Source organism: Oncorhynchus nerka, linkage group LG18, assembly GCF_034236695.1.
Source record: "Oncorhynchus nerka isolate Pitt River linkage group LG18, Oner_Uvic_2.0, whole genome shotgun sequence".
NCBI classification, from domain to species: domain Eukaryota; kingdom Metazoa; phylum Chordata; class Actinopteri; order Salmoniformes; family Salmonidae; genus Oncorhynchus; species Oncorhynchus nerka.
In genome coordinates this window covers 59,453,245-59,523,308 of record NC_088413.1, presented here as the reverse complement: position 1 = coordinate 59,523,308, position 70,064 = coordinate 59,453,245, and the positions used below count along the sequence as shown (strand labels likewise).

Sequence of the window (70,064 nt, the reverse complement as noted above, 5' to 3'; positions counted from 1 at the left end):
ATCCTCTAGACTTTACTTTTTTTTTTTTTTACATGTTTAGAAAATGGATATAAACACACTGGTGACAGGTGCATGAGAGTAAGAGTGCTAATTCAAACCTGTTTTCACACTGGGAAGGCTGGCACGTTAATGCTCACATTGGCACATTTGGGTATAGAGGCTTCAGTCAGACAGGTGCATCAGGTGCAGAGATGGGGGTTGGCCCCTGTAGCCTGAGGGAACTAGGGGTGAGAAGTCGATACAAAACTCTACGGGGGTTGACAGGGAATTACAACTTCAGATTAAAGAAGGGATCCAAGATGTATTATGACAGTATTATAAAAGTCATTGACTGATAACCTAATAACTGCACTATACTGTATTTTCACGATGTACTGTACACCCCGGCACATCAATTGTATGCACTGTATATACAGTATGTCATTGCAGCATCCCTCCTGCATATACAGTAGAGACGTATATCCCCATTGTAAATTGTATATCCTCAATGTAAATCAGCCCATACCCTAGGAGTTGTATGTTTCATGTTTACTCTATTTACATTGTATGTTGACTTTGTGTAAATTCCTCTGTCTTTATTCTGTCTGTATACTGTCTGTACATTTGTCTATTGCTGGCAGCATCAATTGGGTGTGTAAATGTACTGGGCGAATAAAAGTGTTTCTGATTCTGTCTTCTTGTGGTTATCTGTAAGAGAAGCACCCATAGTTCAATGTGGATCTGCTGATTACAGCTCCATGGATTTCCTCCATAATCAACTAGCAGAGATCATGTTTTGTTGTTAGGGGAATGGAACCCTGTTAAAATCTTGCTCATTACTGGACAATAATATAATCGTTACAGTGGAGCCAGATGCAATCCATCACAGATTTAAAAAATATATATATATTTTTTGGGCTTGTTACAACTCATTCAGCTCAGTTAGTCTGATATGCATCTACAGTGTGGTTGGCTGTGTGTGGTTGGCTTTCGGCAGCCCCTCTGAGCCTCAACACTGAGGACGTTATCCCACCTGAGAGACAGGGTCCCAGCAGTGGAGGAGAGGAAAGAGGAGGACACGGGGAGTAATGAGAGAAGAACTCCCACCCACCACTTCCTCCTCCTCAGTGATAGGGCTAACGTTTCAGTCACACTGTCCCTCGTCAGAGTAAATAGGCTGTATCCCAACCGGCAGTGGTTGGGAGTCCCATAGGGCGGTGCACAATTGGCCCAGCGTCGTCCAGGTGTAGGCCGTCATTGTAAATAAGAATTTGTTCTTAACTGACTCGCCTAGTTAAATAAAGGCTAAATAAATAAAATAGTGTAAAACAAAGCACTAGCTTCATCAACCTGTGATTTTAAAGCTGGTGTTTCTTATCAAGTATTGTTTTCGGCCAGACATAGTCTCAGGTGAGGGTACAGACTGAAAGCGTCAGATAAAGGCTTGCACCAGCTTGCACAAATAAACAGGCAGCAAATTACCTCAGGCTTACACGTACACGCCTCTGCAAATGGAGATGGATTATCCTTGGCCACTTATTGCAGTGATAAGATACCCTATCAGTCTGTGTTAAAGCATGTTTCCTTAATGAGCAGAGCACACTCCAAAAACATCTCCTAAATGTGCTCAATCTGTTCTGCTGACAGCAATGTAGTCTGTACGCTATAGAGAAGAACCTTTCTCTACTTCCACACTAGATGGGGAGATCCTCATCAGGAGTTTTTTTAAATGTCCTGTGCATGTGCTTTGTGACTGTATGGTCAAAATGACTAGTTGTTTTTTGCTCATAGCCTAATTTAGAGACTTGTGATTGTGATGGAGAACTGAGAAAGTTACTAAGGACTGCAGGGTTGGCTTTCTTCTGATCCCGCCTATGTTTTTTGCTCATAGCCTTCTGCTAATTTGGAGACTTGTGATTGTGAAAGTTACTAAGGACTGCAGGGTTGGCTTTCTTCTGATCCCGCCTATGTTTTTTGCTCATAGCCTTCTGCTAATTTAGAGACTTGTGATTGTGAAAGTTACCAAGGACTGCAGGGTTGGCTTTCTTCTGATCCCGCCTATGTTTTTTGCTCATAGCCTTCTGCTAATTTGGAGACTTGTGATTGTGAAAGTTACTAAGGACTGCAGGGTAGGCGGGGCTTTCTTCTGATCCCGCCTATGTTTTTTTCTGCTGATGAGGTTGGTTGGTCGGATGTCTGGAGGTGAGGTAATGACTGTAGATGTGTGATAAGGGTTGGCTGAAGAACCATAACTTTCAGGGTGTCTAGGCTTTGACAACTAGCACTCAATTTACTATCAGTCATACTCTTCTTCTCTCCGAGTTCCCAGTGTACTGCTTACTTTGATGATTATGAAGATAGGAGTTTGCTCAGATAGCTTAAGACTCAAATTACACATTAAGACATGCTCAATAGCCTTAAATTCTTAAATGTAGTCCAGCTCTGCTTTTGGAGCTGATTTATTGACTTTGTCTGGGAAATGGCTAGATAGATTTTTTTCCATTTAAGGCATGGGAGTAAATGACAACGACTCTTTGAGTATCTACCTTCGCCATTCTCAAAAACATATTTCTTCCTTGGCCAATGTGACGTATTTGGTCATCAAATATTAACAAGCAGCATGGACTCATGTTGGTGACTGCAGATGCAGTTGGGCCCTAGTGACTTCAGATGACTTGTAATAATTAGCCTGACCACTTCATCCTCATTATACCTGCAGCACCAAAACACTGTGATCTCAGTATCCTCAGTCATTGTGTTCCCCAGCATTTAGAAGCCATTTTGCCATCCCCATGGAAAATCAAAGAGAGGAGAGGTAAAACAGTTCACCCACAAATCTGCCTTGGTGTGTAAACTGGTTCAGTTACCCAAGCCCTGCTCAGATAATCCCTACCATCGTGTCGCTGAGTTGTCGTAGTGCTGCTGCAAATGTACATTGTCCCATGGGTGTTGGCAGTTATAATGTAAGTAACCTAATTTATGATCCTCTAACTCCCCTGAATGACTCGGGCAATCCAAATGTCAGCAGTAATCAACCTGTACTATCAACTCAAACGTAAATATCACTATCATGTCTACTTCTAATAAACCTCCCAGGAAAACAATAAAAACAATCAAGCATCACAGAAAAGTGTAAAAAATGGCCCACATCAGCCTTTTTATTTATTTAACTAGACAAGTCAGTTAAGAACATATTCTTATTTTCAATGACAGCCTAGGAACAGTGGGTTAACTGCCTTGTTCAGGGGCAGAACAACAGATTTTTACCTCGTCAGCTCAGGGATTCAATCTTGCAACCTTTTGGTTACTAGTCCACTAGGCTACCTGCCGCCCCAGCCTAAGAAACAAGGTTCATCAAATCAATAACTTGCTTATAACAGATGACATTCATATACTGACTGTCTCTGAAACTGTGCTATAAAAGAAATATACATTATATAAAGGAGCTTTGGAGCACCTTAAATTACATTTTCAACAAAAAAAGTGATTCATCATTCATTGAATCAGATTGCTCATTCATCACAAAACCAATTGATATTGCTGTCTACATTAATTATTTTTTCATTGGCCAAATTGGCTCATTTAGGCATGACATATCAACAACACATTCTGAACCTACACACCCATGAAATACAAGCATTGTAATATTGAATTCCGTAAAAGTGAGTGTGGAAAAGGTGAACAAATGATTGTTATCTATCAACAATGACAAGAAACCTGGATCTGACAATCTGGATGGAAAATGACTGAGGATTATAACGGTGTATATTTCTACTCCTATTTGCCATCCATTCAATCTAAGCCTACAGGAAAGTGTGTGCCCTCAGGCCTGGAGGGAAGCAACATACTTTCAGCAAGCTTATAGGGAAGGGCACTAAACATGATAATAGGAAGATTGTGGGAGCTGTTTTGTCAGTGCAGCATTTAACATTATCGATCAGAATCTGCTGCTGGAAAAACACATGTGTTATGGCTTTACATCTCCTGCTATATAATGGATGGAGAGTTACCTGTATAACAGAACACAGAGGATGTCCTTTAATGGAAGTCTATCCAACATAATTCAGGTAGTCAGGCATTCCCCAGGGCAGCTGTCTAGGCATCTTACTTTAAAAAAATCTTTACTAATGTCCTGCCACTGGCACTGAGAAAAGCTGATGACTCAACACTATACACGTCAGCTACCACAGCAAGTGAAATCACTGCAACACTTAACAAAAAGTTGCAGTCAGCTTGAGAATGAGTGACAAGAAATAAGATAGTCCTAATTATTTCAAAAACTAAAAGCATTGTATTTGGGACAATTCATTCACCAAACCCTAAACCTCAAATAAATCTTGTAATGAACAATGTGGAAATTAAGCAAGTTGAGGAGATAAACAGCTTGGTGCAACATTGGATTGTAAACTGTCATTGTCAAAACATATTGATGCAACGGTAGCTAAAATGGGGAGAGGTCTGTCCATAATAAAGTGTTGCTCTGCTTTCTTTACATTGCTATCAACAAAACAAGTCCAACAGGCCCTAGTTTTGTCACATTTGGACTATTGCCCAGTCATATGGTCAAGTGCCACGAAGAGGGACATAAGCACATTACAGTTGGCCCAGTATACCAGTGTATACAAAGTTTACCAATTTACTTTAAGGAACCAAAAAATGGACAGCTTGCAATTTAGATTTCAAAAGAGTTGGGAACTATACATTCATGTACATACTACCTCAATTGGGCCGACCAACCAGTGCTCCAGCACATTGTCTAACCGGGCTATCTGCATTGTGTCCCGCCACCCACCACACACCAACCCCTCTTTTACGATACTGCTACTCTCTGATCATCATATATGAATGGTCACTTCAAACATATCTACATGTACATACTACCTCAATCAGCCTGACTAACCGGTGTCTGTATGTAGCCTCGCTACTTTTATGGCACACGTGACAAATAAACTTTGATTTGATTTGATTTATAATTGAGAATTTCAATAAGCATTTTTCTACATCTGGCCATTCTTTCCACCTGGCTACCCCTACCCCAGTCAACAGCCCTGCACCTCCCACAGCAACTTGCCCAAGCCTCCCCCATTTCTCCTTCACCCAAATCCAGAGAGCTGATGTTCTGAAAGAGCTGCAAAATCTGGACCCCTACAAATCAGCCTACAAACAGGACCCCTACAAATCAGGACTCCTACAAATCGGGCTAGACAATCTGGACCCTCTCTTTCTAAAATTTTCTGCCAAAATTGTTGCAACCCATATTACTAGCCTGGTCAACCTCTCTTTCATATCGTCTGAGATTCCCAAAGATTGGAAAGCAGCCGCGGTCATCCCCCTCTTCAAAGCGGGAGACACTCTAGACAAAAACTGCTATCTATCCTACCCTGCCTTTCTAAGGTATTCGAAAGCCAAGTTAACAAACAGATTACAGACCATTTCGAATCCCACCGTACCTTCTCCGCTATGCAATCTAGTTTCCGAGCTGGTCATGGGTGAACCAAGACATGCCACCAGAGGTCTCTTCACAGTCCTCAAGTCCAGAACAGACTATGGAAAATGCACAGTACTACATTATATAGAGCCATGACTACATGGAACTCTATTCCACATCAAGTAACTCATACAAGCAGTAAAATCTAATAAAGAAAACAGATAAACTACACCTTATGGAATAGTGTGGACTGTGAAGAGACACACACAGGCACACACAGGCATACGCACACATATGCTAACACACGCACTCTACACATACGTACATTGTAATATTGTTGCATTGCTGTATTATGGATTTTGTATTGTAGATATGTTGTGGTAAAGTAGTGTGTAATAATGTGTTGTGCAATGTACTGTTTTATTTTGTATGTAAGTGCCATAATCTTGTTTGGACCCCATGAAGCAGCTTGGCAGCAGCTAATGGAGTTCCGTAATAAATACAAATACAAAGAAAAGAGAGGGGAGGTAAAACAGTTTACCCACAAATCTGTCTTGGTGTGCTCACTAGTTCATTCAACTTGTTCAGGCAGGAAAGTAAAGGCCATCTGCTCTTTTCAGACAGCAACCCCACCTCAAAATCCTCCCTTTGCCCAAGTCACATTTACCGCTTTCATTACCATTGGCCAGTAGATTGCTTGACCAAATACCCCCTCTCTCACAGGAACCATTTATCCTAATGGGAGCCAAAGTTGGTCAAGCGACTGTTATTGGGGATTTCTCTGTGTGTGTGTGTGTGTGTGTGTGTGTGTGTGTGTGTGTGTGTGTGTGTGTGTGTGTGTGTGTGTGTGTGTGTGTGTGTGTGTGTGTGTGTGTGTGTGTGTGTGTGTGTGTGTGTGTGTGAGAGAGAGAGAGAGAGCCAGGGAGTCTCTGATGCCTCCCTCATCTCCTACTGGCGCAGAATGAAAGGCATCAGCAGAGAGAGTTGGACAGCGCACGGTCACAGCCATCAGTGTCACTGGACCAGCCATGACAGGCAGCTGCTCTTCTCTTCCCATCGCCAGGCCTGGAATGGGCAGTAACATTTACACAGCTAATGGGCAGGCTGGGCTTGGGATGTATTGTTCAGCTTTAGAACTGGCCTTCAATGGAATACAAACTTTTAGTTGATGAGCTGGGCTCATATGGGGAACTGTCCGTAGCTTTCAGTTGGTGAACTACCACTCTAACTGTGCCAGTGCCTGGTATAGACAGTTAGACACTGCCACTTTGTTCAAGGCTTCATTCTGGTTCTTCCTGCAACACAGTAACTGTCCCTCCATCTCAGAAGTGTTATGGGTTGATCTGACGACACCTATGCTTGCGGTGCCCATGCAGTATGTGGTGTACTATGGCTGTCTACTCTGGAACTGGGCAGTGTCCACCGGCCTGTTTGAAGGCACACCAGGTGGGCCCAAACAAACACACATTAATCTGTGCTTTTTATGAATATTCAGACACAGCTGTCTGTGACGGGGAGATAGCAGCTGGTGCGTTTGGGCCTTGCTGATATCCCAGTGCCATCCCTGGACAGGAGCCCCTGCATCTGGGCCAATGGTACGGCCAGCCAGCCTGCCTGGCCCAGGCTCCCCAAACCCCATAGCTGACAACTTTTACATGCAGCAGGTCAAAGACTCAATCAGACACCTCTAGGGGCCAGTCAGCTGACACAGGAAGTCACTTGTGACACTACTGTACACAAAAACGTTGTGTGTTTGTTTCACTAGCTGGTAGCAAACTTGAATCCTGCCATAAAGTGAAAGGACAATTTTCCATTCTCTCATTTCTTTTCAATGAAACAGTAGGTACAGATGGGTGGTAATTAATACAACTGTGTTATAAACGGCTTTTAAAACAGATGGCATTCCTTTCTGTATCACATTTGAGTTCCCATTTAGAGCTTTTGTTAAGCATTCCTGACAAAGGAAAGCATCTAACATTGAATTAAACGTACATTTTTATTGAATCATAAGGACATGTTCATTACGATTACGTTCAGCTGTACGTGGTGTGAAGGACAGAGCATAACTAATTGGTATATCTTGGCACCAATCTATCTTGGAACAAATTAATGTGGTGTGAAGAATACTGTATGGTGAAATTGTTCATTACTGCTGAATGGCAGATTGGCTTAAAGTGGCACTGACAATGTCCCACATGAGATCAATCAAATTTGCTATTTTTAATTGCCAAACATGATCCACCACTAATCCAATAATATTGCCACAAGTCAAATATAATGGTGAGTAGGTTTGGAGTAAAAGCTTGGCGGAGGGACTGAAGGAGTTTGTGTTTGGTGTGCCTAGTGTTGGTGCCTACCAGGCAGACTGCTGGTTGGCCCTGGCAACATGGCATCATCCTGCCAGGCAGGTTGTCAGTGTGCCAGGACCAGAGCCCAGCTGCCAGGCCAAACCAGCAGGCACTAATTCAGCCAGCCACAGGGAGCCCTTCTCCCACCCCTAAGCCCTTCCCTGTGCCTATAACCAACCCTCCCACACAAAAACACACACACACCTAACTGACTCACATCCCCCAACATCAGCCTTAATTATGCCAAACTTGCCAGAACCTAATCTCCCATCTTTTTAATCAAATACAGTTGTAACAGATGATGGTGCCAATAACCAGATGTCTTATTACCAGAGAATCTGGAGAATAAACATATTTTCTTCTGTTGACCAGCACTACCCTCTTCTCGATATCGCAAAGCCTATGAGGCTCTCAAAGGCAGCAAGGGACAAAACCTCACTAAGAAATGTGCCTTTGCATCTTCATTGATGCTGAGATGAATTGGTGTGCTGTCTCTGGTTGCTGTACTGAAGATGTGTGGAACAGCAAGTGGAGTTTCCATTCATTTTCATGGATCTCTTTGACACATGTCCATGTTCATCTTTGTGAATAATTAATGTCCTGCTCGTTTTGTCATTATCCCCCATGTGGTTAAGAACACGACTCTGAACCCAAGGGACTGCAATGAGGCCAGTTAGTCAGCGGTTGGTAAACTCATGTTCAAAATGCTCTGAAGCGTTAATCTGTCATTCTGATTGTTCTAGATCTTCTCTGTTGATGTCCCACTGTGTCCCTGGCCTCTACCCTGGGCACAGGGTGAGCTGGGAAGGCTTCCACTAGTCCTCCAGTGCTGGAGTGTCTTTGTGATATGCCATGGGGTTCATCATCAAGGCTCAGTGAAACCCCACGCTCCAACCCTCCAGAGCAGGCAGGGTGACAGACATGGGTGGTTCCTCTCTTGTCCTCTCACATCCCCTAAGGCTAGAGCCACCTCTCCTCATTCTCTCATCATATACATACGTACATGAAGCCAAGTCACAAAGTCTCTTAAGTTATTTTTATCACTCAATAAATGGATGTAATGCATTCTGTATATGCAGCCAGGGAGAGCTGGAGCGTTGCACAGAACCGAAGCCAGGACAACATACTGCTGGAGCTTAAAGGCCTGGGTGTGAATGTGCCCTCAAACAGTCCATTTGATGCCAGTTGTACAGATTGGCACAGGGGCATTTGTGTGGTATTCCGCGGGCCTGCCCTCTGCCCGGTTACACACGCCTCATCTGTTTACTCACCTGTCACTCAATCTGTTCCTACTGTTGCTGATTCAGTCTGCTCTGGCTGAAGGTCACAATATGGCGGTGGGCTTCTGGTGGAGAGAGAACCCTCCAAAGACCCCAGCCAGCGTAGCCTAGTCTCCAGCCTGCTGCCTCCCTGTGTACACAGGAGAGGAGAGGGAGAGAGCCCTACAGAGAAACATGTGCAGATATTAACATTCAAGGTCCCAGGCATGATATAGAATCAGAATTTAGGTTAGGGCTGAAGCAATCAAATGCCGAATTTACAAGATTAAGCTGCTTTTGCCTCTAAGACCCTTATGTCTGAGAGCTGGTCATTAGGTTTGGTCACAGCTCTCATCTTGTCCTTGTGGAGCCTGACTAGTGGTCACAGGCAAACACAGCATTCCTTCAGGAGAACATACTGAAATATTAATGCAGTGTTTTGTAAAAAGAAATTGCCAACCTGAGTGGCCATCTGGGCAGCTTGGCTGTTCTCACGTTAACTATTCATTCCCCTGTTGAATACGACCAGTGCTGCATAGTGGGAGCTAATTGTGTTACTCTAGAGAGAGAGAATGAGGGAGAGAAAGAGAGGGACTATATGTAGGATGAATGACATGGGTCTTATGATAACAGATTAGTGTATTTGTTTTGTACAAACAGATGGAAGGCAAATACTGTATAATGTAGAAGCTGATGATTGATGATGTGTATGTCCCTATGGACAGGGATAATGCAGTTCAGACTATTAGTTTACTTGTTTTTTCACATTTGAGAAGCACAGACCAGAAATGCCAGCTAATGCTCATCTCCTCCTATTTGCCTCAGTGCTCAGGTAAGATTGACAAATCAAAACTCCCCAACACTACGGCAATTAAATCACCCACCTCTGACTGACTCTGCCGCTCAGGCAAAAGCACAGACACCCAGGGGAGAGATGATGGCTGCCAACAGCAAAGCTCTCGCTGACACCTTATGCCAGTCATCACACCTGACAGCAGAGAAGTGCTTTCTTGGGGAGCCACAATCACTCAGGCCTGATGATCAAGACCTGACACACACAGGGAGAGTGATGATCCAGGGAATGACCCGAACACCGCTCTCAGCTCCTCTCTCCTTTCTGAATCTACATAATGACAGGCGAGCTGTGGACAAGATAAGAGCTTGCCCAGGAGAGCTTAAGTCAAGTGTGAATATTAATGATGGTTTTGGCCAAGGTGTGCAGATTGTAGCCAATCAACAAATGGAATGACAGTTCTAAGGAGAGGAAAAGAAAAGGAGAGGGTGGGATAATTTATCCCCCCTCTATGGTTAATAATTCATGAAAACCTATTAAATATAAACCAATCTGTAACCAAACACTAGTCATGAGGGATGCTAGTTGCCTAGGAATATTGACCCATTTTAAATACTACACCTTATTGTTGCTGTTAATGAGGCCCTCCCCAGGATAGTGGTAATACAGTAGAAAGTAAATAAAGCAGGCCACGACAATAACAGTTGTATTGGCTCCTGTCACAAACTGGATACAAGCCTCGGTGATCAATAATGCAGTTGTATCTGTTGTGTCAGGATGCCTCTGGGATTTGAGGCATTCCTCCACTGACCCTGCCTAGAGCATGTGTATAGAGATAGGCCCCAATTCCGACTCGAGTTAAGCTTGTGTAAATGGAACATTATTCCCTTTTTATGCACTTGTCTCTCTATGCGTATTCTGACCTTGAACTTAAGCATGTGAATAGCGTGCTATTCACCCACTATTCGTTCAGGGTGGAGATCTAAGAAATGAAGGTGTGGCAGAGGTGTGTCTACAGATAAGCCGTATTCTGACCTTGTCTAAACACCCTGATAATACCAACACCTTTACGCGCGAGGAAACCATGAATAAGGTCACGCAAACCTGCTGGTTCAAAGTGGGAAAAGCATCAAGTTTATTTTTTCCAATAGAAATAACAGCATTCTCCATGCACTGTAATTTCTAAATCGATAAGAGCTGATAAGAACTAGGTAAATGAGTAAGCCGTTTGGCGAAGGGGATTGTAAATACACATAGCAATTGCTTTAGATTATATTTCCTTATGATCTCTGGAGATGAATGTGAAAACAGCCATATGGAAACAAACTGAAACATGACATGTTGTCACGGCTGGCTAGGTGTGTAGAGAGGAATCAGGCGCAGAGAGCAGAGCAGTCCAGGGGAAAGATGCACAACAAAGGGACGGGTTCCACTGCCAAAAAGGGAAGCAAATCAAACACAGACAAAATGGGAACAGGTGCAACAAATGAGACAAAACTAACTGAAACGAAAAAGGGATCGTGGCGAGCCGTGACAGTACCCCCCCCCCCCCCCCCCCCCCCCCTCGAGGGTGGCCCGGTGGGCGAGGCGCCGGGCGATCCGGGTGGAGGCGGTGGAAGTCTTTCAGGAGTGAAGGGTCCAAAATGTCACCGGTACCCAGCACCTCTCCTCCGTACCCCTCCCAGTCCACGAGGTACTGTAGGCACCTCACCCGGCGTCTCAGAATGGTGCGTACTGTGTACGCCGGGGACCTCAGGCACCTAACCTTCTTGTAGGGGACTAGCCACCACCGGCCTGAGGAGAGACACATGAAACGAGGGGTTAATACGATAATAAGTAGGAAGTTGTAATTTATAACACACCTCGTTTATCCTCCTCAGGACTTTAAATGGCCCCACACACTGCGGCCCCAGCTTCCGGCAGGGCAGGCGGAGGGACAGGTTTCGGGTCGAGAGCCAGACCCGGTCCCCCAGTGCGAACACGGGGCCTCACTCAAATCAAATTAAATCAAATCAAATTTTATTTGTCACATACACATGGTTAGCAGATGTTAATGCGAGTGTAGCGAAATGCTTGTGCTTCTAGTTCCGACAATGCAGTAATAACCAACAAGTAATCTAACTAACAATTCCAAAACGACTGTCTTATACACAGTGTAAGGGGATAAAGAATATGTACATAAAGATATATGAATGAGTGATGGTACAGAGCAGCATAGGCAAGATACAGTAGATGGTATCGAGTACAGTATATACATATGAGATGAGTATGTAAACAAAGTGGCATAGTTAAAGTGGCTAGTGATACATGTATTACATAAGGATGCAGTAGATGATATAGAGTACAGTATATACGTATGCATATGAGATGAATAATGTAGGGTATGTAACATTATATTAGGTAGCATTGTTTAAAGTGGCTAGTGATATATTTTACATCATTTCCCATCAATTCCCATTATTAAAGTGGCTGGAGTTGTGTCAGTGTCAGTGTGTTGGCAGCAGCCACTCAATGTTAGTGGTGGCTGTTTAACAGTCTGATAGCCTTGAGATAGAAGCTGTTTTTCAGTCTCTCGGTCCCAGCTTTGATGCACCTGTACTGACCTCGCCTTCTGGATGATAGCGGGGTGAACAGGCAGTGGCTCGGGTGGTTGTTGTCCTTGATGATTTTTATGGCCTTCCTGTAACATCGGGTGGTGTAGGTGTCCTGGAGGGCAGGTAGTTTGCCCCCGGTGATGCGTTGTGCAGACCTAACTACCCTCCGAATTTCTTCAGCCTCCTGAGGTTGAAGAGGCGCTGCTGCGCCTTCTTCACGATGCTGTCTGTGTGAGTGGACCAATTCAGTTTGTCTGTGATGTGTATGCCGAGGAACTTAAAACTTGCTACCCTCTCCACTACTGTTCCATCGATGTGGATAGGGGGGTGTTCCCTCTGCTGTTTCCTGAAGTCCACAATCATCTCCTTAGTTTTGTTGACGTTGAGTGTGAGGTTATTTTCCTGACACCACACTCCGAGGGCCCTCACCTCCTCCCTGTAGGCCGTCTCGTCGTTGTTGGTAATCAAGCCTACCACTGTTGTGTCGTCCGCAAACTTGAGTTATTGAGTTGCCCTCACCTCCTCCTGAGGCGTGCGTGGCCACGCAGTCGTGGGTGAACAGGGAGTACAGGAGAGGGCTCAGAACGCACCCTTGTGGGGCCCCAGTGTTGAGGATCAGCGGGGTGGAGATGTTGTTGCCTACCCTCACCACCTGGGGGCGGCCCGTCAGGAAGTCCAGTACCCAGTTGCACAGGGCGGGGTCGAGACCCAGGGTCTCGAGCTTGATGACGAGCTTGGAGGGTACTATGGTGTTGAATGCCGAGCTGTAGTCAATGAACAGCATTCTCACATAGGTATTCCTCTTGTCCAGATGGGTTAGGGCAGTGTGCAGTGTGGTTGAGATTGCATCGTCTGTGGACCTATTTGGGCGGTAAGCAAATTGGAGTGGGTCTAGGGTGTCAGGTAGGGTGGAGGTGATATGGTCCTTGACTAGTCTCAAAGCACTTCATGATGATGGAAGTGAGTGGTAGTCGTTTAGCTCAGTTACCTTAGCTTTCTTGGGATCAGGAACAATGGTGGCCCTCTTGAAGCATGTGGGAACAGCAGACTGGTATAGGGATTGATTGAATATGTCCGTAAACACACCGGCCAGCTGGTCTGCGCATGCTCTGAGGGCGCGGCTGGGGATGCCGTCTGGGCCTGCAGCCTTGCGAGGGTTAACACGTTTAAATGTCTTACTCACCTCGGCTGCAGTGAAGGAGAGTCCGCATGTTTTCGTTGCAGGCCGTGTCAGTGGCACTGTATTGTCCTCAAAGCAGGCAAAAAAGTTATTTAGTCTGCCTGGGAGCAAGACATCCTGGTCCGTGACTGGGCTGGTTTTCTTCTTGTAATCCGTGATTGACTGTAGACCCTGCCACATACTTCTTGTGTCTGAGCCGTTGAATTGAGATTCTACTTTGTCTCTGTACTGACGCTTAGCTTGTTTGATAGCCTTGCGGAGGGAATAGCTGCACTGTTTGTATTCGGTCATGCTACCAGTCACCTTGCCCTGATTAAAAGCAGTGGTTCGAGCTTTCAGTTTCACGCGAATGCTGCCATCAATCCACGGTTTCTGGTTACGGAATGTTTTAATCGTTGCTATGGGAACGACATCTTCAACGCACGTTCTAATGAACTCGCACACCGAATCAGCGTATTCGTAAATGTTGTTATCTGACGCAATACGAAACATCTCCCAGTCCACGTGATGGAAGCAGTCTTGGAGTGTGGAGTCAGCTTGGTCGGACCAGCGTTGGACAGACCTCAGCGTGGGAGCTTCTTTTTTTAGTTTCTGTCTGTAGGCAGGGATCAAGAAAATGGAGTCGTGGTCAGCTTTTCCAAAAGGAGGGCGGGGCAGGGCCTTATATGCGTCGCGGAAGTTAGAGTAACAATGATCCAAGGTTTTTCCACCCCTGGTTGCGCAATCGATATGCTGATAAAATTTAGAGAGTCTTGTTTTCAGATTAGCCTTGTTAAAATCCCCAGCTACAATGAATGCAGCCTCCGGATAAATGGATTCCAGTTTGCAAAGAGTCAAATAAAGTTCGTTCAGAGCCATCGATGTGTCTGCTTGGGGGGGATATATACGGCCGGGATTATAATCGAAGAGAATTCTCTTGGTAGATAATGTGGTCGACATTTGATTGTGAGGAATTCTAAATCAGGTGTACAGAAGGATTTGAGTTCCTGTATGTTTCTTTCATCACACCATGTCTCGTTAGCCATAAGGCATACGCCCCCGCCCCTCTTCTTACCAGAAAGATGTTTGTTTCTGTCGGCGCGATGCGTGGAGAAACCCGCTGGCTGCACCGCCTCCGATAGCGTCTCTTCAGTGAGCCATGTTTCCGTGAAGCAAAGAACGTTATAGTCTCTGATGTCCCCCGGATAAACCTCTGGTAGTAATCAGTAATCGGCAAACCCTAAAAACCGCTGCACCTCTTTTACCGTGGTCGGAGTCGGCCAATTACGCACGGCTTTCACGTGGTCACACTCCATCACCCCCCCCCCCCCCAATGCAATGGAAATGCGATAACCCAGGAAGGAAACGGCTTGTTTGGAGAACACACATTTCTCAGCCTTGACATACAAGTCATGCTCCAGCAGTCGCCCAAGTTCCTTACGCACCAGAGACACATGCACAGCGCGTGTGGCAGAATAGATCAATATGTCACCGATGTACACTACAACTCCCTGCCCATGCAGGTCTCTGAGAATTCCGTCTACGAAAGATTGGAAGATGGCTGGAGCATTCTTCAACCCATATGGCATGACGAGGTACTCATAATGGCCAGATGTGGTACTAAATGCGGTTTTCCACTCATCTACTCCAGGATACGCACCAGGTTATACACACTCCTCAGGTCCAGTTTTGTGAAGAAACGCGCCCCGTGAAATGATTCCACCGCTGTAGCGATGAGAGGTAGTGGATAACTAAACCCCACTGTGATTGAATTTAGACCTCTATAATCAATGCACGGACGCAGACCTCCCTCCTTCTTCTTCACAAAAAAGAAGCTTGAGGAGACGGGTGACGTGGAGGGCCGAATGTACCCCTGCCCCAGAGATTCAGTGACATATGTCTCCATAGCCGCTGTCTCCTCCTGGGACAATGGGTACACGTGACTCCTCGGAAGTGCAGCGTTCTCCAGGAGGTTTATCGCGCAGTCCCCTCGAGGATGGGGTGGTAATTGGGTTGCCTTCTTCTTACAGAAGGCGATAGCCAAATTGGCATATTCAGAGGGAATGCGCACGGTGGAAACCTGGTCTGGACTCTCCCCCGTAGTCGCACCTAAGGAAACTCCTATACACCTGCCTGAACACTCCTCTGACCACCCTCAAAGAGCCCCCTGTTACCATGAAATCACCGGGTTGTGATGAGCTAGCCACGGAATTCCCAGCACCACCGGAAACGCAGGTGAATCAATAAGGAATAGACTAACCCGTTCCTTTTGACCCCCCTGCGTTACCATGTCCAGTGGCACAGTGGCCTCCCTGACCAGCCCTGACCCTAATGGTCGGCTATCTAAGGAGTGCACGGGGAAAAGTTGGTCTAACAACACCAGGGGAATCCCTAGTGCGAGCCCATGATCCATAAAGTTCCCAGCTGCGCCTGAATCGACTAGCGCCTTATGCTGTAGAGAGGGAGAAAACCTAGGGAAAGAGGTTAGCACAAACATATGGCCGACAGGAAGCTCTGTGTGAGTCGCGACTCCCAGACGAGCTCCCCCAGCACCGGTCGGCCGTGTGTCCTCGCAGACCACAACTGGTGCAGGAGGAAACTCCTCCTCCGGTTCCCCTCGATGCAGCCCCCCCTAACTGCATGGGGATGGGAGCAGGAGGGCCTGCGGGTGGAATCAACAGGGCCCGTTCCGAACGCCCGCGGGCAGCCAGGAGGTTGTCCAGACGAATGGACATGTCTATCAGTTCATCCAATGAGATAGTAGTGTTCCGACAAAGTAGCTCTCTGCGGACGTCCTCCCTGAGGCTACAACGTAAGTGGTCCATCAAAGCCCTGTCGTTCCACCCCGCTCCTGCGGCCAAGGGCCGGAACTCCAGGGCAAAGTCCTGCGCCCTCCTCGTCTTCTGTCGCAGGTGGAACAGCCATTGTGGAACTCGGGGTAGCGATCCCTCGCCGAGTCTGGGCCATTCCACACTGCATTGGCCCACTCCAGGGCTCGCCCCGTCAGACAGGAGACGAGGACGCTCACGTTCTCCTCCCCTGAGGGAGTCAGACGGACTCCCTCAGGTATAATATAGCTAGGTATAATTCCAGTTGGAGGAGGAATCACTGACACCCAGCCGCTGTCCCATCATACTCCCTGGGACGCAGGGTCCCGGAGCCGGATGCTGAAGCAGGGGTAGGTGGTGCTGATGGAGGGGGAACTGGAGATGAGGTGGGAAGGCCACTCCTCTCCCATCGGTCCATCCTCTCCATCATCTGATCCATGGTGGACTCAATCCGGTGAAGAACGGTGGTGTGATGGAGGACCCTCTCCTCCATCGATGGGAGAGGAGGTGTGGCTGCTCCTGCTGATTCCATTGTACAGGTGCGGGATTCTGTCACGGCTGGCTAGGTGTGTAGCGAGGAATCAGGAGCAGAGAGCAGAGAGGTCCAGGGGAAAGATGCACTTTAATGTGGCACCAAAAGTAAATGCCCAAACACGCAGGGCGCAAAACACTGACCAACCCAAAACAACGGGTAACACGGTCCAGAGCACAAACAACACCAACAACACAACGTGAACATCAAAATAATCCCGCACAACAAAGGGGCGGGTTCCACACGCTAAATAGGAAGCAAATCAAGCACACACAAAATGGGAACAGGTGTAACAAATGAGACAAAACTAACTGAAAAGAAAAAGGGATCGGTGGCGGCTAGTAGGCCGCCAAGCATCACCCGAACAGGCGGGGGAGCCAACTTCGGTGGGAGTCGTGACACATGTTGCCATTATTCTGAAATTGGATAGTGTTCCCTCATATTTTTGGGTGGATGGAAATTTGGACACCCAAACTATATGCTTCTGTGGGGCTGTACCTGCAGAGTTAATCTATGCACTTTAGAATGTTTTAATTATAGCCTATGCCCAGACTTTTCTCAGTTTTATTTTACAATTTGTATCATGTTAAATATTAGCCACTATCTGGAGCCACCATCAGTAATACCCACATACATTTATAATTGTCTCTTTAGTGTTCGTTTTCTTCCATTTGTAGCCTCCATTTTGCATCATTCCATTCCACTTACCTTTCTTTCCTCTGTCAGGTCCTTGTAGTTGTTCCAGAGGGTCGCTTGCTTCACTGGATCATATTAGGCTACGGTTGTGCAATAATTTGGGACATGTAGTCTATTTGAGTCATTATGGAAGTCAGACCACTCACACAGGTTAAAACTGGATCCTGGCATATGGTTCAAGATGACTGGACCATTATCATACAGTTCCATGATTAGTGAGAATTAGGGTAGATTTATAGGACTGTTGTTCCACCCCTATTGTACACTTTTTTTCTACCTTCCAATATTTCATGGATGGAACTTGAACATGACAATTTTGAAGGTACCACGTCCATCTGTACAAACAATAGTACGCAAGTATAAACACAACGGGACCACCCAGCCGCCATACCGCTCAGGAAGGAGACGTGTTCTGTCTCCTAGAGATGAACGTACTTTGGTGCGAAAAGTGCAAATCAACCCCAGAACAACAGCAAAGGACCTTGTGAAGATATCCACAGTAAAACAAGTCCTATATCGACATAACCTGAAAGGCCGCTCAGCAAGGAAGAAGCCACTGCTCCAAAACCACCATAAAAAAGCCAGACTGGTTTGCAACTGCACATGGGGACATAGATCATACTTTTTTGGAGAAACGTCCTCTGGTCTGATGAAACAAAAATGGAACAGTTTGGCCATAATGACCATCGTTATGTTTGGAGGAAAAAGGGGAGGCTTGCAAGCCGAAGAACACCATCCCAACCGTGAAGCACAGGGGTGGCAGCATCATGTTATGGGGGTGCTTTGCTGCAAGAGGGACTGGTGAACTTCATAAAATAGATTGCCCATCACAAACCCCTGACCTCAATCCTATAGAAAATTTGTGGGCAGAACTGAAAAAGCATGTGTGAGCAAGGAGGCCTACAAACCTGACTCAGTTACACCAGCTCTGTCAGGAGGAATGGACCAAAATTCACCCAACTTATTGTGGGAAACTTGTGGAAGGCTACCCAAAACATTTGACCCAAGTTAAACAATTTAAAGGCAATGCTACCAAATACTATATTGAGTGTATGTAAACTTCTGACCCACTGGGAATGTGGGAATAAATTCTGAAATAAATCATTCTCTCTTTTATTATTCTGACATTTCACATTCTTAAAATAAATAGGTGATCCTAACTGACCTAAGACAGGGAATTTTAACTAGGATTAAATGTCAGGAATGGTGAAAAACTGAGTTTAAATGTATTTGGCTAAGGTGTATGTAAACCTCCGACTTCAACTGTATGTAATCAATTCACATTATATTATGATTAGTTGTTTTGAAGGTTGTGTATGGAGTTTATAGTTTAGGTAAAGCGTACAGTAACTGTATGAAAGAGTTCATTGTGTGGTTGTTGTTTATTTAACTGTGGAAGGAATTGTTTGTTCTGACCCACATTTAGACACCATGAGCAAACAGTAGACCACTCCACGTTCCTCCGGAGAAGAGGCACAACATTGAAACAACAATTTCTTGTAACCAATAAACACAGCGGGTATTTCTAAAGTTGATGTTTATGTCTGTGTCCTACCTTCACGTCCTAACACTAAAAGTAACCATACACATCCTGCTGCGATGTTCAAGGTGTAGTCATCTCCCCTCAAAAGCAAAGAGACTGTCTGAAGTTAGGGGCCAGGGGGGAGGAGGTAGGAAGCCATGACTACCGTGTGACAAGCGCCCTGTTCCTTCCTCCCAGGCCTGAGAAACAGGAAGCGGAGCTCATAATGCATTATTGTGACGGACAGGAAATGCAGTGTCCTCTAAAATAAGGTCCCTCTCTACCTGTCAATGACAGGTCCCTGCCCTCTATATCCCTGTGGCAGACCTCTCTCCTACCGCACCTCTTTCTTTCTTCACGTCAGCAAGAAGCAGAGACTGGGGTGAGCATGTCCATTACTGTAACAATATAGCCTACAGAACAACTAGAACCCGAGTGTTTAGTCATAACCTGCAAATCTACATCCCCATCATCATGTATTATAGAAAATGATGGATAAACAATGGGAATGTTGAGTGTTTTATGACCAAAGGCAATGACAGACTGGCAATTTCAGGAACAGGACGAGTATGGCACACAATGGACTGGGCCATGTGATTTCTGCCAACCAAATACAGTACACTTCATATATACTGACTGACTGACACAACCCAACAGGGAAGAGAGCCTCGAGAAACCCTTAGAGCACGCTCCTGCATTTACAGCCCCTGTCAGTGTTTCAATGCTAAATTGATTGGATTTGGATTTTCATTTGCATCACTTTAAACAAGACTGTTGTGATAGTGTATATTCTGTATGATGTCTAAGAAGACTAAGTATTCTGTATATTGTTTATTGCTTGCTGGCAGCTCTTTCTCACTAAGGAAAATTGTAGTTGGTGAATAAAGATGATTCTGATATCTAAAATAAGATCTAAAGGCCTAGGAGGTGAAGCATATGAGAAGGATCCAGGATCTATCCATCCAGTCCCTAGCAGGAGCTGAGGTTGCTAAGAGAGATGGGTCTTTGTGCTCTGCTCCCTCCTAGTTAATTAAAAGCCTACTTTATCTGTTTCATGCTTTCAATAAGGAATCCTGGCACAGGCCCAAGCTGCTATATCTAGATAGCCATGGCAATAAGATGTGATTAATGAGGGCCCCGTTTGTACCGCGCACCCTGCTGCTGTTTAAACACATTGTTTTGTCTTAATATCCTGTTTTGTTCCCAAACCGTACCTCCGAAAATTAATTCAAAGAGGCTGTTTGTGGAACATCTGTGTAATATCCGCATTGCAGGATCCTTATTCAGGAAACCGATAGTAGATTGATAAGACAAGGCTTTGTTTGCTGTGTAAAACATGGCAGGTGTTGGGTACTTGTGATCATCACCATCTGAACTTCTTGAGTGATTAGTGCTGCAGACAGGCAATATCAATTTAATAATGTCAACGTCCTGCATTCATTCCGTGCCAACTCTAATGGTTTTCCAGTCATCTGTAATCAAAGGAACCTTCCATAAACAATGTTTTCCTTCAATTAACAGCAAATCCATCAATGCTTTCCTTAGCTTTCAGCCTCAATTAATAGCAGCCAAGAAGCCAAGTTTCTAGGTAATTAATCATCACAAGCTAAATGCATTTAGCTTTTGGGTGTTTTGTTCTAACATGTCCCAACACAACTTCCCATTGGACTTTTCGGGAGAAAAAAAATGTGTGATTAACACCATAAAAATGAGTTTTATTTCCACAATTAACTGATTATGAGGTTTCCTTTGAAGAAACATTTAGAATAATTCTGCCAGTGCTGCATACATGGTCTTCCTCGACGTCTGGAATGTATTGATGGGTGAAGTACCACTGCATGTAGTCATATCAAAGGAATTAGTTGGACATTATTGGGCTGTAACCCAGCAGAATATCACTGTACGCCGAGGACCCTATTACCAAGTGAAATGACTGCAATTAACATATTCAGAATGTACCATTACTCACTCAAATCAGGCCAGAAAGAGAGAAACACAGAATCACAATAAGCAGAGTACTGAATTGGTGTTTAATTTACATTTGTAACAAGTGTGAACAGCAATTTGAATAAACAAAAAAATGTACTCAAATGAAGCCATGTACACAAGGTAAACTAGTCGCCATGATACAGAATTATCAAAATATCTCTCATCCGATTTTAATTTGATGTGAATCTACTGTTGTTTTTCCATTTGAAATAGAAAACCATTTAACTGAAACATGACCGTTTCTCCCCAAACATTGATGCAATTTACATTTGCAAACAAAATGGACAATTTACTGCCATCTAGTGGTCTTTGTAGAATAAACAATTACACAAGTAATTTTCAACCAACCCTTCACAACCATAGGTGGTCCTCTTAAGTCTTTCTAAAGGAAATGAGGGAGAGACTGAGAGGAGAGGTGAGGCCTTGGGGTTTCTGGATGAAGAGGCCTCTCTCTGGCCCAGGGATGTTTTCAGGCATGGCAGGACAAAGGGCAGCCTGCTGGGGCACAGCTCACTGTACTGGGCTGAGTCTTGGGCCTGGGTGGACAGGCACCTCTACCCTCCCCACTGGGGCCTGGGTCTTTAGAACCCTGGGGCTCTCCTTAGGGATCTGGGTCGCTGGTATCGGGAAAACCAGGCCTCTTCCCAGGAAGAGGAAGGCAGGGAGGGAAGGCAGGGAGGGTTGGTGGTGCTGCATCTTTCATCAGAGACCTCCCTCTGCCTGCCATTGTGACCATCACTATCTCCATGAGTCCTGGTTGTCCTGATCCTGATGTTATATACCCTTTGTTGGCAATGACAGAGGTCAAATGTTTTCTTTAAGTCTTCACAAGGTTTTCACACACTGTTGCTGGTATTTTGGCCCATTCCTCCATGCAGATCTCCTCTAGAGCAGTGATGTTTTGGGGCTGTTGCTGGGCAACACGGACTTTCAACTCCCTCCAAAGATTTTCTATGGGGTTGAGATCTGGAGACTGGCTATGCCACTCCAGGACCTTGAAATGCTTCTTACGAAGCCACTCCTTCATTGCCCGGGCGGTGTGTTTGGGATCATTGTCATGCTAAAAGACCCAGCTACGTTTCATCTTCAATGCCCTTACTGATGGAAGGAGGTTTTCACTCACCCTATTCATTCTTTCCTTTACACGGATCAGTCGTCCTGGTCCCTTTGCAGAAAAACAGCCCCAAAGCATGATGTTTCCACCCCCATGCTTCACAGTAGGTATGGTGTTCTTTGGATGCAACTCAGCATTCTTTGTCCTCCAAACACGACGAGTTGAGTTTTAACCAAAAAGTTATATTTTGGTTTCATCTGACCATATGACATTCTCCCAATCTTCTTCTGGATCATCCAAATGCTCTCTAGCAAACTTCAGACGGGCCTGGACATGTACTGGCTTAAGCAGGCGGACACGTCTGGCACTGCAGGATTTGAGTCCCTGGCGGCGTAGTGTGTTACTGATGGTAGGCTTTGTTACTTTGGTCCCAGCTCTCTGCAGGTCATTCACTAGGTCCCCCCGTGTGGTTCTGGGATTTTTGCTCACCGTTCTTGTAAACATTTTGACCCCATGGGGTGAGATCTTGCGTGGAGCCCCAGATCGAGGGAGATTATCAGTGGTCTTGTATGTCTTCCATTTCCTAATAATTGCTCCCACAGTTGATTTCTTCAAACCAAGCTGCTTACCTATTGCAGATTCAGTCTTCCCAGCCTGGTGCAGGTCTACAATTTTGTTTCTGGTGTCCTTTGACAGCTCTTTGGTCTTGGCCATAGTGGAGTTTGGAGTGTGACTGTTTGAGGTTGTGGACAGGTGTCTTTTATACTCATAACAAGTTCAAACAGGTGCCATTAATACAGGTAACGAGTGGAGGACAGAGGAGCCTCATAAAGAAGAAGTTACAGGTCTGTGAGAGCCAGAAATCTTGCTTGTTTGTAGGTGACCAAATACTTATTTTCCACCATAATTTGCAAATAAATTCATAAAAAATCCTACAATGTGATTTTCTGGATTTTTTTTCTCATTTTGTCTGTCATAGTTGAAGTGTACCTATGATGAAAATGACAGGCCTCTCTCATCTTTTTAAGTGGGAGAACTTGCACAATTGGTGACTGACCAAATACTTTTTTGCCCCACTGTATGAAAGCTGGTGGTTCCTTTTTTTAACATAAGTCTTCAATATTCCCAGGTAAGATGTTTTAGGTTGTAGTTATTATAGGACTATTTCTCTGTATACCATTTGTATTTCATATACCTTTGACTATTGGATGTTCTAATAGGTACTTTAGTATTGCCCGCCTAATCTCGGGAGTTGATAGGCTTGAAGTCATAAACAGCGTAATGTTTGAAGCACAGGGAAGAGCTGCTGGCAAATGCAGGAAAGTGCTGTTTTAATGAATGCTTACGAGCCTGCTGCTGCCTACCACCGCTCAGACAGACTGCTCTATCAAATCATAGACTTAATTATAATATAATAACACAACACACAAAAAGGTAATTAATATGGTCTAATCCGGAAACTTATCATTTCGAAAACTAAATGTTTATTCTTTCAGTGAAATACGGAACCGTTCCGTATTTTATCTAACGGCTGGCATCCATAAGTCTAAATATTGCTGTTACATTGCACAACCTTCAATGTTTTGTCATAATTATGTACAATTCTGGCAAATTTATTACGGTCTTTGTTAGGAAGAAATGGTCTTCACACAGTTCGCAACGAGCCAGGCGGCCCAAACTGCTGCATTTACACTGACTCTGCTTGTACAGAACACAAAAGAAGTGACAACATTTCCCTAGTTAAAAGAAATTCATGTTAGTAGGCAATATTAACTAAATATGCAGGTTTAAAAATATATACTTGTGTATTGATTTTAAGAAAGGCATTGATGTTTATGGTTAGGTAAACATTGGTGTAACGACCGTGCTTTTTTCGCGAATGCGCTTGTTAAATCACCCGTTCGGCGAAGTAGACTGTGATTTGGCAATCCTCTGGCAGCTATAGGTGACCTGAATACACAGACAGAGGTGAAATTACATAAAGTAGAAGTCAAATGGATTAATATAATAATATCCTGTCTATATTACTCACCTTTAAAATGTGGTTATTTTCCAGGATCATGGACAGGCTGTTCTTGAAGGCCCGGGCTTCAAGCATCAGGATGTCAAAGAGGTGCACCTTGTTCTTATGGCAATCTACAAAGGAGATTGGAATAGTTCAGCAGTTCAAATTTCCATTCAAGACAAGTAATAGATAACGAAATGGAAAATGATGAACATATTCATATCCAAAATCCTAGGTAGGATTACTTAAGAGCTCTGTCTCTCTCTCACCTGCAGCCAACAGACTCTCTCGTGCTGGAACATCCCAACCCCGTCTGCTCCTATCTCGATCACCTGCTGCTTCCGGATGTGCATCATCTAGGTGGAAGAGCATGACCAAGCAAGGTACTAGAGATCACTCCGTTACCCACAGGACAAAGGGCACACACCTCCTTAGACTCATTACAGCTTCATTTTCTTCAGAGATGTTATCCATGTCTGTATGCTAATAATGTATTGATGAAATGAAACAGTGATTGTGAGGGTTAGGTACTCACAGCAGGACCAAGCTTCTCATGGAGCTCATCAATGACCACAATGTTGACATGGCTCTCATCAATTTCATTATCATTACATTTACATTTACATTTAAGTCATTTAGCAGACGCTCTTATCCAGAGCGACTTACAAATGGGTGCTTCACCTTAAGACATCCAGTGGAACAGCCACTTTACAATAGTGCATCTAAATCTTTTAAGGGGGGTGAGAAGGATTACTCCTGAAAGAGGTGGGGTTTCAGGTGTCTCCGGAAGGTGGTGATTGACTCCGCTGTCCTGGCATCGTGAGGGAGTTTGTTCCACCATTGGGGGCCAGAGCAGCGAACAGTTTTGACTGGGCTGCGCGGGAACTGTACTTCCTCAGTGGTAGGGAGTGGCCAGAGGTGGATGAACGCAGTGCCCTTGTTTGGGTGTAGGGCCTGATCAGAGCCTGGAGGTACAGGTGCCGTGTCACAGCAAAAGCACCATGGTCTTGTAGCGGATGCGAGCTTCAACTGGAAGCCAGTGGAGAGAGCGGAGGAGCGGGGTGACGTGAGAGAACTTGGGAAGGTTGAACACCAGACGGGCTGCGGCGTTCTGGATGAGTTGTAGGGGTTTAATGGCACAGGCAGGGAGCCCAGCCAACAGCGAGTTGCAGTAATCCAGACGGGAGATGACAAGTGCCTGGATTAGGACCTGCGCTGCTTCCTGTGTGAGGCAGGGTCGTACTCTGCGGATGTTGTAGAGCAGGGGTGTCAAAGTCAAATGGACGGAGGGCCAAATAAAAATCAGCTACAAGACGAGGGCCGGACTGTTCGAATGTTCATTGAAAATTTTTTAAATGACGCATATAGTCTAGTGAACCTAATTGAACCTACTGAAAACCTAACAAATATATTACAATATGATCAGATAAATAAAGCAATATTTTCTTATGGCTCTGTCAGTAATCTTTAATTTTCACAGACACAAAAGACAAATTTCCTTTATATAAATATCCCCATAACATGAACATTAAATGAAAGAAACCGGTATTCAAGGCACCATCAGTAGACTATATTTTCTATTTTAGAAAAGTGGGCTAAATTTACTTCAAAGAAAAAACAATAATAGCAATTTTCATCATCCACTTTTTTTTAAAATATAATTGGATTGAAATACAAAAAATAAAGTGCAAAAATCTATTAATCAAAAACAACACTTTGTTTAAGGAGAAGTAACATGCAGTGAAAACAAATATTAAATTTTAACTTTTAAACTTGAACTGAGTAAAAACTCTAAATATGTGATTGCACAGTAATGTTCACTTGTTTGAGGTTGAGGGTGATACTTGGTGGTGTCCCATCTTTTCCACAAGTTCATCAATGTTCGGGGTAAGGCTCTGAGCTGAAGAAATCCTCAGAATTGAGTGGAGGTGTTCAGCAGTAAGACTGTGTGATGTTTTGTTCAGGTCTTCAAAGAAAACAGTTGTTCACACAGGTATGCTGCAAACATAGACAACGTTTGAGCAGCCTGGATGCGCTGGGGCATTGCAAACGGGAACTCCAGCACCCACTGCCGCATATTTTGCCCTCAGTGCATCATTGCATTGAGGTCAATCAACTCCATTTGCACAGGTGAGCTTTCCACGTCAACAGCAAATGGGTTACCGAGCAGTTCCAACCTGCTTTTTGTGCTTCAAAGTCAGCAAATCCCAAACCTATTTTATCAGCCAACTGTGTGCTCGGGAACGCACTGGTAGAGGCTGGCAGCTGGGAAAGTGGCTCAAATTTTCTTTCCGCATCTGCGTCTCCCACAGAGTCAGTTTGGTTTTAAATGCCTTCACTGTACTGGCAGAGATGAGCAGCTGCAAGTTTATTGCATTCAGATGACTCGAACACACAGAAAAGCCATTTCAAGAAACATTTCGTGCAGTTGTGTTGTGTCTTTCCCTTTGCTGTCCAAGAACAGACAAATCTCATAAACATCTTTGAAGCACCTTTCCCTGGCTTAGCCAACCTATAAGGCAAATCACCATGTTTCTAACCTGCAGAAATGCCTTGAACTGGCGGTGATTCAAACCTTTGGCTCTGATAAAGTTAACTGTGCGCGTGATGATGCTCATTACATGCTCCATTTTCAAGGCTTTACCGCAAACGCTGGTGTATGATACAATGATAAGCTGTCAGCTCACCTGTCGCGTTTTCCTCTTGCATCTTTTCCCGCATCTTCGCCACCAGTCCGCTCCTGTGTCCACACATCGCAGGTGCTCCGTCGGTAAACCCACGAGTTTTTCCCAAGGCAGCTCCATCTCATTTACACATCTTGACACCTCTTCATACAAATCATGCCCCGTAGTTGTGCCATGCATAGGACGTAAAGAAAAACTTCTGTCACGCTTAGGTTGGAGTCCAATGAAAATTGACAACTGGGCAATGTCAGAAATGGATCCACAGCCAAGGAATATGCATAAAATAATAGATTGATGGACAACTGGTCTACTCTCTCGGCAATGGTGTTTCTGCTCAGACTCACATTTAAAAAGAGTTGCCTTTTTCTGGGCAAACTATTTTCATGCAGATGAAATCCCCTCAAATGGATTTAGGCTGTTTCTGCCAAAATAAAACTGGCCTTGACAGCAGCCTGCATTTGGCAGAACAGAGCCTGTCAAAGAGGCCTCGTTTAATTCCTCTGCCTTTTGTAGCCTTTGTTCCATGTCCATATTCTTGTTTTTGTCCGCGTGGCAATGTCTCTCAGATTATACAGTACCGCCACACTTTCTCCACACAGAAGACACACAGGTTTTCCAGCTACCTTCGTGAACATATACTCCGACTCCCACCTTGTTTGAAACCCCGGTTCTCAGTATCCACCTTCCGTTTTGCCATTTTTGATGGGTATCTGAAAGTTAATTTTACTGTGATGCTGACGACTGCTGTGCCAATAAATATTGAAATGAAGCAGCCTACTGCTCCATTCACCTTTGCATTGTGGGAAATGTAGTATTGTAAAAGATAGACAACAAGATCATCCCAGGGGCCGTAAAAAACCTGGAAACTGATGTTGAAGCATATTCACCGCCTTGATCCAAAATCCTAGGTAGGGATTACCGTGATGGCGAGATCATGGAATGGGCAGCTCTGTCTCTTCAGCTTGAGGTGGTGATCCTCACACTGATATGTCTGCCAGACCAACAGGTCACAGCTGGGTATATACAGCCGTTTGGGCCGCCTGGCTCGTGCTGGAACATCCCAACAAAGTCTGCTCCTGATTTTACTCGATGACATAACATTGAAGCTGGTGCAATGTAACAGCTTTAGACTTATGAATGCCACCGTTAGACAAAATACGGAATGGTGTGCATCAGGCTCGTATTTCTGTCTATTATTTGATATTTGATAGAGAGTCCGACTGAGCATGACCATTCAAACAGCAGCAGGTACTGTTTATGACTTCAAGCCTATCAACTCTTGAGAATCAGGCTGGCCTATAGTGTTAATAAGAACCCACAAAGGTATACAAAATGGGCAGTCCTATAATTCCTATGATAAAACCTAAAACTTCTTAACTGGGAATATTGAAGTCTCATTACAGCTTCATTTTTCTTAAATGTTAGCTTTTTTACATGGTGTTTCATTTTACCACTGTGTTTTTGCATTATTTAAACCAAATTGAACTGTTTCATTATTTATTTGACACTAACTAGATTTTTATTTATGTGTTATATTAAGTAAAATTTTTAAAAGTGTTCATTCAGTATTGTTGTAATTATCATTATACAACATATATGTATACTAAATATGTATACTAAATATATATATATATATAAAATAATGAAAATGTATACATAAAAAAAGTTAAATGAAATAATCAGTGATTGTGAGGGTTTTTAGTACTATACCACGGGTTGGAACCGGTTCAGGGAAAAGAACTGAAAATAACATTTTTCAGCAGATCCATACTGTTTCGGGAGACTAATTTTAAACGCATCCGGGTTAATGGAGCTCATCAATGACCACAATGTTGTCTACCTGGAAGCTGGCTCTCATGTTTAGGCAATTTCAACTATCATCTGAGGAAGGGAGACATCTATTTGTTGAGCTACATCGATCATATAGCTAGCTACCTAATGAAAAAAGCTAATGATGCAAACCTTTGGCTTCAGTTAGCTAAATGTGTACAATAGAGTATAAAACATGAGGTTACTAACTCAGTAGGAGATTCTTCCTGTATGGCTGAAACTCTGCCACAGTCAAATAATAGGTCTGGGACAGGTAGCATGTCCGGAGAACAGGTCAGGATTCCATAGCCACAGGCAGAACAGATTAAATTGAAGTAGCAGCACGGCCAGTGCAGATACCATTCAGAATCTCATGTCCAAACAAAACTTTAATTCCTTCCATTCGTATCCACTGATAACTGAAACAGATTAGACCCATACATTGCAGATTACTAATTTATGCAATATACACTGGCAGCACAGGGCAGTAACTGGCACACATGAATAGATTACCAGGACGCATGGTAATCAATAGTTACCACAACCACAAAGTCCAAATTGGCTATATCCTAAAAATGTGCTTTTTGGTCTTAATTTTAAGGCCAGGGTTAGGCATAAAGCTAGCAGTGTGGTTAAAATTGGGGTTACGGTTCGGTTTAAAATCACATTATAAGAAGATACATGTTTGAAATAGGCGGAGTTTATGACTTTGTGGCTGTGGTAACTATCGACGACCAGGATGTAGCTTCTGCCAGCTACCAGTAGCTACTACAATTAGCTAGCTACTAGTAGCCAGCTAGCTGGCAAATTAGCTGAGCTGATCGTGATCATCTACTGTGCAGATTTAGAGCAAATACATGAGCATGTGAAACACTGAGCAACAACTCTTTTCCAGATAATGTGCATTCATTTTTTCTTACCTTCCTCTAAAATCACCGTTTTATTGGCATTGATCCGCTGAACAATACAGGAAAGTCGCAGTCTTGAGGGTCAATTTGATGCGCTTTCTCTTGAAGCTGTCCATATATTAGAAGTCGTCCATGGCCATCTTGCTAAACAATAAATAAAAAAATAAAAAATATTTTTGAAAATCTTGCTAAACAAGAGTTGCAATGCTTGTTTTTGCAATATATCAAAGCCAAGTTGAAGCTAACAACGTAGCTAGTAATGAGAGCTAATACATTTAGGTTGATATTTACCAGCATTTTCTGCCGTGACCAAAGCACTAAAAGAAGGTGGGCGAAATTAAGGACTTCATAATGATTGATGGAAAGGGGTGAAGCGTGGGAGGTTGGAGGGGGCAGACGTCATCATCATAACCTTGCATGATATTTGAGAATAATCTTTATTGTCACTGCATGGTGTGCGCATAAAGAAGACTGTACATTTAGAATAAAGATTGCACTGTGTGCAAAATTGCTGCAGGCAGACAGAAAGTTCCTCAACTGGAGAGTTATCTGGTAAGCAGCCTTAAAATATAATATAATGAGTGCCATACTCTTTCCAATTTTTCCAAATAGAATGAGTCTATTATGGTTGGGTCATATAATGCTTTTTTTTCTGAGTAATGGTTTTGTGAAGTTTATAAAGTAGAGAGCTGAAACAAAGTGCACTGGGCCATTGTGGCTTGCACAGAGTTGCTTTGGGTTATTTTTTATAATGGTTTTATGTTTCCTAATGCCTTGTCCACAGCAGGAAGTTACTGTCTTGAAACAGTAGTACATATTTCCTTACAATATATCACACATTAAACCACAGTCGAATCGAATCTACTTCAAACATCACAAAGGAATTGTGGGGTGTGGGGTTACAGAATGCACAGAGGGAATTATTATAGCTGCAAGTTATTCACTTTCATAGCCTAACCAGTCTGTGTGAAGATTTGAACGTTTGGATAGTTCATAAAATAGAACAGTTGACTTAGAAGGTAGGAAGGTATCACATTTGTATGGCTGTTTTATGTGTTTTTGAATATTGATTATCTGTAGAATGTGGAGAACATTCCTTTAGGTTTGAGCTATCTGCTAACATGTCAAATATTTATTTTATAGATGGAACATGCTCAGTAGTGTTTAGAATGTATGACAAAGATTCTGGTAAATACTTTAATGTGTGCTGACTACAACCACATGGCGGCAGATTTGAGACATTTTGGGCCTTTTATTATATCACAGAATGTAGCCCTGTGAGAAAAGTAAACAGTGAATTTAACCCATTGTCAAAAGTCAGAGAGCAAATGGTTGAATGATGTTCTCAGTCATAAAAAATAACTGATTTCAAGGAAGTGCAAGCCCTACAGTGTTAGCAATTATACTAGATAACAACCCTTAGTCCATCTTGCCTAATGCAGAAAGACAAGGGAGTATAGTATTTCCATCCATATCAGCCTGGTAGAATCCATATCACAGAGTTAAGGGTGGATGGGGGAAAGAAGTCTCTGAGTAATGGGAGTAGGCCAGGGGAGTGCACACAGATAACATGAGTTTCTGAGTTTCAGGAGTTTCGTTTTTGTTTTTGTATCACAGTCTATGACCACACGATGCTATGACTAGTGCTTGTGTCAACATGAGGACTGGGTTGTGTCATGTTTGACTGCTTCCGCAGAACCTACTCAACCAATGTCTCCATGAAGATACAAATAAAAAGTATTGGATAACAAATTACACATGCATAGTTAGTTCTATATTAGATGCAGACCAGGGTCCAAATACATGTGTATTTTATTATTTGTTATTAAAATACATACGTTCTGTGTATTTCCGTTTTTTCAAATAATATGTACAGAATCAACTACTTCTGTTGTAAGTATTTGAAAGTATTTTCAAATAATTTCCTATAAAAAGCCTACTGTTTAAAAAATATTCCAAATACAATATTTTAAATACCAAACAGACATGGGTTCAAATGCATGGGAGTGTTGTCATATACAGTGCATGCCAATACTTTCCAAGTGTATTTCCAAATACATTGCAACATTAAACTACTTCCCAATGTCTTTGAAAGCAATTACTGAAACCGAATATGTGTTTATTTCTCTCCCTCGTGAGGTGGGGGGATAATACAAGTTCACAAAAGTAACAAATAAAGGTAGACCTACCAATTAGTTATCATGTTTTTACTGATTTTACTAATTGGTTTATGAAATATGAAGTGATTAAAACTCAAATTCTCTTACCAAATCTGTAAATTAAAATCAGTAATGGAAATATGCAAAGGAAGATATTGCGTATTTCATTAATTATAATCCACATAATAATTCACATTTCCTGTTGCTGCAGTGGCAAACTGGCTCAAATGAAGATCCTGTTTTCTTCATGTTACTGTCCTCTGGTGGTCAAAGAAAGTGTGAAAACAGTCTAGACAACCCCTCCCTCTCTCTCTCCTTACCCACTGAGCACTGACCGACACCGGATGTCCATGGAAGTCGAAAAGTAGTTGAAATTTGGTCAGTCCACCCTGGCCTTGATTTCAACGTCCAGTCCAGTCTGGAACGGACCAAATCTGGACCAATCATGTTTCACAAGTTTGGACAGCACAGTAGAGCACAGTACAGTAAAGTAAAGTTTCTACCATTTTCCACCCTAAAAAAAAGAATAAGCAAAGGCTTTATTTTCTGGTCAAACAGATGGAAAAGACGCCTTAGAAAAACATCTAGCATAAAAAGTCTTAAAAGGTATTAGAAATAGAAACAGAATAATGTTGAAGTGAAGACACCTGACAACTAATATCAACATGTATATTTTGTTTCACAGTTTACTTATCCCCCTGTCTGGACATGTGTGATTAGTCCTAACATACACTACATGATCAAAAGTATGTGGACCCCTGTTCGTCGAACTTCTCATTCCAAAATCTTGGGCATTAATATGAAGTGGGTCCACCCTTTGGTGCTATAACAGCCTCCACTCTTTTGGGAAGGCTTTCCACTAGGTGTTGGAACATTGCGGCAGGGACTTGCTTCCATTCAGCCACACGAGCATTAGTGAGGTCAGGCACTGATTTTGGGCGATTAGGCCTGGCTCGCAGTGGGAGTTCCAATTCATCCCAAAGGTGTTCGACGGAGTTGAGGTCATGGCTCTGTGTAGGCCAGTCAAGTTCTTCCACAGCGATCTTTGACAATTTCTGTATGTACCTCGCTTTGTGCACGGGGAAATTGTTATGCTGAAACCGGAAAGGGCCTTCCCCAAATTGTTGCCACAAAGTTGGAAGCACAGAATCGTCTAGAATGTCATTGTATGCTGTAGCGTTAAGATTTTCCCTTCACTGGAACTAAGGGGCCTAACCCAACCTATGAAAACACCCCCAGACCATTATTCCTCCCCAACCAAACTTTACAGATGGCACTATGAATTTGTGCAGGTAGTGTTCTCCTGGCATTCAACAAACCCAGATTTGTCCATTGGACTGCCAGATGGTGAAGCGTGATCCATCACTCTAGAGAACGCATTTCCACTGCTCCAGAGTCCAATGGTGGCGAGATTTACACTACACCAGCCGACGCTTGACATTGCACATTGCGATCTTAGTCTTGTGTGTGGCTGCTCGGCCATGGAAATCCATTTCATTGAGCTCCCGACGAACAGTTATTGTGCTGACATTGCTTCCATTGCCCCCGTAGTGAGTGCTGCAAACGAGGACAGACGTTTTTTATGCACTACGCGCTTCAGCACTCAGCGGTCCTGTTCTGTGAGCTTGTGTGGCCTACCACTTCGCGGCTGAGCCGTTGTTGCTCCTAGATGTTTCCACTTCACAATAACAACACTTATAGTTGACCGGTTGAATCCACTAATTTGAAGGTGTGTCCATAGACTTTTGTATATATAGTGTAGCTCTTAGGGGAATTCAACAGGCTCACAGAAACATCTTTATCGGGGTCTAAAGTCTACTGTATAGTAGAGAGCTCTGACGGAGAGGAAGGCCCCACCTTTCCTTTTCTGCAGGCACAGCAATACAGCAACACATGGAGCTGTGGTCATGGTGGCAGTGTAATTCCAGGGAACCTGAAGACACTCGTCATGGTTTGATTGACATACAGCGTAGTATTAACCTGTAACTGTGAATTAACCTGCCAACTCTTATTAGCAGACTGACACAAACCTATTGCTGCAATCCATTTAGTTATTGCACACTTAAATGTGATCAAATTGATTTAAAACTCTATCCATTTGTAGTCCTAATAATCTATGAAACAACACATTTTCTGATCGTTAATTGATAATATAAAAAAATGGCAATTTAATCGTGACTCATGTTTTAATGTCAAATCACTATACAATGGCAATAGACAAATAAAGAAATAGGTCAGGCGGCCTACTCATTCTACCCATTTGAGCCCGTATGTGCCCCTATGTATAAATTACTGAGCAGTGACATTGGGCGCATCACCAAAATAACTTTTGTTCAAGTGCGTTAACGCCCACACAGCCACAGCACAATGCATAATTTGTGCCGTTCTCTTTGACAAGTCAGGACGATGGTGAGCTCCCCGCCGGCGCACGGCCGCACACTGAACCAAGCATGCAGTGTTGCTCTCATCGAAACGGACACAGATGGATAGTCTCGTTCAACCACTTGTTGCCCAGTATCTCGCTATGGGCTGCCAATCCAAAGAAAATGGACAAAATGAAAATGTGGGCTCGAATGGAAAGGAAAAAGAACATTCGTAAGTTTTTATTTTATAACGAACTCCTTCCTGTGTTTGTAAAATAAACTAAATAGATTTATGGAGTGCGTTACATGCACAGTTTAAATACAGCGAATATGGTTTTGTCAATTTGCAACATACGCAGTTATGAAACCTTTATTGACACCGAATATATATTTGAATCTTGTACACTTTTCCAATGTAGTCCTAATTTAAATCAGAAACGTTTGGTGGTTCTTGGTCGTAAAATAACTTGAGTGCAACAATTCAGTGCGATTTATAAAAGCATCGGCCAGAGCGCACAAAATGTGCACTCTCAAAACAGCTTCCCTTTAGCCTATGTGTTCTCTCCTTCGAATTGTATGGCATAGTTGAGTGTTTTTAATTACACATGTAGCCTATAGTGTGGCAAGTGTATAGAACAAGTGCATGGCATCCTCTCTGTTTATCAGCCATCTAACTGTTCATCTAGTGCAGTTTCCCAACCCTGGTCCTCGTGTACCCCCAACAGTACACATTTTTTATTGTAATCCCCCTGGCAAACACACCTGACTCAACTTTTCAACTAATCATCAAGCCCTCAATGAGCTGAAAGAGGTGTGTTTGTCCAGGGCTATAACAACAATGTGTACGGTTGGGGGATTGGAGGACCAGGGTTGGACAAACACTGATATAGTGGTTCCCATAATGGAAGTCGGTAATCAATGATTTCCCCAAAGGGAATTGAATGAGAACAATAAAAAATAGCACAGCTACTATAACTGTAGGATACCTGGTACTAAACACGTTTATTATTGTGTAATGAACATGACAAGTGTTGTGTTAGTTACAATATTTTTGGTACACTTTAACCTACATTCTATTTGAGTGTGTGACTTCATTTTTTTGTATACTTCAATATTTTAATGTTCACTGCATGCTGTGAAGGTTCTGTATACTTCAATGGTTTAATGTTCACTGCATGCTGTGAAAGTCCCCTAGAAACACACACACACACACACGCACGCACACACGCACGCACGCACGCACACACACACACACACACACACACACACACATACACACACAAAGCTGTGCTTTCTACATCTCCCTCTATCTCACTCCCTCTCTCCACCACTAACCCACCAGACGTCTCTCTCCTGGACCGGGTAGTGGCTCCAGATCTAAGGTCTGTCCACCGGTGCCTGCCCGGCCTCAGCGGTTCAACAGGCCCAACCAGGCCCAGATGACCCAGGGCAAGGTCACAATGTCTCTGCCAGGACACTTCACAAAGGGGGCCAGCTGGGAGGAGGTGATCCAGGCCTGTATCCAGTCCTTTGGTGAGTCTATGTGCTCTGGGTTGCTTTTGAGTTTCTGCCAGCAATGCTATTGGTAGCTAATGTGCTGCATATTTCTCTCTGTTATTTGAAAATGATTTCTGGCTCAGTCGGTATAGTACGGCACTAGGATTACATTTCTGTTGGGACCACGTTACATAAAATTGATGCATGCATGACTGTAAATCACTTTGGATAAAAGCATCTGTTAAATCACAATAAAATATGTTTTTGTTTTTTGTTGCATGTAAAATTAGAAACACGTTTAATATTTTAGTTTGTTGAGCTGTACAAAATGGTTGTGCAGGTCAGGATCATTGTCATTAGTTCTGCTTGTTAGGTTAAAGCATCCGCTTCATTTGATCATTTTTAAATGTCGCTGAACCTCAATTTATTTTAAATCAGTACGGTGAGTGTTTCCTGGAAGCGCCTGTTTTTCTCTGCGTCTAGCTGTTTGATGTTAAGAGACCCTGTCTCTGTTAAACTGTCACCATTTACAAGGTATCTCTAATTCGCATATAGTGCTCGGTTGACACAAACAGACCATATTTGAAGACTTAAATGAACTAGCCTCTATTTGTCGTCTAACAACATGGTCGTCAATCTTTGCTTTTGAGATAAGTCAGGGATTGACATTAAGGTCTGAAAGGCACTCGCACATCAGGAATATTTTTGGTTGCCCGAAGATTATGATCACTTGCCCAAACATTTAAAGTAGCTATTTTCACCTACAGACGGGAGGAACCAGAAATACCAGACTACTGCAATTTTGGTTGTTATCATTAAAAAAAACTCCGAGCAGGTTCAACGTTTGCGACTGCTCAGGTCACTTGCCCCGGGCAATAGTGCAAACCTTTATACCAATCGCTGTAAGGCTGTATAATTGTATGTGTATCCAACTATGCCTGCTCTGAATATGAGATAACACAATCATGCAACAACTGAAGTACTGATTCAGTAGATGTGGATTTTGATTTAGGCATATCACATTAGTAATACATTAACTTAACATGAAAATCTCGCCTAGGGGCCCCAAAAGGCTAAGGACATCCCTGTTGGCTGCACTATCAATGCTGTCAAAACCCCTGTCAAATTAGAATCATGTGTTCTACGAAGTTGTCTGGTGTGCTCTCAAAGTTATGGTGATTATGTCTATGAAGAGGCAAGCATTCAGATTACCGTTGCTTGGAGACACAAATGGAGTGACGTGAGAGTGATGAGGTGGTACAATGGACTGAATACAGAAAGTGACATCCCCTTCTTACAGTTACACTATCTGTCAGGGGGAACAATAGCAGAATAATGGCTGGCTGTTCATTTAGGATTCCGATTTAAAAAAAGATCAGCCAAGTTAATCAATTGAGAGCAAGAAATTAAAATCCTCTCATCGGAATCTGGTCTGGCAATAAACAGGCAGGGTTTTTAAATCCAGGTTATTATAAGGGACAGAATGGAGGAACCTAGTACAGAGGGGTTTAAGAGGGCTGAACGTTTCCCAGCAGCTGCTGTCTCACATCAGAGCCTGACCCCCCAGGTCCTGTGGCTCAGGCACCTTTTTCAAATGTGAGAGCATACGCACAAGCTATTTGAAGGATTAGCTGGCGGCTGCTAGCCCAAAGGTCAGCTCTCCAAACGGCCCTCCTCAGATGCTGACCACTCTTTGAAATGTAGAGGACCAAGGGGCGTGGATCAATAATGTTTGACATCATCATTCAACCTCAAGTTCACGCTCCACAGTTCCACTCACCCACATTGCCCGAAGTCTCTACGCAATCATAATGTTGATGGACAGCAATAGGCAGTGTATATATTTGAGTGCCTCAATCGTAAAATACATTTTTAATGAAATGCATATTCCATGTAAATCATGTATGATGCAGGCACAGAACCTGTGAATGTCACAAAGAGATAAACCACGAGTCAGAGGATCCACTGCAGACTCAGATGTACTGTAGACACTAATGTGAAAAACCTTTATGTGCCTATTGCAATCAATGTATGTACACTTACGGAGCATCATGGCTGTCTGGGGGTATTGAAGTACGTTCCTGTACTGAGGAATGTATTGTTCGACATGTAAACCTACAGCTTGCTGGTACATTCAGTAGAAAGAGAACTATTGAAAGTGTGCAACTAATAATGAAATTGAAATCTCTGGGGTCTCTTAGACCGTTCCTTACCGGTTCTTTCATGTGCACAGTAGAGATAAGCATAAGGCTGACGGAGGCAAAACAAAAGGATCATCCAGCCCAGTTTCTGTACCTCTCTGTCAAAACAAGGAAAGACTCCTTGCACCGGGGCTTTGCTGATGATGCCTATGATAATAAAAACACTCAAAGTAGGGCAACACTCCCAGCTCTTTGCTGTGTTTGTCATCATATCCCTCCTCCTATCCCAGTGCCGCCTGCTGCTGCTTTCCTAACTTTCCACAGTGAGTAAGACGGAGGGGATTTCCTTAGCAATTAGCCAAGTCTGGGTTGGCAGGGAGGTGTTGTCAAATGATGAAGCAATTGTTTACCTGGTAGTGAATCAAAACCGCTTCCTTGTTATTTTAGGTCATTTTAGAGCACGTGTCAAACTCCACCCTTGTACTTGATTGATGAATTAAGGTCACTAATGAATTAACTCCCCTCACCTGGTTGTCTAGGTCTTAATTGAAAGGGAGAAAATAAAAGACACTCTGCCCTCCTTGGAATAAGTTCGACACACCTGTTTTAGAGCATGACTTGCTTGCAATTGTTACAGCCATAAAAACAGCACTGTTCAGTTTATTATAGTAGAGGAAGGATAGTTTGCTTGTTTTGCATCACAGTCCTTTTACATACTGTACAGTGACAGTATAACGCTTCAAACCTATTGATCTTCTAGATGTTTATTTTTTACTCTTGCCAGTTTTTTATCCAGTAACATTGTCTGTGTGTCATATTGTAGCTGGGAAGGTAACTTTTCATCGACCATTGGGGTGTTGTCGCCATTGTTTGAACGAGTAAACAGAACACTCCCGTAGCAGCAGTGCAGGATATATGAGGACAGGATTAGCTGCCTGCTGAAGTGGCCCAGTGAGATAGATAACAAAGATTAGAAATGAACATGTTGCCATGGTGTCTGTGGTATTTCAAGGAGATATGGGATAAGTGGGGACCCATGGAAACTGGAGTCCTTGTGTGGCATCAAGACAATGCCAGCTGTTTAGGTTCAAAGTTAAACACCATTTTAAAGGTTTCGTCAAGGTTCTCTCTTAGCCACGATTCGATTTCCAGAAAGTTACTGGCAAATTGTTTAATAGTACCTGGAATGGAAAAGATCGGAAGTCTACACTCTTAGAAAAAGGGTTCAAACGAGATTCTTTGGCTGACCACATAGGATAACCCTTTTTGGTTCCAGGTAGAACCCTCTGTGGAAAGGGTTCTTCAAAGGGTTCTCCTATGGGGGCAGCCGAAGAACACTTTTAGGTTCTAGATAGCACCCTTTTTTCCTAAGAGTGAAGCAAAGATGTTTCCTATTTCTATCCAATAGACAACCATGATAGTGAACCATCTACTTATAATCAAATCAAATGTTATTGGTTATATACACGTGGTTAGTAGATGTTATTGGGAGTGTAACAAAATGCTTGTGCTTCTAGTTCTGACAGTGCAGCAATATCTAACATGTAATCTAACAATTGCACAACAACTACCTAATACACACAAATCTAAGTAAAGGAATGGAATAAGGATATATACAGTTGAAGTCGGAAGTTTACATACATCTTAGCCAAATACATTTAAACTCAGTTTTTCACAATTCCTGACATTTAATCCTAGTAAAAATGTCCCTGTCTTAGGTCAGTTAGGATCACCACTTTATTTTAAGAATGTGAAATGTCAGAATAATAGTAGAGAGAATGATTTATTTCAGCTTTTATTTATTTCATCACATTCCCAGTGGGTCAGAAGTTTACAAACACTCAATTAGTACTTGGTAGTATTGCCTTTAAATTGTTTAACTTGGGTCAAACGTTTCGGGTAGCCTTCCACAAGCTTCCAACAAGTTGGGTGAATTTTGGCCCATTCCTCCTGACAGAGCTGGTGTAACTGAGTCAGGTATGTAGGCCTCCTTGCTCGCACACGTTTTTTCAGTTCTGCCCACACATTTTCTATAGGACTGAGGTCAGGGCTTTGTAATGGCCACTCCGATACCTTGACTTTGTTGTCCTTAAGCCATTTTGCCACAACTTTGTAAGTATGCTTGGGGTCAATGTCCATTTGGAAGACCCATTTGCAACCACACTTTAACTTCCTGACTGATGTCTTGAGATGTTGCTTCAATATATCCACATAATTTTCCTTCCTCATGATTCCATCTATTTTGTGAAGTGCACCAGTCCCTCCTGCAGCAAAGCACCCCCACAACATTATGTTGCCACCCCCGTGCTTCAAGGTTGGGAAGGTGTTCTTCGGCTTGCAAGCCTCCCCCTTTTTCCTCCAAACATAACGATGGTCATTATGGTCTTTGTGTAACTCTGTGTTGTTGTATGTGTCGAACTGCTTTACTTTATCTTGGCCAGGTCGCAACTGTAAATGAGAACTTGTTCTCAACTTGCCTACCTGGTTAAATAAAGGTTTATGGCGGTTTTGGAGCGGTGGCTTCTTCCTTGCTGAGTGGTCTTTCAGGTTATGTCGATATAGGACTCATTTTTACTGTGGATATAGATACTTTTGTACCTGTTTCCTCCAGCATCTTCACAAGGTCCTTTGCTGTTGTTCTGGGATTGATTTGCACTTTTCGCACCAAAGTACATTCATCTCTAAGAAACAGAACACGTCTCCTTCCTGAGTGATATAACGGCTGCGTGTTCCCATGGTGTTTATACTTGCTTACTATTGTTTGTACAGATGAACGTGGTACATTCAGGCGTTTGGAAACGGCTCCCAAGGATGAACCAGACTTGTAGAGGTCTACAATTTTTTTTCTGAGGTCTTGGCTGATTGCTTTTGATATTCCCATGATGTCAAGCATAGAGGCACTGAGTTTGATGGTAGGCCTTGAAATACATCCACAGGTACACCTCCAATTGACTCAAATGATGTCAATTCGCCTATCAGAAGCTTCTAAAGCCATGACATCATTTTGGGAAATTTTCCAAGCTGTTTGAAGGCACAGCCAACTTAGTACAGTATATGCAAACCTCTGACCCACTGGAATTGTGATACAGTGAAATAATATAAGTGAAATAATCTGTCTGTAAACAATTGTTGGAAAAATTACTTCTGTCATGCACAAAGTAGATGTCCTAACCGACTTGCCAAAACTATAGGTTGTTAACAAGAAATGTGTGGAGTGTTTGAAAACGAGTTTTAATGACTCCTAAGTGTATGTAAACTTCCAACTTCAACTGTACATGTAAATATATGGATGAGCAATGACAGAGCGGCATAGGCAAGATGCAATAGGTAATATAAAATACAGTATATATATATATGAGATGAGTAATGCAAGATATGTAAACATTATTAAAGTGACTAGTTTTCCATTTATTAAAGTGGCCAATGATTTCAAGTCTGTATGTCGGCAGCAGCCTCTCTGTGGTAGTGACGGCTGTTTAACAGTCTGATGGCCTTGAGATAGAAGCTGTTTTTCAGTCTCTCTGTCTCAACTTTGATGCACAACGTGTTACAGCGGACCAACAAAAGCTTTTCTCAGGTCAGATCGTTTGTAAAAGAAAGGCTAATGTCGTTAGGAATGGAGTCTGCCATTTTTACTTTGCAGTGGTGTAAAGTACTTCATTAAAAATACTTTAAAGTACTACTTAAGTAGTTTTGGGGTATCTGTTCTTTATATAATGTACTTTTGACTCAATACATTTTCCCTGACAACCAAAAGTACTCATGACATTTTAATGCTTAGCAGGACCAAAAATTGTCCAATTCACGCACTTATCAAGAGAACATCCCTGGTCATCCCTGATGCCTATGATCTGTGAGACTCACTAAACAGAGAACATCCCTGGTCATCCCTGATGCCTATGATCTGTGAGACTCACTAAACAGAGAACATCCCTGGTCATCCCTGATGCCTATGATCTGTGAGACTCACTAAACAGAGAACATCCCTGGTCATCCCTGATGCCTATGATCTGTGAGACTCACTAAACAGAGAACATCCCTGGTCATCCCTGATGCCTATGATCTGTGAGACTCACTAAACAGAGAACATCCCTGGTCATCCCTGATGCCTATGATCTGTGAGACTCACTAAACAGAGAACATCCCTGGTCATCCCTGATGCCTATGATCTGTGAGACTCACTAAACAGAGAACATCCCTGGTCATCCCTGATGCCTATGATCTGTGAGACTCACTAAACAGAGAACATCCCTGGTCATCCCTGATGCCTATGATCTGTGAGACTCACTAAACACACATGATTTGTTTGTAAATGATGTCTCGGTGTTGGAGTGTGCCCCTGGCTATCCGTAAATAAGTAAAAACAAGAAAGTTGTGCTGTCTGGTTTGCTTAATATAAAGAATTTGACACTTAAGTATATTTTAGAAATTACATTTACTTTTGATGCCCAAGTAGTATTTAACTGGGTGACTTTCACTTTTACTTGACTCATTTTCTATTAAGGTATCTTTACTTTTACTCAAGTATGACAATTGTGTACTTTTTCCACCATTGCTACTTTGTGGATACAGGTAACAATTTATTCCTTGAGATCTTTCCCACTGGGCACAGACTTCATTTCAACGTCATCTGGTTTTGGTTGAGTTGTCTAACTAACTAGAATTCAACATGAAATAAAATAAAAAATGTCATCATGTCATTTGATTTAGGTTAAATGTCGGATGGGAAAAAAAGACAAAATTCCATTACGTTGATGATTTTATTCCAAATCCAATCAGTTTTCTACGTTCATTTAACGTCATCAAACAGATTTTTTGTTGTTAAAATGACGCGGAAACAACATTGATTCAATCAGTTTTTGCCCAGTGGGTTTCCACATTGTCATATCCTTTTTTAAATTTTTATCTCCAGTGCCTCTGGGGACAAAGCTGTTAGAGTAGATGACAGTGTTAGTGGCTGCAGTTCTCTGTGATGTCTGTAGCGTGAGCAGAGGTAGGGGAGGTGGTCACAAAGACAGGAAGTGAGACACGACAGAGAAAAGTAGACCACAGGAAAGGCAGAGACGTCCAGGTATGGTGTATACCAGCATATCAAGCATGACCTCAGATAGTAGGGGAATTGGTCATGGTAGTTGTACTTAGATGACAATGCTATCATACATGCCATTTCTTTTTATACATGTCCGTTACCCAGTGACTAGATACACTTCGAGATTTGTATTTGACGCATAACGGGCAGATTATTGTGTTTATGGTTGATTACTATCATTGCCTTTGCAGACTTGTGGCTGAAAGAATCTAGGTAGTTTTAATAGCTACATCCCCTTGTTTTGTTGACATTGATTCTTTGCATGACATGATTGCTAGATTTTGTTATCCAATAGCTACATTAGCATTGGACATTGATATTCAGAAATCATTTTCTTGTCCATATGAACTCTCAACCATCTGCAGTACAGTATTGGCATTGTGATGTGCAACAGAATGTCTGCTGATGTGCTCCATGTGTTGTGTGCTCTCTTTCAGACGTGGAGGGCTCTGTATGTGGGAGCAGCCACCTGATGAACATCACCCTGACCATGCACCGACTCCTCATGTCCTCCAGTGACCTCCTGGAGAAACTCACCTCCCTATATCCTTTACCAAGCAGACCCAATGCTCTGCGGCTGCTCCACTACAGCCAGAACTATTATTGAGTTGGCACAAGGACCTGACCAATCTGTTGTGCCAAACATAACACCGGATCTTTACCGGCTGTGCAGCACTGCTTTGTGATTTGGTTGTCAGTAGCAACGGCCAATTAAGATCCAACTTGGCTGACAAGGTGCCATGTCATCGACGCCTCACTCCTCCAATCAATGTGACTATCAGTGCCAATATGTGTGCACCCCAATGTCCTATTACTGTAGATTCTTTACATGTCTTTGTTAGCTCCAGCACACATCACCATGTTCTGTTTCAAATTCACTGTCTTCCGGGTACCTTACACTTTTTGTTCTATGACCATCTTAGCTACACAGGACCATTCCAAAAACATGATTCTAAAGGTTACTCTACAAGCCTATTTTCTGTATACAACAAGAAGGCCCGCACACTGTTAAAGCTCCCAATTCACCGATTTATTGACAACGTTTCGATCCGAAACAGATCTTCATCAGGTCACACACAAACCATACACAGTTCACCTCACATGACCATTGCGGACATGACTCATGGTGGGTGCAAAAACATTTGTATATCTCTAATAATTAAATACTAATGAGATGGGTGCATGTAATGGTTCCAGAACATAATATATATTAAAAAAATGACCAAATGAGCGGTATGTAATCTAAGCCTCCATTCAACAAAGAGCTCTGACATCACAAAGTCTAGAGGAGCAGCAGTCCTGGCCCAGTGAGGAGGGCAATACGGCTAGAGGCTTCAGGTATTAATGACATCTTCCCAGACTGAACTCCTCTTCAGATGTAAGCACTGCCTCTCAACTGACCAAGGAGGCTTGCTCACCAAAACCTACGTCACACCTCAAGATGCACAATGTGTCCTGCCCTCTATTTTGAACCCCTGGGCTCGTTCTGAGCCAAGGTCTCCGAAGCATGCATCAAATATTGTTAAGAGCAGGTTAGGAACAAGGGAAAGCCCTGTAGCCATTAATGCCATTTATTGTAAACACAATCTGGCTTTGGAATGGTGTAGGCGGCTCTCGAGCTCCCATGATGGAATTAGCCATTTTATGTGCATCACTTCAAGCTGATTTCTGCCAATAGAGTGCTGTGGCGAGGCTTACAGTGCTGGCTATTTATAGCCCTGTTTTATATTCTAAGAAGAATGGAAATGTTTTTTAAAATTTTGATTAATACAATCCCCCAGGGATTCTGGTCACTGTACCTACCGAGCATATGGCACAGCAGCTTAGGTAATAAACTGTTCTCACACTCAAAGCCATTGAGGGGTAAAAGTAACATTATGTAAGCTATGTTTTTAGCTGGTTGAGAGAACATGTTTTTACTAACTAAAAGGGTCCTCTGCCAGCAAATGTAATACACAATACCCTGTTTCAACCAAATGAGCTATCGGAACCACACACCACCAGAATGATTCATTTGCTGATGCTCCTAACCAGTTTGAACCATTTGTGAACGCCTCCTCCCAAACCACCAAATAATCACATCTGTTTCCTGCACTATAACAAACACCTATTTGGAATTGTTTACTTAGATCAGGGGTGTCAGACTCATTCCATGGAGGGCCTAGTGTCTGCTGGTTTTTGGTTTATCCTTTCAATTAAGGCCTAGACGACCAGGTGAGGTGAGTTCCTTACTAATCAGTGACCTTAATTCATCGATCAAGTACAAAGGTGGACACTCGGCCCTCCGTGGAATGAGTTTGACACATGTGACTTAGATGAACAGAAATGAATAGACACTTTGTCCTGCATAGTGATCCAGGTCATTTATTCACTAATAAATCCCACATACAGTTCCTGGTCTCTTCCCTGACTCTAAACAATGTGCACACATTTTACTACACCAGTGAATCATAATGTATCCTTAACTGGAGTTGTTACATTTAAAAGCGCCGTGGAGAAGGAGCAGTCCACAGAATGTGAGAGGATCTGCTACTTCATCAGGTAACTGTGTGTTCCCCGTGCAGGTGTCCTGATCCTGTCACTAACACAGGGCCTGCTGGGGTCCACTAAAGCTTTCACACAATACCTCACTGTCCAATCATTCTTATGAAAGAGCTTATGAAATCCACTTGTCACCTAATTATACAGTATTCTGAAATTAGGTTGATGGTTTAGGTGAGTGTTTCCCAAACCTGGTCCTCGAGTATCCCAACAGTACACATTTGTATTGTAACCCTGGACAAGTACACCTGATTCAACTTGTAATCTAATTATCAAGCCTCAAAGAGCTGAATGAGGTGTGTTTCTCCAGGGCTACAATGAAAATGTGTTCTGTTAGAGTTACTCGAGGACCAGGGTTGGGCAACACTGGTTTAGATCATGCTATTATTACATTTGCATTAAACTACAGTGTTGATTTCTTATTAGATAACTAAACACCTGAGGTTTAGAGTTAGTATTTAATTGCAGTGAATAATCTATTTTCTATCTATTTCAGGTATTGGATCCAGGAGTTCTGGACAATGTTCCGGTTGCACAGCAGCCTGTCTGACTCCATGGAACAGTTCCAGGATCTGATCAGAGATCAGGGCCAGGAGAGGCTGTGCCCTCTGTTGCAGACTCAATGGATGTAAGTATCCCCAGTATATTACTGAGCAGAATTAATATCTCTTTGGCTTAACATTCATGCTGATGTAATGGTTTCATGCCTGTGTATTACACTATATATACAAAAGTATAAGGATTCAAGTTAGTGGGTTTGGCTATTTCAGCTGCCAGGTGTATAAAATCAAGCACACAGCCATGCAATCTCCATAGACAAACATTGGCAGTAGAATGGCCTTATTGAAGAGCTCAATGACTTTCAACATGGCACTGTCATAGGATGCCACCTATCTGACAAGTTAGTTCATCAAATTTCTACCCTGTAAATGTTTTTATTTCTGAAGTGGAAACGTCTAGAAGCAACAATGGCTCAGCTGCGAAGTGGTAGGCCACACAAGCTCGCAGAACGGGAACATCGAGTGCTGAAGCACATAGTGCGTAAAAATCGCCTGTTCTTGTTTGCAACACTCACTACCGAGTCCAAACTGCCTCTGGAAGCAACGTCAGCACAATAACTGTTTATCAGGAACATAATGAAATGGGTTTCCTTGGCCGAGCAGCCTCACACAAGCTTAAGATCACCATGCGCAATGCCAAGCGTCGGCTGGAGTGGTGTAAAGCTCGCCACCATTGGGTTCTGGAGCAGTGGAAACGCATTCTTTGGAGTGATGAATCACGCTTCACCATCTGTCACTCTGACTGACTAATCTCGGTTTGGTGGATGCTAGGAGAACGCTACCTGGCCAAATGCATAGTGCCAACTGTAAAGTTTGGTGGATGAAGAATAATGGTCTGGGGCTGTTTTGCATGATACGGGCTAGGCCCCTTATATCCAGTGAAGGGAAATCTTAAGGCTACATCATACAATGACATTCTAGATTATTCTGTTGTTCCAACTTTGTGGCAACAGTTTGGGGAAGCCCCTTTACTGTTTCAGCATGACAATGTCCTTGTGCACAAAGTGTGGTTGATACAAAAATGGTTTGTCGAGATTGGTGTGGAAGAACTTGACAGGCCTGCACAGGGCCCTTACCTTAACCCGATCAAACACCGATTGCGAGTCAAGCCGACGTCACTAATGCTTTTGTGGCTGAATGTAAGCAAGTCCCCGCAGCAATGTTCCAACACCTAGTGGAAAGCCTTCCCAGAAGAGTGCAGGCTGTTATAGCAGCAAAGGTGGGACCAACTACATATTAATGCCAATGATTTTGGAATGAGATGCTTGACGAGCAGGTGTCCACATAATTTTGGTAATGTAGTGTAGTTGTATATTTCCTGTCTATGTTGTTCACCATGTTGTGTCACAGAAATGACAGGCACTGGTCTCAGAAGCCCAGTCAGAAAATCAAGGCTAACAGCAGTAAGAAGAGGAAAGTGTCTCTGCTGTTTGATCACCTGGAGCCCATTGAGCTGGCTGAGCACCTCACCTACCTGGAGTTCAAGTCCTTCTGTAGAATATCAGTGAGTAGAGTCCCAATTCGCCTGAATGTGATCGCTATTAACACTATGACATTGGGAAGAATCTCATAGCACATGCGCTCTACTTTAGGTATCGCAATGCATTCCAAATGTGTTCCCCAACCTCTGTCCTTTTAGCAAAATGAGTCAGCATATGCTTTATTATTTCTGACAGTTTGCAGACTACCAGAACTACATCCGCAGTTGCTGCATGAAGGACAACCCCATGATGGAACGTTCCATTACATTGTGTAATGGTATCTCACAGTGGGTGCAGCTCATGGTTCTGAGTCGGCCTACAGCTCAGCTGAGAGCAGAGGTTTTCACCAAGTTCATCCATGTGGCTCAGGTATGGCCCTAACTATTCCTGCTCCTCCAGATCTATCATAGACTAACAATCTCTCTACAGTTTATGTGTAAAAAATAACAAAATGTCCACATACAAGGTATTTAGGTTCCATGTTTTGTACCCTCTCAAAGACTGTTTGTTCATAGTGTATATCCAGTGCCTTTTCCTCGGCTTAAGCGAATACATGTCTACCATCTCATACAGCACAGTGAGACCTACCTACTGCTGAGCTGCAGAAGCACCATCATTTGTAGTTACATAATGCATATATTAAAAGAGGGCTGCTAATGACTCTCAAGAGTTCCATGATGGGCTTTTAGTGCGTCAAAGATGCTGGCTAACAGAGAATGTGTGCTCTGAATATTAACAAAGTACAGGCCATCCGCACTAATAGATTTACCAGGTGAAACACTGACACTCAAGTGCTAGCAAGTGTACCATGGAAAACATAACTAGTGGCTCTAGTTGATGAAATCTGGTTTATTATGGCTCTTCTAGAAGAAAAAGAAACGCACACCTATTAAGATGAGGTGCTGGCTAGCGGAGTAGAAAACTTGAAAATAAAAGAGAGCCGCACACTCTAGGAGCTCAGATGCAAAAATTGAATTACCAACGTTTCGACAGCCAAGCTGTCTTCATCAGGGTATAATCACAAACACTGCGGGATGACTCGTTTATATAGTGTCAAAAGACACAGGTGTCTGTAATCATGGCCAAGAGTGGCCTAATATCATTGGTTAATAATCAAATATAAAATGTCATACAAAGAACAGCATACAAACAACAAATGGATAGCATACGATCATAGATTCATTTGACTACACAAGCTTACAAACAATTACAATGGCAAAGTCACAATAATCACAAGAATGGCTTCAGATCAAAGTCTACGTTGAGACCGAAGGGCGCAAGGGTCTTTAAATTAAAGATCCAGGCAGCCTCTCGCAAGGGTCTTTAAATTAAAGATCCAGGCAGCCTCTCGTTTTAACAATAAATTATCAAGGTCACCCCCTCTCCTAGAGAGGGTGACATGTTCGATGCCAATATAACGCAGAGATGAAATTGAGTGGCCTGCCTCCAAGAAGTGGGCCACAACTGGATAAGTAAAGTTTTTACACCTAATGGTGCTACGATGCTCTGAGATACGTACTTTTAATTCGCGCTTTGTTTTACCTACAGAATTTTTACCACAAGGACAAGTTATAAGATAAATAACTGCCTTAGTGGAGCATGTAATAACACCTTTTATTGGGATCGATTTCCCTGTTTGTGGGTGTTTGAAGGATCTACATTTATAAGTGCCATTGCATTGAGCACAGCCATTACATTTGTAATTTCCATCCAGTAGGGGCGCAAATAGACGTTGTTCAGGAATATCTTGGGGTGGTAAATCAGAGTTTACCAATTGGTCTCTGAGATTTCTGATTTCTCTCTGAGATTTATTATGGCTCTTCACCACTTTATTCACATGCAAAGCTGTGTCCTGAAAAGTGATGACGAGCTGAAAGAGTTGGATGGAGAGACAGAGTTGGATGGAGAATCTCTCTAGGTTACTTTAAAGGGATACTTCAGTATTTTGGCAATGAGAGTCAGATGAACTCGTGGATATCAGTTTTAGATTTCTGTGTCCAGTATGAAAGAAGTTACAGGTAGTTTCGTAAGCCAATGCTACATAGCGTTAGCGCAATGACATGAAGTCTATGGTATCTGCTAGTATGCTAGAAGATACCATAGACTTCCAGTCATTGTGCTAACGCAAGGTAGCATTTGTGCTAGCGCTAGTTAGCAACTTCCTTCAAACTGCACGCAGAGACATAAAAATGGTTCATCTGACTCTGGGGAAGTAGATATAAGTCCTCATTGCCAAAATCCTGAAGTATCCCTTTAATGCACTAGTCAGATGCTGCTCCTCTACCTTCTCTTAATGTATTCTTTTACACCTGCATTGTTTGCTGTTTGGGGTTTTAGGCTGGGTTTCTGTACAGCACTTTGAGATATCAGCTGATGTACGAAGGGCTATATAAATAAATTTGATTTGATTTGATTTGATATTCCACATCAATGGGTTCCAGTGTCCCACAGCAGGGATATAGCATCAATTAGGAACTGAGAAAAGTGTGGCAGTATTATGAGTGCATTATGCAATCAATATTGGAGTGCTACTTGTGGGTTGTACTAACTCCGGGGTTCATTTAATTGTTTGTGTATGTGTTAACCAGAGCCTTCATCTTATGCACAACTTCAACACACTAATGGCTGTGGTGGGGGGCCTGTGCCACAGCTCCATCTCCAGACTTAAAGAGACCAGTTCACATGTATCCCACGAGGTCACCAAGGTACATTCTCTATAACATTATCAAAACTTGATCTATTGATCAGTATGTTGACAAATGTCTCCAATATATGCATGCATACTGTACAAGGTGATCATCTACAATATCTTCTATGCTGTCTCTTCTCTCCGCAGGTGCTGAATGAGATGACAGACCTCCTGTCCTCCTGTAGGAACTATGACAACTACCGTCAGGCGTACAGCAGGTGTGCAGGCTTTAAGATCCCCATCCTGGGGGTCCACCTCAAGGACCTGATCTCAGTCAACGAGGCCATGTCAGACTACGTAGAGGACAACAAGGTGAATGTTCAGAAGCTCCAGGCTTTGTACAACCACATCAACGAGCTGATCCAGCTACAGCAGATCACCCCACAGCTCGATGCCAACAAAGACCTGGTCCACCTTCTCACGGTTAGTACACACTTAAAATGCCACTGACACGTTTATACCTACAATGCAAAAATGACACAAACGTGTAATTGTAATATCAGTGCAAAATATCAAATTCATAGGCTAGTACACACTACTGTGTTCGTTGGAATATATCAGCTGTTTGACCCTGGTGTCCTCTACTGCTCAGCTGTCCCTGGACCTCTACTACACAGAGGATGAGATTTATGAGCTGTCTTACACCAGGGAGCCCAAGAACAACAAAGCACCCGTGAGTAAAAAAGGGACATGAAAAACTGAAAATACCCCCGAGCCATATCACGTTCACTGTGTTATGGCTACGGGTATTTTCAATTTAAAACATATAATAATACTCATTAAGACCCAGTTAGCTTTACTGAATCATTTCTGAATGTCTGGAAATTGGATGTTGTATATCTCATGAACAAACCTATTGAAAGAGAATAAGCACCGACACTTTTTCTTTAATCGGCCCATTTAACATCAGTATGGTCTATTCTACATCTTCTGACAGTGTTCTGATCATCTGTTTTGTTTTACATCAGCCCGCCACCCCCTCTAGACCTCCAGTGGTTGTGAACTGGGCTTCAGGAGTGCCCCCAAAACCTGACCCAAAAACCATCAGCAAACATGTGCAAAGAATGGTGGATGTGAGTTATCCATGACCTATCACACTGTATTCTCACACACATTGTATTCTGTTTCATGAAAAAAGTAATTGTGTTATGATTATTGTTATGTAATGACTATTATTGTTTACTATATACATTATTTCTCTAGAAGTTGTGGTTTTACGCCACCTCTCCTAGTTGATCTATTGTGCTTCATGTATCCCACTACAATTTCTTCTCTCGCCCTCAACAGTCCGTGTTTAAAAACTATGACCATGATGAGAATGGCTTCATCTCTCAAGGGGACTTTGAGAAAATTGCTGCTAGCTTTCCATTCTCCTTCTGTGTCATGGACAAAGAGAAGTAAGTGGAGTGTATGGTTTCTTTGTGGGTGAATGGGTTCTCCTTTGGCACATTTGACAGTTCATTGTAACTGCATGGGTTCATTTGTGACTGCAGAGAAAGGAAACTAAAGTGGAATCTGTTAGCAGGGTCTGTAGCAACAGGAAACAGAAATAGCATCAGAACTATGAGCTAGCCATTCTCACTGTGGTCAACTGACAGGTGAAACCACAAATTTTTAACCAATTAGCTACTGGAGTGAAACTGTTGAAGTGAAAAAAAACTGCTAGTTTTGGTTGATCCTATTTCAATGAAGACCTATGTCTACACAGTACATTCCAAACATTTCTTATCAGACAGCTTGTTTACATGAGATATGCTTTGTGTTGTCCTGCTCCAGGGAAGGCCTCATCAGCAGAGAGGAGATCACAGCCTATTTCATGCGTGCTAGTGTCATCTGTTCCAAACTGGGTCTTGGCTTTGTCCACAACTTTCAGGAGACCACCTACATGAAGCCCACATTCTGTGACAACTGCTCCGGATTTGTAATTCACTACTCTATATTGGCCTGTCTTCAGCTAGACTGTAGTTCTCATTAATAGGGCCAGGAGGTTTTCCAGACCATGTAACTGGAACAGGAAAAACTTTGGGCCTTAGTTATAGACTACTCATCAACAATAGCAATGCAGTTACGACTATAAATGACAATATTTAAACATGCTCATTTTTAAATATGCATCAGCTGTATTATCTATTAATAATCTTAGCAACTTCCTCTTCTCCATTACAGTTGTGGGGCGTCATAAAACAAGGCTACAGATGCAGAGGTGATTCTTTTTTTTTTTTTTACTGTCACTGAGTTTAGACTGGAATATTCCATAGTGTTTCTATACATGTCATACTGTATGTAGCTTAGAGTTCAGTACGTTGTACTCAGTACTTTGTATTGTTGATAGAATACAATGTTAGCAGATGCTGTTGATAATGGGGAGGCCGATGTTCTCGATAATGGGGAGGCTGTGAGGAGCAAGTGAAGTGTAGCTATCTTAAGAAGAAGCTGCGTTGTGTGGTTTCTGTCATGCAGACTGCTTGCTGAACCTTGCAACAGATAAAAGACTTGAGTCTGCAGTCACAACCACAGCATTGCTTTTTACCCTCATCCCCTTGAAACAGTCAGAAACACACTGTTTTCATGGCAACATGCACGTAAAAGTCTGAGAACTGTTCTGTTCCACAGGCTGAGCAGCAGCATTAGGCTACTGAGGGGGAATGGATGCTACATTAGCTTCGTCGGGTGCTGAGGTGTTCCGTTAGTAAATCACAACAAAACATAAACATGCATTCTCTGTGCAACCCAGCAAGACCATACAAGAATACATGTTTAACTACCTCCTTTCCACCTCTCCTTGCTCTAACACATTGTCTGTATTCTCTTGGCCTGGTCACAGACTGTGGTATGAACTGCCATAGGCTGTGTAAGGATCAGGTGGCGTTTGAGTGTAAGAAGAATGCCAAAGGCAGTAGCACCTCTGAAGGTCCACTAACGCCAGACTCCACACCCGGCACCACATGTGGCCCGGAAGGTGAGGAGGGACACACACACAAACACACAAACACACATACAGTTTATTCGGAAAGTATTCAGACCACTTGACTTTTTCCACATTTTGTTACGTTACAGCCTTATTCTAAAATTGATTAAATCGAGTCTTCTTGGGTATGATGCTACAAGCTTGGCACACCTGTATTTGGGGAGTTTCTCCCATTCTTCTCTGCAGATCCTCTCAAGCTCTGTCAGGTTGGATGGGGAGCGTCGCTGCACAGCTATTTTCAGGTCTCTCTAGAGATGTTAGATCGGATTCAAGTCCGGGCTCTGGCTGGGCCACTCAAGGACTTTCCGAGCCTTCCCAAAGCCGCTCCTGCGTTGTCTTGTTTGTGTGCATTGTCCTGTTGGAAGGTGAACCTTCTCCCCAGTCTGAGGTCCTGACTGCTCCGGAGCAGGTTTTCATAAAGGATCTCTCTGTACCTTGCTCCGTTCATCTTTCCCTCGATCCTGACTAGTCTCTCAGTCCCTGCCGCTGAAAAACATCCCTACAGCATGATGCCGCCACCACCAACCTTCACCGTAGGGATGGTGCCAGGTTTCTTCCAGACATGATGCTTGCTATTCAGACCAAAGAGTTCAATCTTGGTTTCATCAAACCAGAGAATCTTGAAGAGTCTTGGTGGTTCCAAACTTCTTCCATTTAAGAATGATAGAGGCCGCTGTGTTGTTAGGGACCTTCAATGTTGGACTCGTAACCGAAAGGTTGCAAGATTGAATCCCCGAGCTGACAAGGTACAAATCTGTCGTTCTGCCCCTGAACAAGGCAGTTAACCCACTCTTCCTAGGCCGTCATTGAAAATAAGAATTTGTTCTTAACTGACTATGGACAATTCCTTCAACCTCATGGTTTGATTTTTGCTCTGACATTTGCTGTCAACTGTGAGACCTTATATAGCCAAGTGTGTGCCTTTCCAAATTTACCACAAGTGGACTCCAGTCAAGTTGTTGAAAAATCTCAAGGTCGATCAATGGAAACAGGATGCACCTGAGCTCAATTTTGAGTCTCATAGTAAACGGTCTGAATATTTATGTAAATGTGATATATATCTTCTTTTTTTTAAATACATTTACAAAAAGTTCTAAAAACCTGTTTTCTCTTTGCCGTTATAGGTCATTGTGTGTAGATTGATTAGGATTTGTATTTATTTATTCAGTTTTAGAATAAGGCTGTAACGTAACAAAATGTGGAAAAGTGAAGGGGTCTGAATACTTTATGACTGCACTGTACACGCATACTAAATAGGTTCTTTATCTAAAATAGTGGTAACCACATGTAGTGTAGTAACCAGCCAGAGCAGCTTTGTGTTAGAAATCTAAGGCCACAGAAGGTCGCCATCTGTTGGCCTATAAGTAATATAACATCCTCATTGTGCTTACTACAGTTATATAAACTAAAACCTATTTTGTTTCAGATAGACCTAAACTGTACCATTCAATGTTGCAACCATTGTTGATACTGGTCAAATAGAGTGCAAATACACAGGAACTTTAAAATGCCAAATCATTACTTGAAAGATACAGTTTGTTTTTGCAGATGATAGTGCAGGTTTAAGCTACTTTATGGAAAAGTAGCACAGCATCCTGGGTAGTTTCCCTGTGTAGGTGGATTCAAACTGTCATACTGCTCGCTAAAGTCAAGGACCTGCCTCACTTACCGTAACACTGGATTTGCTTTCAGGAACTACTAAAAATAACATTCTGTGGTCAGACAATCACTCAGTTGACTTTTTCTTAACCTTATGGGATGCAGACTGTATGCAAACACATCACTTCAAAACCCCAAAACTGATTGAAATGGGTTGAACAGATCAGATTTGACTGACTATCTTCATGATGTTGTTTGTGTTAGGCTCAGAAGAGGGGCCTTTCCCCTACCCCTCAGAGGAATGTAGGGACTGGAGCCTTGACTCACCGGCCCCCTCCCATCTGAGGCTCCCCCCTGAGCTGGCCATTCCTGTGGGGGTCCACCGCAGCACCCAGACAGAGGAACCCCACGCCCCTGCCCCCCCTCCAGAGCCTAGTCGGCTGCAGCCAGTACAGTCCTCTCTCTTGGCCCCCGTACCCCCTCCCTCACCCCATGCCCCAGCCCGGTGCCCCAACGCAAACGACGGGCCTACGCCAAGTGGGAGAACAGAGCCTCTACAGTGCTACAGCCCAAGGAGCCGGACGAAGACAACAAACCCACCTATGATACTCTAGAAACGGTGAGATTCAGACACCACTGGGTTACTGATACGTGTTCAATTGTGTACATTGAATGTACTACATTCTAATTTCTAGAGTTTTGAACATAAGGTTGACAATTCAAACAAATAAACAATGATAGTGAATGATGTTGTTCTCAGGAGAACCAGAAGCTTCAGAAGAACAACGAGACGCTGCGTAAGAAGCTGAGGGACACGCAGCGCGAGGTAGAGATCCTGCAGACACTCCTAAAGAGGCACGCCCTTCACTCCGTGGTGGAGGACTCCTCCTCCTCCTCCTAGCCAGGAACGCCCCTCAGCCGGTCAGACACACCCACTCTATGACATCACAGGTGATGCTCAGCCATCTGTCTCCAGAGCCACTGACAGTACTGTATGTCTTGGAGGACCCTAGTGCCACACAGTCGAGAAGATACACAGAGGGACCAAAAACTCCCTGTGAGGAGACGCCGTTACTCACAGTATGGTATATACAGCCAGTCTTAACACCAGTTGCAGCCAATCACAGCCAAAACGGGGTATTGAGGCAAAACCAATGAAAGTACCGTCCTGAATAGGACACAGACAATCAAATTACAGTACCAGCCATCATGGAACATAGCCAAAACATATCCAATCAGTGTGCCATCAGCTTTGGGACTCTGACAATCAGAAAACCACAAAGTATGGCAGAAAGGCCAGGAAACTGGAGAAGTTCATTCAGGTGGACTGTGTAGTTATTGTCCTGCCTTAGGTAATAACAAGAATGCATATTGTATACAACATCTAAATCCACGTGATTTCAAAGTTACTGTCCATATTTATTGTTAAAACACTACAAACTCTAGAAAAAGATAAGCTGTTCCATTTTTTTTATACAGGTAGATATAGACAAATAATAGTTTTTATGTATGTGTAAGACATTTTATCGAAAGAATACATTCAACCACAGTTTTCTCATGTATATTTCATCAGCTCAGGGTTGTCCATAGTAGCAATTAACATAATATTAGATGTTTCACCAATGACATACCATGTAAATACCCTAAGCGCATGATATATTGTGGTGCCATCGTACCAGTATTTCTCTCAAGATGTCCTCTCTCAGTATTGCTGTCATAATGAATGTTATAATAAAGACATATTCTCTATTAGTCATGTTGGGTGAGTTTTCTAATTCAATGGGTTCTAATTTGTCTTTGTTGCTATGGAACTGACAGTAGCTGTGCGATAAGTTCCACTAGGTGTCACTGAATCCCTCTAGAATGTTGGCATAGCCAACCACCAATACATAACTGTTTTATACTGTATCTATGCCTACCACTCCGCCTGCTTTCATAATTGCTTGACGGTTTTGATTTTGTTTTGTCCAACTTTGCTAAAATAATTGAAAATACAGCTCACAGTGACTACTATTCGCTGGATAAATGTATTCCACTTTCTCTATTCAACCTCATCACAATAGCTGTGAACCAGTGGAAACAGTGCCATTACCTCTCAGTTGGAGATGAATGGGGAGTCTAATAGGAAAATAAGAAAATCCTTCCATAATGTCAGGGAACGTGAGCAGGGTAGTTGATTGTAGAAATCAGCCTGGACCGGTTGGTTCTGCTCTTAAAGGGATAGACACCCTCGCCATCAGAGGTTAAGAACAATAAGGCTCCGCCTCCACAGTAAACAGATGAGGTTGTGACTACCTATATGGCATGAATCTCTCATTTTAACCAGACTTAACAGACTAAAAAGCCAGTTAGAAACAAGGTATTGATGGAAATTGATATTCTATTTGGAGCTATTGTCAATCTCTAGCTATGTAGCTTTTCTAAAACCTCCAACATCAAGCTAAAACAGGAAACACACCCCAAAGCAAACACTGATGGTGGTGGCTCAATCAGTGAAAGAAATTGCATTTGCAAGGGAACAATAGAGCAGTGTGAATGTGGTTCCTATCTTTTGTGTCCCTTGTAGGTCAATAGCCTGCTTCTCATAATACGTGCTGTATTCCCATTAATATTGACCTGAGATCTCTGTAGGTAATTAGAGGTGCAGACTTCTGTGGTGAAGAGCAGACACACACACAATTGAAGTCGGAAGTTTACATACACCTTAGCCAAATACATTTAAACTCAGTTTTTCACAATTCCTGACATTTAATCTTAGTAAAATTCCCTGTTTTAGGTCAGTTAGGATCACCACTTTATTTTAAGAATGTGAAATGTCAGAATAATTGTAGAGATAATTATTTATTTCAGCTTTTATTTCTTTCATCACATTCCCAGTGGGTCAGAAGTTTACATACACTCAATAAGTATTTGGCAGCATTGCCTTTAAATTGTTTAACTTGGGTCAAACGTTTTGGGTAGCCTTCCACAAGCTTCCCACAATAAGTTGGGAGAATTTTGGTCCATTCCTAATGACAGAGCTGGTGTAACTGAGTCAGGTATTCTTGGCCTCCTTGCTCGCACACGCTTTTTCAGTTCTGCCCATTTTCTATGGGATTGAGGTCAGGGCTTTGTGATGACCACTCCAATACCTTGACTTTGTTGTCCTTAAGCCATTTTGCCACAACTTTGTAAGTATGCTTGGAGTCATTGTCCATTTGGAAGACCCATTTGCGACCAAGATTTAACTTCCTGACTGATGTCTTGAGATGTTGCTTCAATATATCCACATAATTTTCCTGTCTCATGATGCCATCTATTTTGTGAAGTGCACCAGTCCTCCTGCAGTAAAAGCACCCTCACAACATGATGCTTCCACCCCCGTGCTTCACGGTTGGGATGGTGTTTTTCGGCTTGCAAGCCTCCCCCTTTTTCCTCCAAACATAACGATGGTCATTATGGCCAAACAGTTCTATTTTTGTTTCAACAGACCAGAGGACATTTCTCCAAAAAGTACAATCTTTGTCCCCATGTGCAGTTGCAAACCGTAGTCTGGCTTTTTTTATTGCGGTTTTGGAGCCATGGGATTGATTTGCACTTTTCACACCAAAGTACGTTCATCTCTAGGAGACGGAACGCGTCTTCTTCCTGAGCGGTATGACGGCTGCGTGGTCCCATGGTGATTATACTTGCATACTATTGATGTACAGATGAACGTTGTACCTTCAGGCATTTGGAAATTGCTCCCAAGGCTGAACCAGACTTGTGGAGGTCTACAATTTATTTTGGCTGATTTCTTTTGATTTTCCCATGACGTCAAGCATAGAGGCACTGAGTTTGAAGGTCGGCCTTGAAATATATCCACAGGTACACCTCCAATTGACTCAAATGATGTCAATTAGCCTATCAGAAGCTTCTAAAGCCAGGACTTCATTTTCTGGAATTTTCCAAGCTGTTTAAATGCACAGTCAACTTCGTGTATGTAAACTTCTGACCTACTGGAATTGTGATACAGTGAATAATAAGTGAAATAATCTGTCTGTAAACAATTGTTGTAAAATTTACTTTTGGCATGCCCATAGTAGATGTCCTAAACGACTTGCCAAAACTTTAGTTTGTTGACAAGAAATTTGTGGAGTGGTTAAAAAACTAGTTTTAATGACTCTAACCTAAGTGTATGTAAACTTCCAACTTCGACTGTATATCTCAGACCAAATCATCTGGCTTCACCGTTACTGAGGACAGACAGTACAACACAGACTATTATGTCTCTTAAAAATAAGAAAATATCTTCCATCTGGTCATAGCAAATAGGATGCATTCATTTCTCTCAAATGTCTTTGGAGTTCATAGAAAAAGGTATGTATCCCCAGTCTCAGTGTCACTGTGCCCCAGTGGAAGCCTAAGCTAGCTGTGGCGTCAGCTTCCGGGTTTGTTCTTAACTCCTTTGCACAAACACATGCAGAGGAGTTCCAATCCTGAATACAGCTGCTTTGTGTGGAGAAAGCAGTCTGAGACAGTGCAGCCTGCAGGCTTAGCATTGCTGACAGTTAATTTTCTTATATTTGACACCCAGCTCACGGAAAGTCACAGTCATTCTCCCACCCAGGTTCCTCACACGATCATTTCCAATAACATGGCTGAGTAAGGAAAAAGAGGGACAGTTAACAGACAGTTCATTAAACTCAGAGGACAGCGTGTCTGGAAATGGGATGTTTTTAATGTATTCAAGTCACTGATGACAAATAAAATAAAACATGTAGCCTACACTCTTAGAAAAAAGGGTTTCAAAAGGGTTCTGCGGCTGTGCCCATAGGAGAAGAATTTTTGGTTTCAGGTAGAACTATTTTTGGTTCCAGTTAGAACTCTTTTGGGTTCCATGTGGAAAGGGTTCTACATGGAACCCAAAAGGGTTCGACCTGGAACCAAAGGGATTCTTTAAAGGGTTCTCCTATGGGGACAGCCGAAGAACACTTTTTGATTCTAGATAATACCTTTTTTCTAAGAGTGTTAAAGGCATTTTTAATTAAATTGAAATGTTGAAGCCCAAAGACAGCCATAACAACAGAATCTACAAAAAAAGGAAAGTGGGTCGTTCATTATTCTGGTGTCATCCACCTAATTCAGACTGAATATGAACTATAACACATATTCATACACAGTAAGATCCTTCCATCCATGAGATGGTATAGTCAAAAAGCAAAGAAGCATGAGAGTTGAACTACGGAGGAGGTAGGATTTATTACATGTTGAGGCATGGCAGGCGGGCAGGCAGGCGAGGAGACACTGATGATTTCCGGCACTGGTATCATTGGACTACAGGGAATTGATCCATGCGAGATGGATCTAACGAACAGGAGCTGAAACTAATTAGGACAAGATGTGGGAATATCCCATTATAGTCCCTATAGAAGAGTGGGAAACTGAGAATCAAATCAAAGCATAAGAATTAACACACCCAATCAAGGTACATTTTAAACGATGGATGCCACAATATTCTTAGGATATAGAGTACCGTATTAAGTTCTAATGATGGTCAAAGGAGCCCTGTGTAGGAGCAGAGCGTTGAATGCATGTGGAAATTCATCTATATGGAGGCGTCTGAGAAGAAATGTGAAGCCCCATAGGTCTTTCTAATTGAAGATTGGGATTTGTGGATGTTAGTGAGCAGAAACCTCATCACTCCCATGATCTTTCTGGCCTTTCCCTCTCATTTCCTAATGTCAGCGCGAAAGCCCTCTTATATAGTCTTAGAGGACTCTTATTTTCCTCAGTTCTTGCAGTTAAACAGGCCAGAACAGGGTTGTCAAATGTCCATAATATCCATGATGTCCAGATCAAAAGTCCAGCTGTAAGTATGTTGAGAACATAAGAGCAGTACCTAAAGACCAACTGATTAACTAGATGTGGCTCTGTGCTTCTCAGCAGTTTTTACCCCCAAGCCATAAGACTCCTGAACAGGTAATCAAATGGCTAGACGGACTATTTGCATTGCATGCCCCCCCCCCCTCTTTTACGCTGCTGCTACTCTCTGTTTATCATAAATGCATAGTCACTTTAACCATATCTACATGCACATACTAAATCAATCAGCCTGACGAACCGGTGTCTGTATGTAGCCTCGCTACTTTTATAGCCTCGCTACTGTATATAGCCTCGCTACTGTATATAGCCTCGCTACTATTTCTTCCACCTCACAGAACTTGAGGTCCGAACAACATTTATGTTCTGGAGAAGGTATAAAAGATCGGTGAAGAATCCAGTTACGAACTGGTCCGTTTGTTACATTTTGGTGAGGCTCGGTGCGGCCACATTACCATAACGCTGTTTATATAATAGCCTCAGATATGAGGTTTACATCTAGTTGTTGTATAAGATGAATGAGTGAGGATGATACTGTTCGTAAAATTGTATAATGTGATTTTGGACAGTTTACTGAAGGAAACTCCAATTCCCTTTTGAGTTGAACTAAATCAGAGGACCGCCCATGAGCCCAGTTAGGGTCGGGCATCCTGGGACATGCCCTTTTCTGCAATTCTGAATAAAACCCCAACTTTGAGAAGTTCTCAACAGACCATGTTTTTCTCCATTACCAGAGGATAAAGGTTGCAGACCATTGCTGAATCTTTTAACCATACCACGTGGTTAAACTCTTACACTATCGATACCGACAGAATAAGAACAAGTCTTTGATATTAATTACTAGTCTGCAGCTAGGATTTCGGTATCATTGAACGCGAAGAACGACAACCGCCGAAACATTCAGTCTACAACGAATTGAATGAATGTCACTCTGAACAATCCATCCTAACCACGACAGAGAGAGAGAGAGAGAGAGAGAGAGAGAGAGAGAGAGAGAGAGAGAGAGAGAGAGAGAGAGAGAGAACTCTCCAACAGAAACTAACTTTTCAACAGCGATCAAGACGACACACTGAGAGTAAATATATATATTGATTGCAATTGTTCCCGAATGAGTGAGCGTTCATGTGCAAAGGATTAGCATTTCAATTGTTATAATCATCAACTGTCTGTTGTCTTCTCAGTCGACCCCCACTTCCCTTTTGTACAACAAGCCGCCATTCTGGTTTAGCCCACTAGGGCACATTCCCCTATCATTTCTTGTAAACATTTTTACTTTGTTTGTTTGTTTATGCATTTCTGTGAATTACTTAGTTAGTAAATAAATGATTTAAAACAATTGATGTATGGATGACTCATAGTGAAGACTGGGTTTGTGCAGATAACCAACAATTTACAACGTTTGGAATGTGTCACGAGTCCGACCGAGGGTGGTTTCCCTTCCCGGGCGGGTGGCGCTCAGCGGTCGTCGTCACCGGCCTATTAGCTGCCACTGATTGTCTTTCCTCCCCCTCCTTGTATGTTTATTGGTAGCACCTGTTTATGTAAGATTAGTTTGTCTTTATTAGACAGCCGGCCCGCCTGGTTGTTGTGCGGGATTATTTCAGTGTAACCTTCGGCTCTGTTGTAGAGGTACGTGTTAGTGCCTGGTCGTGATTTTTCCGTTGTACATTTTCATTCCCTGTGTTTGGGGCCGTTACTATTGTGAGCACCCTGTGGTGCGTTGGTGCTATTAAAGACGCACAGCATTGCACTCTCTGTCTCCTGCGTTTGACTCCACACCCACGACACCCGGAGCATTACAGAATCCCGCACCTATCAAATTGAATGGAGTCAACCCTCTCCCACCACACCACCGTCCTCCATCGGATCGGATCCGCGATGGATCAAGTGATGGAGAGAATGGACCGATGGGAGAGGAGTGGTCTCCTCTCTCCACCTTCGGCACCCCCGGCTCCGGATCTCCCGACTCCAGCACCCTCCGTCTGACGCTACCGAGGGCTTATGATGGAGCGGCGGCGGGTTGCCAGGGGTTTCTGCTTCAGCTGGAGCTATACCTGGCCACCGTCAGACCCACTCCCTCAGGATCGGAGAGGGTGAGTGTCCTCATCTCCTGCCTCACGGGTCGTGCTCTGGAGTGGGCGAACGCAGTCTGGAATGGCCCAGACTCAGCGCGGGAGCACTACCCAGAGTTTTCCCGCCGCTTCCGTGCCATGTTTGATCACCCTCTAGACGGACGAGCGGTGGGAGAACGACTATTTCATCTCAGGCAGGAGAGGAGGAGCGCCCAGGATTACGCGCTGGAGTTCCGGACCTTGGCAGCCGGATCTGGGTGGAACGACAGGGCCCTTATGGACCACTACAGGTGTAGTCTCCGAGAGGACGTCCGCCGGGAGTTAGCGTGTCGGGACACCGCTCTGTCACTGGATCAGCTGATTGACATGTCCATTCGACTGGACAATCTGCTGGCTGCCCGCGGGCGTTCAGAGAGGGTCCTGTGCGTTCCACCACTCATCCCCTCCACTCCCATTCCGATGGAGTTGGGAGGGGCTGCGCCGAGGGGTACCGGAGGAGGAGGCCTTCCCTGCACCAACTGTGGTCGGAGAGGACACACGTCTGATCGGTGCTGGGGGGGTCCGTCTGGGAGTAGAGATGGCAGGCAAGTTTGTCTTAACCTTTTTTCTTCACTTTTTTCCCTCTTCCCAGCATAGGGCGCTAGTCGATTCAGGCGCAGCTGGGAACTTTATGGATTGCGGACTCGCCCTTAAGTTAGGGGTTCCGCTGGTGCCGATAGATTCTCCTTTCCCCGTGCACTCCCTAGATAGCCGGCCATTAGGGTCAGGGATGGTCAGGGAGACCACGGTCCCACTGGACATGGTGACGCAGGGGAATCATAGGGAGCGTATCAGTTTTTTAAATTATTGATTCGCCTGCGTTTCCAGTGGTGCTGGGGACTCCCTGGCTGGCCCGGCACAATCCTAAAATTTCGTGGAGACAGGGGGTTCTCCAGGGGTGGTCAGAGGAGTGTTCTGGAAGGTGTTTGGGAGTTTCCATCGGTGCCACGTCGGTGGAGAGTCCAGACCAGGGTTCCACGGTGTGCATTCCCCCCGAGTATGGCAATCGCTTTCAGTAAAGTGAAAGCGACTAAATTACCACCTTATCGACCGGGAAGGGATTGTACGATAGATCTCCAGGTAGACGCTGCGCTTCCCAAGAGTCACGTGTACCCGCTGTCCCAGGAGGAGACGTTGGCAATGGAGACATATGTCACGGAGTCGCTGGGACAGGGGTACATTCGGACCTCCATTTCACCCGTCTCCTCGAGTTTCTTTTTTGTGAGGAAAAAGGAGGGAGGTTTGCGTCCGTGTATTGATTATAGAGGTCTAAACGCCATCACAGTGGGGTATAGTTACCCTCTACCTCTCATCGCTACGGCGGTGGAATCATTCCACGGAGCGCAGTTCTTCACAAAACTGGATCTCAGGAGCGCGTATAGTCTGGTGCGTATTCGGAAGGGAGACGAGTGGAAAACCGCATTTAGTACCACATCAGGCCACTATGAGTACCTCGTCATGCCGTATGGGTTAAAAAATGCTCCAGACGTTTTTCAATCCTTTGTAGACGAGATTCTCAGGGACCTGTGCGGGCAGGGAGTGGTTGTTTATATCGATGACATTCTGATCTACTCGGCCACTCACACCGCGCATGTGTCTCTGGTGCGCAAGCTGCTTGGTAGACTGCTGGAGCATGACCTATACGTCAAGGCTGAGAAATGCGTGTTCTCTAAACGAGCCGTCTCTTTTCTGGGATATCGCATTTCCACCTCGGGGGTAGTGATGGAGGGCGACCGCATTAGGGCCGTGCGTAATTGGCCGACTCCGACCACGGTAAAGGAGGTGCAGCGGTTTTTGGGTTTTGCCAGCTACTACCGGATTACCTCACTGCTGAAGGGAGGCCCGGTGCGGTTGCAGTGGTCAGCAGAGGCGGACGGAGCATTAAACAAGTTGGCGCATCCGGACCCCTCTCTAGCATTCATAGTGGAGGTGGACGTGTCCTAGGCTGGGGTGGGTGCTGTGCTATCACAGCGCTCGGGTACGCCACCAAAACTCCGCCCCTGCGCTTTCTTCTCAAGGAAGTTCAGCCCAGCGGAGCGTAACTATGATGTGGGGGACCGGGAGTTGCTAGCGGTGGTTAGAGCTCTGAAGGTGTGGAGACACTGGCTTGAGGGGGCTAAGCACCCCTTTCTCATCTGGACCGACCACCAGAACCTGGAGTATATTCGGGCAGCTAGGAGACTTAACCCACGTCAGGCAAGGTGGGCCATATTCTTCACCCGGTTCCGGTTTACTTTGTCTTATAGACCGGGCTCCCAGAACGTAAAGGCTGACGCACTGTCCCGCCTTTACGACACGGAGGATGGGTCCACCGAACCTACTCCCATCCTTCCCGCCTCAAAGCTGGTAGCACCAGTGGTATGGGAGGTGGACTCGGACATCGAGTGGGCGTTACGGGCTGAACCCGCGCCTCCTCAGTGTCCAGCGGGGCGAAGGTACGTGCCGCTTGGTGTTCGGGACAAACTGATTCGGTGGGCTCACGTCCTACCCTCCTTGGGTCACCCTGGGGTGACGAGGACAGTGGGGAGCCTTCAGGGGAGGAATTGGTGGCCTACTTTGGCTAAGGACGTTAAGGGTTATGTCTCCTCCTGTTCAGTGTGCGCTCAGAGTAAGGCTCCTAGGCACCTTCCTAGAGGGAAGTTACAACCCCTCCCCGTTCCACAGCGGCCATGGTCACATCTGTCCATAGATTTCCTGACCGATCTTCCGCCGTCTCAGGGGAACACCACGGTTCTAGTGATTGTGGATCGGTTCTCTAAGTCCTGCCGTCTCCTCCCGTTGCCCGGTATCCCTACAGCCCTACAGACTGCGGAGGCGTTATTCACCCATGTCTTTCGGCACTACGGGGTGCCGGAGGACATCGTTTCTGATCGGGGCCCCCAATTCACGTCTCGGGTATGGAGAGCGTTCATGGAACGCTTGGGGGTCTCTGTCAGCCTGACCTCCGGTTATCACCCCGAGAGTAATGGGCAGGTGGAGAGAGTGAACCAGGAGGTGGGTAGGTTTCTGCGGTCGTATTGCCAGGATCGGCCAGGGGAGTGGGTACGATACATTCCCTGGGCTGAAATGGCTCAGAACTCACTACGCCACTCCTCTACTAACGTGTCCCCTTTTCAGTGTGTGTTGGGGTACCAGCCGGTCCTGGCACCATGGCATCCGAGCCAGACCGAGGCTCCTGCGGTGGAGGAATGGGTACAGCGCTCCAAGGAGACCTGGAGGCCCGCCAGGAATCTCCACAACAAGCGAGTGGACGGCAGAAGAGGAGTGCTGACCGCCACCGCAGTGAGGCCCCCGTGTTTGTACCGGGGGACAGGGTCTGGCTCTCGACCCGAAACCTACCTCTCCGCTTGCCCTGCCGGAAGCTGGATCCGCAGTGTGTAGGGCCCTTTAAAGTCCTGAGGAGAATAAACGAGGTGTGTTATCGATTACAACTCCCTTCCTATTATCGTATTAACCCCTCGTTTCATGTGTCTCTCCTCAGGCCGGTGGTAGCTGGTCCCCTGCAGGACAGTGAGGTGCCGGAGGTCCCTCCCCCCCTCTGGACATCGAGGGTTCCCCGGCGTACACGATCCGGGCAAATTCTGGACTCAAGACGCCGGGTGAGGGGCCTGCAGTACCTCGTGGACTGGGAGGGGTACGGCCCGGAGGAGAGGTGCTGGGTACCGGTGGGGGACATCTTGGATCCATCCATGTTGAGGGATTTCCATCGCCTCCATCCGGATCACCCTGCACCTCGTCCTCCGGGGCGACCTCGAGGCCGGTGTCGGCGCGCTGCGGGAGCCGCACGTCAGGGGGGGGGTACTGTCACGAGTCCGACCGAGGGTGGTTTCCCTTCCCGGGCGGGTGGCGCTCGGCGGATTAGCTGCCACTGATTGTCTTTCCTCCCCCTCCTTGTATGTTTATTGGTAGCACCTGTTTATGTATGATTAGTTTGTCTTTATTAGACAGCCTGGTTGTTGTGCGGGATTATTTCAGTGTAACCTTCGGCTCTGTTGTAGAGGTACGTGTTAGTGCCTGGTCGTGATTTTTCCGTTGTACATTTTCATTCCCTGTGTTTGGGGCCGTTACTATTGTGAGCACCCTGTGGTGCGTTGGTGCTATTAAAGACGCACAGCATTGCACTCTCTGTCTCCTGCGTTTGACTCCACACCCACGACACCCGGAGCATTACAGAATGAGACTAACGTGAGGTAAAGTAAATAATTCATGAATTCGAAGACTAATTGATCAGATATAAAATATCTGAAGAGTTATATTAGGAAATTATAACGTTGTAATCTGAATATTTTCCTTGGTGCCCCGACTTCCTAGTTAATTACAGTTACATGATTAATCAGTTTAATCGCGTAATACTAATTACAGAGAATCTTTGATAAAAACTAAAAGTCTTCAATTTAATGATAGTAAAGACACGACACCTGCATGGAGCTATGGAGATTGGATATATCCCCTCAGACCATGCTATAAACAGCCGTTTGACATTCTCCTCACAGTTACACCCATTCTTTGTGTCATTGTTCTATTTCTCACTCTCATTCCTCCACTATACACTAGAATGTTCCCAAATGGAATGGGAGGTAAATCGTGTTTATGTTCGTGCTGCTATGAGATAGAATATCAACATTTCTGTGTCACTACGTTAACAACCAGAAACATTATATTGGAAATTGTGAAAATATGCCTTGTGTTTGAATTTATTTCTGAACCAAAGATCAGACGTCCTAGTAGGGTGTCAGAGCTGGATATCAATCCCTGTCTTTCACACATTTCCTCTGATATGACAGTCCCTCAGAGTGACTTCATACACAGGCTTTAGTCGTAGCTGGCGTTCTGACAGCAGAGCAACTCTACAAATAAGCTCAGCTCACATAAGAGATGTGGCTAATGGGAATAGGTGTTAATCTGATCCTGAAGCCATCCCTTTTACAAATGGCTTGATTCCAGGTGCGATTAAAGTGTGTCCCTGGCTGAGGCATAAAAAATAAAAATATAAGAGTCTAAAATTGATTGAAGGGGATTGAGTATCAATAAACTGATGTGAAATCACTGGATTGATGCACTGTGAGCTCTGGGCCCAGAGTGGCAGAGGTCGTAAAGCCACACAATCAGTGGAGCTGTCAGAAGTAAGTGGCTGAATATACTATCTTCCCAGCAATCGATGGACTGGTTCAGCCAGCAATCACCTCCCAGGACCATTGTTATTGGTCCTTGTTAGGCTTGGCCCTGCGGCTTCTGTGTCATATCTTATCATTTGACATTTATGTGGATCAGTTTATCAGAACAGAGGTGTGCCATAGTCCCCTTTGGTAAACCAGATGTCCTCAAATAATTTTGTAACATTCCATACTTACTGGGCTTGCTGTTGTGTGCTGTGCACTACAAGTATACGACCTGCGCTTTCTCTTATAAAAACCGAGACTGAGGGCTTCAAATGGTTATTCTCCATGGATATTTAACGTCAGCACATTTACATGGTATGTTCAGCTGATCAAGACAAATTGTGTTTGAGTAGCTGTACATACCTAGCATACATTTCAAATATTAATATTTAATTTGACCAAATCTGCATGTTTCCAACAGCAAGAGAGCCGCCTCACACTGTAATTGCCTCTGGGTCCCTTAGAACTATAGAAAAAGGAGAACTCAAGACTCCTTAACTACCTGACTATGTGTTTATATGGATACATTATGCATAATGTGCTCCCACACAAAATGAATCATCTGTAATAACTGTAGTATGTGCACCAAAATGGATTCTGGAGTTAATTTAATACTTGAGTCTGAATTTAGTACAGTAGGTGAAATGTTGCACAGCAGCAAGTTGCATATTATCTTGAATTATATCTCCCTTGGAACTTTAGTTCCTACATAATGACGCCAGGACAGCGGAGTCAATCACCACCTTCCGGAGACACCTGAAACCCCACCTCTTTAAGGAATACCTAGGATAGGATAAAGTAATCCCTCTCACCCCCTTAAAAGATTTAGATGCACTACTGTTCCACTGGATGTCATAAGGTGAATGCACCAATTTGTAAGTCGCTCTGGATAAGAGCGTCTGCTAAATGACTTAAATGTAATGTAAATGTATAATAACCCTTTAGATGTTTAGATTCATGTAGCTTAATACAATTCATGGATTTAACATTTTCCAGGCCAACTTATTGACAGCAATAATGGATTTCCAAAGTCAAATAAGTAAAACAAATTAAACAAAGTGTGATTGATAATAATCTATTAATCAACCCCTTATCATTAGTTATCATTATCATTAGTTACAAAACAACAACAACTGCAATGCTGACCAAGCCACTCCAATCTATGATATACATGTAAATTGCTACTAAAATACCTACTGGACAATGCAGGTCAGAACATGACTGAGCTGGGCAGCAGCTGATGATGTCCCCATGCCCTCTTTATACCCACGGGCAGTGCTGGCCCCAGTGCCACCTTGGGCCAGTAGATAAGGCTCCAGCTCCATGGTGTCTCAGTGGCATGGTAGTTCTCCAGGGGACGGTGAGAGAAGGCCATTCACTTCCCAGCACAGCACCTCTCCACAGAGGCTGATTACAATAGCCACAGGCCTTTAATGAAATACAGCAAGCAATTACTCTTCTTTACTGACACAAACTAGGACACGGCCTGTTTGTATGAGATGTAGGGTATGTAGTAGTCTATGTGGTATTTTGACTGTAGGGTGTGTAGGGTTGTAGAATCCAGAATAGGATCTCTAGTCCTAGAAGGTCAGATGTCTTTCACTGAAAGGGGTTAAAAAGGAAACAGCAAGCAACTGAACGTGATCGGCATCATATCACATTAAACTACTGAAGAGTGAATGATGGGGAGAGTGACAGAAAGGTGATGATTACAGACAAGGGTTAAATGAGCTTGTGTGTTGTACTGTACTTTGTACATTCACTTCCATCCCCTCAGCATGTGTAATCCAGTGTTCTGTGGAGGCTCATCATGCCCACAGTATCTCCCCTAACAAGCTGTATTTGAGTATTTTAATGTGGCCTTCTAGTCCCAGATAAACCCCAGCTAAATAAAGACCTCATTTTCGACTTCATTCCAACACAATAACTCATGGGTTTTTCAAAGGGCTGGATTCATAGGGAAGGTGATGCACATTGACAGCAGTAATACAGCAGCCCACGGTGGAACATAACCAATGCGTTACCTTGGGTTACTGTCACTAGGACTGTGCCATCACTGCTCAGGAGAGGACATTACCACACATTCACACCTGAACGGGAAAGAGATACCTAGGCCATTGAGGACTATGGGATCTAAATTGCATGAGTGGGTGGACTCATCATGGCATATCTGTTTGTGATGGATATGTACCTATGTCGTTAAAAAAAACACTACCTTGAGAGAAAAAGGGAAAGAAAACACGACCAGACATGTTGACATAAAAATATGCTTTCCCACC

At 43.7% G+C, this 70,064-nt stretch overlaps 1 protein-coding gene across 1 annotated transcript; it reads left to right on the top strand.

Annotated features, from left to right (window-relative positions):
• Positions 1 to 34,107: 34,107 nt before the first annotated feature.
• On the top strand, positions 34,108 to 56,426 carry LOC115146238 (RAS guanyl-releasing protein 1-like). Its single transcript, XM_065004240.1, is given in 18 exon segments — positions 34,108 to 34,341; positions 35,452 to 35,642; positions 43,274 to 43,381; positions 45,317 to 45,377; positions 45,874 to 46,005; positions 47,288 to 47,441; positions 47,614 to 47,787; positions 50,007 to 50,123; positions 50,255 to 50,530; positions 50,700 to 50,780; positions 51,076 to 51,180; positions 51,395 to 51,504; positions 51,884 to 52,028; positions 52,274 to 52,310; positions 52,932 to 53,066; positions 54,939 to 55,154; positions 55,157 to 55,293; positions 55,435 to 56,426. Coding segments are annotated over 18 exon segments (2,433 nt in total). The 5' UTR covers positions 34,108 to 34,228; the 3' UTR covers positions 55,576 to 56,426.
• Positions 56,427 to 70,064: the final 13,638 nt, after the last annotated feature.